The sequence below is a fragment of the Benincasa hispida genome, chromosome 8 (genome assembly GCF_009727055.1).
Source record: "Benincasa hispida cultivar B227 chromosome 8, ASM972705v1, whole genome shotgun sequence".
In the NCBI taxonomy this organism is placed as follows: Eukaryota; Viridiplantae; Streptophyta; class Magnoliopsida; order Cucurbitales; family Cucurbitaceae; genus Benincasa; species Benincasa hispida.
Window position 1 is genome coordinate 46335297 of NC_052356.1, and position 71892 is coordinate 46407188.

The 71892-nt window shown below is 34.0% G+C and overlaps 6 protein-coding genes across 11 annotated transcripts; 2 read left to right on the top strand and 4 right to left on the bottom strand.

The window, feature by feature from the left end:
- Positions 1-13264: 13264 nt before the first annotated feature.
- On the bottom strand, positions 13265-16825 carry LOC120083524 (LRR receptor-like serine/threonine-protein kinase GSO1). The gene has a single exon (XM_039039301.1). It carries the CDS (start codon positions 16401-16403, stop codon positions 13569-13571), a length of 2835 nt encoding a protein of 944 aa, XP_038895229.1. The 5' UTR covers positions 16404-16825; the 3' UTR covers positions 13265-13568.
- Positions 16826-27650: 10825 nt separating this feature from the next.
- On the bottom strand, positions 27651-32954 carry LOC120083720. 4 transcript variants are annotated; one of them, XM_039039570.1, is made up of 6 exons: positions 32730-32953; positions 32316-32476; positions 31925-31990; positions 31352-31485; positions 30187-30627; positions 27651-28396 (listed from the first exon to the last, which is right to left on the bottom strand). In XM_039039570.1, the coding sequence occupies exons 3-6, from the start codon at positions 31949-31951 to the stop codon at positions 27982-27984; spliced, it is 1017 nt and encodes a 338-aa protein (XP_038895498.1). In that variant the 5' UTR covers positions 31952-31990; positions 32316-32476; positions 32730-32953; the 3' UTR covers positions 27651-27981. The 4 variants fall into 4 exon arrangements, with proteins under 4 accessions (XP_038895498.1, XP_038895497.1, XP_038895496.1 ...); XM_039039569.1 differs by having other exon boundaries at positions 32316-32483; XM_039039568.1 differs by lacking the exon at positions 32316-32476.
- A 1051-nt stretch (positions 32955-34005) lies between these two features.
- Positions 34006-36973, top strand: LOC120083171 (probable apyrase 7). Of its 2 annotated transcripts, XM_039038786.1 has the most exons (3): positions 34006-35446; positions 35525-35813; positions 36282-36973. In XM_039038786.1, exons 1-3 carry the CDS (start codon positions 34664-34666, stop codon positions 36797-36799), a joined length of 1590 nt encoding a protein of 529 aa, XP_038894714.1. In that variant the 5' UTR covers positions 34006-34663; the 3' UTR covers positions 36800-36973. The 2 variants fall into 2 exon arrangements, with proteins under 2 accessions (XP_038894714.1, XP_038894713.1); XM_039038785.1 differs by having other exon boundaries at positions 34007-35813.
- LOC120083172 (heme-binding protein 2-like) lies at positions 36962-38334 on the bottom strand. The gene is made up of 2 exons (XM_039038787.1): positions 37845-38334; positions 36962-37641 (listed from the first exon to the last, which is right to left on the bottom strand). The coding sequence occupies exons 1-2, from the start codon at positions 38042-38044 to the stop codon at positions 37191-37193; spliced, it is 651 nt and encodes a 216-aa protein (XP_038894715.1). The 5' UTR covers positions 38045-38334; the 3' UTR covers positions 36962-37190.
- A 9475-nt stretch (positions 38335-47809) lies between these two features.
- LOC120083742 (plant UBX domain-containing protein 10-like) lies at positions 47810-51104 on the bottom strand. The gene is made up of 4 exons (XM_039039594.1): positions 49240-51104; positions 48950-49123; positions 48315-48491; positions 47810-48225 (listed from the first exon to the last, which is right to left on the bottom strand). The coding sequence occupies exons 1-4, from the start codon at positions 49774-49776 to the stop codon at positions 47998-48000; spliced, it is 1116 nt and encodes a 371-aa protein (XP_038895522.1). The 5' UTR covers positions 49777-51104; the 3' UTR covers positions 47810-47997.
- Positions 51105-64152: 13048 nt separating this feature from the next.
- Positions 64153-68049, top strand: LOC120083860. 2 transcript variants are annotated; one of them, XM_039039759.1, is made up of 7 exons: positions 64162-64875; positions 64986-65072; positions 65155-65367; positions 65631-65795; positions 65882-65935; positions 66063-66209; positions 67382-68049. In XM_039039759.1, the coding sequence occupies exons 1-7, from the start codon at positions 64654-64656 to the stop codon at positions 67757-67759; spliced, it is 1266 nt and encodes a 421-aa protein (XP_038895687.1). In that variant the 5' UTR covers positions 64162-64653; the 3' UTR covers positions 67760-68049. The 2 variants fall into 2 exon arrangements, with proteins under 2 accessions (XP_038895688.1, XP_038895687.1); XM_039039760.1 differs by lacking the exon at positions 65882-65935 and having other exon boundaries at positions 64153-64875.
- Positions 68050-71892: the final 3843 nt, after the last annotated feature.

Below are 71892 nucleotides of genomic sequence, written 5' to 3' on the forward strand. Positions count from 1 at the left end.
TATGCGTTGGGTGAATTGAGGGCAAGAAGGAGATTAGTAAAATGTTCAGGGAGTGGGGAAAGGGGTTCTGTAGGAGGGCTTGGAGGGCGAATGATTAAAGGTAAAGGGTCCAAGGGTTCTTGATCTTGCGGTGATGACACTTGGACTTTTTCATTGCCTTTGCCAACCTTGCGCTGTTTCTTGGGCTTTGGCTGCTGTGGCGCATTTAAGTCGATAATGGGCCTTTTCAGTGGAAGCTCGGGGCAATGAGGGGAATCTTTGAGAAGCATTCTCAAAATCTTGATATTGATGAGGCCATGGACTTCTGGCATGATGGTCAATGCTTGAGATAAGGCCGATCATGATGGTTGAGGAGAATGCAAGGTTTGAGATAAGGCCGATCATGCTTCAAATGATCCAAGGACAATTTGGAAGCCTAATGGAGAAGACCTACATACTCATTTGACAAGCTTCGTAGAAATGTGCAGCGCATTCTCCATACCTGGTGTGACTTCCAAAGGAATTAGATTGTATCTCTTCCCGTATACACTGCGGGATGAGGCAAAGAGGTGGGCTCAATCACTAGAGCCAATGAAATCAATGCATGGGATCAGTTGGTCGAAATGTTTATGAATAAATTCTTCTCTCCAGCCGTCAACGCAAGGAGATGGAGGGATGTGTTGAATTTCGAACAGAAGGGTTATGAAACTTTAAGCACCGTCTGGGTGCGATTCAGACAATTAGTGAAGAATTATCCGCATATTGGGATTCCCGATTGCGTTCTGATGGAGACCTTTTATAATGGCTTGGATTGATCAACGCAAGCAGTTGCTGATGCCTCTGCGACAGGAGGATTAATGGACAAGATATATACGGAAGCAAAGTTCATCATAGATAGCATATCGAGAAATATAGATGAGTGGTTAGATAACGGGTATGAGGAAAGAGGTTCAGAACAAAGAAGAGCCTGTCTCTTATACACATCTAGATGTGTATAAGAGACAGGACATATACGGAAGCAAAGATCATCTTAGATCGCATCTCGCAAAATACAGATGAGTGGTTAGATAACGGGTATGAGGAAAGAGGTTCAGAACAAAGAAGAGCAGAAGGTGCCATTGTACCAGCTGATACAATAAACACCCTGGTAGACCAGATGACCACAATGACCTCGCTCTTTCAGACTATGGCTATTCAGCAAGGACATCTCTCTCAGTGCAAGCCAATGCATTGACACAAGTGGCCGTAATAAATTACGTGCATTACGGAGAGGGACACTTAGTGGAAGTCTGCCCGTTGAATCAACAATCCGTATATTCTCTTCACAACAAATTATTCAGCAACACTTACAACCCTGGTTGGCGGAATCACCCAACTATCAGTTAGGGAGGGAATCACAACCAGGGGGGCCAAAGTGATCATCAGAGCAGTCATCCTGAGAATCGAGGCAGTCCTCTGATTTTCATTAATCAGAATCAGAGCTCAAGTAATCTTTAGAGTGCACAACCCTACGACCAACCATCATTTTCTGACACCTCTTGTAGTACCTCGTCTTTGGAAACATTATTGAAACATTATATTGAGAAGAACGAGGCAATTAAGCAATTGCAAGCTTCTTCCCTTAGAAATTTGGAGGAGCAGATTGAATAGCTTGCGATCGAACTTAAGAATAAAGCGCATGGTATGCTGTCTAGCAGCTCGGGAACATCGGGACCACGTGGTAAAGAGCAATGTCAAGCAGTGACATTGAGAAGTGGAAAGACAACAGTTCCCGTGCCACCAGTACCGGATTCAGTAACAAGACCAGTAGACTTAACCATCAACGATGACCATTCAACCACAAATAACAGAATTACCAGTTCAGAAGAAAGTACATCTACAAAGAATGAATCTCAATAAGACTCCAATGCAAAGCCACCGCAACCTCCAACTCCTAAAACATAGCAAGCAAAGAACCTTAGTGAGCAGCCAATGGAACAGGAACTACGGCGGGATCCTCCACCTTTCCCGTCCAGGCTAAGAAAGAACGATGACATAAAACTATTCCAAAGGTTTCTGGATGTTCTCCGACAATTACATATCAACATCCCCTTAATAGAAGCATTGGAACAGATGCTGAGCTATGTAAAATTCCTCAAGGATATACTTGCCAACAAGAGGAAGATCGGGGAGAATGAAACGATCGGATTAACATATGAATGCAGTGCACTTTTTCAAAACAACATCCCCACTAAAATGAAAGATCCCGGAAGTTTCACATTGCCATGCTCGATACGGGGAAAAGAAGTCGGAAATGCACTGTGGGATTTGGGAGTGAATATGAACCTAATGCCCTTGTCAATTTTCAAAAAGTTAAATATCAGCAACGCAAGACCCCCCACGATTACATTGCAGTTGGCCGATAGATCAATAACGCATCCCGAGGGCAAAATAGAGGATGTAATTGTGCAAGTAGATAAGTTCATCTTCCCTGCTGACTTTATCATATTAGACTATGAAGCGGATTTTGAGGTGCGTATCATCTTGGGTCATCCATTTCTTACAACAGGGTGAGCACTGATCGATGTACAGAAAGGAGAACTTACCATCAGGGTCGATGATCAGCAAGTTAAGTTCAACGTTCTCAATGCATTGAAATACCCGAGTGATATGGAAAATTGGCAATATGTTGGGGAACTGCAGGAAGAACATTGACACGAGCCCCTAGAAGAATCGGAGGAAGAAGACTTTGAGATCGGTGCAATATGGGAGGAAAATTGCGCCGCAATTCAAATTGAGTCAGATTTTGAAACAATCAAGTTATCTGAACGAACAACGCAACGTACTAAGCCATCTTTAGAAGAACCACCCATGTTAGAGTTGAAGTCGTTGCCAGTGCACCTCAAATATGTTTATTTAGGAAGCAATAACCCTTTACCGGTTATTATATCTGCCTCGATGAGCAAAGAGAAGAAGGAAGCACTTATCCAGATCATGAAAAATAACACAAAAGCTTTGGGATGGACCTTAGCGGATATTCGAGGGATCAGTCCTTCGTATTGCATGCATAAGATTCATCTTGAAGAGGGAAAAACAGGATCCATAGAAAGACAACGTCGTTTGAACCCTACCATGAGGGAGGTTGTGAAGAAAGAGATAGTGAAGTGGCTTGATGTAGACGTCATTTACCCTATATCAGATAGCAGTTGGGTAAGCTCAGTGTAATGTGTTCCAAAGAAAAGGGGAATGACAGTCGTCACCAATAGCAAGAATGAGTTAATTCCTACAAGGACAACCACAGGGTGGAGAATCTGTATGGACTACCGCAAATTAAATCTGGCCACAAAGAAGGACCACTTTCCACTCCTGTTTATTGATCAAATGTTAGATCAACTTGCGGGGAACGAGTTTTTTTTTTCCTGACGGCTACTCAGGGTATAACCAAATTGTGATTGCGTCGGAAGATCAAGATAAGACAATTTTCACGTGCCCATTCGGCACATTTGTATTCCAGCGCATGCTGTTTGGACTCTGTAATGCACTAGGTACCTTCCAAAGGTGTATGATGGCAATATTTTCAGATTTCTCGGAAGAGTCAGTCTAGGTATTTATGGATGACTTTTCAGTTTTTGGCAATACTTATGACTCTTGTTTATCAAATTTTGAAAAAATCTTGAAGAGATGTGTTGAAACGAATCTTGTTCTGAACTGGGAGAAATACCATTTCATGGTTGAAGAAGGAATTGTGCTAGGTCACAAGATATCAAAGGCAGGATTGGAAGTTGATCAAGCGAAAATCAATGCAATTTCCAAGTTACCACCACTAGTCAATGTGAAAACACTTAGGAGTTTTCTGGGACATGCGGGGTTTTATCGAAGATTTATCCGCAACTTTTCTCAGATCGCAAGGCCCCTAAGTGCACTCCTCGAGATTGATCGCGAATATGATTTTGATGATGCATGCATTGAAGCATTCCACACACTGAAAAATGCCCTCATCACCGCACCCATTCTGATTGTGCTAGATTGGACGCAACAGTTTCCGTTGATGTGTGACGCTAGTGGATATGCAGTGGGCGTAGTCTTGAGTCAGCGCAAAGATAAGGTTTTGCATCCTATTTATTATGCTAGCAAGACGTTGAATGATGCGTGGGAAAATTATACAACCACGAAAAAAGAAAAGCTCGCAGTGGTATTTGTGCTAGAGAAATTTCGACAGTACTTAATTGGAACAAATGTTGTGACGTATACCGATCATTCTGCGATCAAATACCTTGTGACGAAGAAGGATGAGAAACAAAGACTGATAAGGTGGGTACTACTCCTGCAAGAATTTGACCTAGAGATTAAGGATAGGAAGGGCACCGAGAACCAAGTTGCAGATCATCTATCAAGGCTAGAAAATTGCGAGGTTCAGAAGAAAGAAAAAGACATTGAAGAAAGATTCCCCGACGAGTTGCTTATGTCGGTATGCGTTAATGTTCCATGGTATGTGGATATTGTAAACTTCATAGTTTGCGGCCAAGTACCAGAAGACTACACATACCAGCAGAAGAAGAAGCTGAGACATGAAGTCAAATTTTATTTCTGGGATGATCCCTTCTTGTATCAACTTGGACCTGATCACATTTTGCGTCTATGTGTTCCTGAGCATGAGGCCAAGCACATTTTGGAGCTTTGTCATGAGTCCCCTTATGGAGGACATTTTGGGGGGCAGCGGACCGCCACAAAAGTCCTACAGAGTGGCTATTTTTGGCCAACACTATTCAAGGATGCCCATGCCTATGTTGTGCAGTGCGATAGATGCCAGAGAACAGGGAACATGTCTAGAAGAAATGAAATGCCTTTGACTTCAATCTTGGAGATTGAATTATTTGATGTATGGGGAATCGACTTTATGGGCCCATTTCCGCCTTCAGAAGGTCATCAATACGTTCTGGTCATGGTTGACTATGTATCGAAGTGGGTTGAGGCCATCGCATGTGCTAAGAACGATGCAGCCACGGTGGCGAAATTCCTCAAGAAAAATATCTTTACCCGATATGGAACGCCCCGGGCCTTAATTAACGATGAGGGCTCACATTTCATCAACTGCATCATCACCAACCTGTTGACCAGGTTTAATGTCAGCCATAGAGTTGCAACCACCTATCACCCACAAACCAATGGGCAGGCAGAAATTTCTAACAGAGAGATCAAAACTATCTTGGAGAAGGTAGTCAGTATCTCCAGGAAGGATTGGTCACCCAAGCTCGATGAAGCATTGTGGGCATATAGAACTGCCTTCAAAACTCTAATAGGCATGTCCCCATATGCTCTGGTCTTTGGAAAAGCTTGTCATCTGCCTTTCGAGTTGGAACACAATGCAATGTGGGCAAGCAAAAAACTGAACTTTGATCTGGCAAGCGCGAGGAAAGTCCAGAAGTTGCAGTTGAACGAGCTGGTCGAGTGGCGAATGAACGCCTACGAAAATACCAAGCTCTATAAGGAGAGAACCAAAAAGTGGCATGATGACCGCATAAGCAACTAGACATTCTTCGAGGGTGGTACTTCTATTTAACGCGCGTTTGCAATTCTTACCAGGGAAGTTGAAGTCCCGCTGGTTTGGGCCATTCCACATCAAGACTATCTTTCCCCATGGGGCAGTGGAGCTAACAACTGAAGATGGGAGTAGCACATTTAAAGTCAATGGTCAACGAATTAAGCCCTACTATAGGGGTAATGTGGAACGACGCAGGGAGACCATCGACTTAGGCAAGCAGGATTGACCGCTTGCAGGGATGCTATTGTGGTAACTCTGAAAAAATTCCTTCGAACAACATCCCTATATCTATGTTTAATTTCTTTCTTTACAGCTTTCATTTACTGATTTCTAAATTGTGTTAGTTATTATTTATTAGAATTAGCTTTACTGCTTTATGTGTTTACTTTCAATTTAATTCAATTATGTATTTCCATGTCGTGTTTATTCTCTTTCCATGTTATACATTAGTACCATTGTTCTTAAAATTTCTGTGAATTGACTGAATAAAACAATGAACACCCCAAAGTCTTATCGACTTGCGTATTTGATGAATTAAAAGGAAAAATAAAAATCGGTGTGTATTGCTATGATGGGTGCATCTTGCACTAACAAGATACACTTTGCGTCCATCTTACCTAAATGCATTGCGCTGAGGGGTGTGTTGCGCTCGTATGTGTTTTTTGCCCGTCCTTAGCAAAAACGCACTATGTCGAGGTAGTGTTGCGCCAGTAGAAATACCGTGCACCCGTCCTCCAGAAATGCGTTGAGTCGAGGAGTATGTTGCGCTGATACATGCGTTGTTGCCCGTCCTCTGCAAATATGCATTTGCGGTAACAGATGTATTGCGTTAATCTTTAACTTTGCACCCATACGAGTAAAATACAAAGGATAACTTCACTCATTATTTCTATGTGTAGAAGCTATTTCTTGATTCTTTATACATGCTAAAATTTTGTATTGCGATATTTGTAATTCTTTATATACTTAGTTAATTTTTAATACAACTGAGTAACAATTCTTTTCGTATGCGTTAGCCTCTTATTTATCATTCTTTGTCAATTATTGCAATGTTCTTTATCTTATATTTTGCATTATTCATTGTGCTGCCATGATGAGTAATATGCATACCCTTAGCAACATTTCCCACACTTTGTATTTTCTGACTAACACTTAGATAATTCGTAGCAATAGCACTGCTTTACCTTTTTTCCTTCAAGACTCTGCTCAAACCTTCTTTTCAAAATTTTGACTAAGTTTTTGTTTATTCTGTCCAAAACAATGCAATGAGGACCTTGCGCATCTCTAAATTTGGGGGTGCGGAAGGTTTGAGCAGATGCGATCAAGCGGATGCGGTTATCATTAGAAAATGCGTTCATTATCAAAAAAAAAAATTATATAAACTCCAATGTCAGCGTAGGGAAAAAAACCAAACCTGATAAGAGTTAAGTCGTGAAAGAAACTTGCTCGTTGTTGGATGTTCGAATGACACCCGTGGGAGCACGCCAAAACGAAGGTGGGTTTCCAAGAATGATGCAATATGAAAGAGAAAAATGAGAAAAAAAAATAAGAATATAAGAGACAACTCCTCTGACTAGTAAAAGTAAACTTAGCTGAAAATCAAGAGTTAAAGTTGAGATTGACACACAATTGTAGTTGGATGTTCGCATGACACCCATGGGAGCAAGCCAAAACGAAGGGTGTAACCATGATCAACAGTCTCTAAAAAATGACGCAAACTAGACCACCGCGTACTGATGCATCAAGTTGTTTTTGCATGAAAAGATAAACATTCTTTCCAAAACAAGAAGGGAATTTTTGAGTAAGAGATTTGTTGTATAAAAGAATAAAGTAGAGCATGTTTATGAATTATTAAAGGATAGAAGGAAATTGCGTTGTTAAGTAATGTTGTGTAGGTGGAGCATTCGGAGCAACCAATCGATGCAAAATTGAGGATAAGAATTGAACGATATTGCCTTAGTTGAAGATATGCTTGAGTACAAGCATATATCTAAATTTGGGGGTGTGATAACTTGTAGAAATACAAGTTATTTATACTTTTTTATTTAGATATTGCGGCTAAAAGAAAGAAAAGTTGCGTCGATAGTATAGAAATTGGCTAAGAAAGGTGAAAATTATAAAATGTTATCAATACACCCACTAACACCATTGCGATGGTAGAATAGAATGTTTCTGTTTCAGTTTTGCAGGAAATAAGTCACCGCATGCGTTCGTGGCTCAAAGACGAAATGAACAATGCATCTACGTCGCATTGCGCCCATCAATCAAGAACGAAGAGATGATCAACGCAATGATGGCGCATGCGACAATCGATTAAGAGCTCTAATGATCAACACAATTTCAACCGCAAGCGGTAATAAAAAATAACACCGCATGCGGCGATCGATCGAAGATATGAAGAGCAACATAATTGCAGAAGATTCTGACAAATGTACAGCTTTTAGTTGTGCATTTCTGACAGATTGATTGCGTAATAGAAGGAATTTTTCATTCCACCATTTCAGAAACTACCATAACTATACAGTGGGGACCACAAATTCAAAGAGCCAAGGCCTCGCCTCTAAATAACTTCTTCAAATTCACTAAAAAGATATACAGATACAGATACTGGTACATACATATATACATGAAGACATGCATATACTGATTCTGAGAGAGAGGCTGGTTTGAAGCGACTTACAGAGTAGATCCGGGAGAACCACGAGACAAGGCAAGTGGTGAGTCTCCGAGCAGAGAATCCTTCCAATTCTCGTAGTTGAAGCTCTGTGCAAAGGTCAATTCTACCGGTAAAGCAAGCCTGAGAGGGAAGCTTTCCTCTCCACCACTTCCACAAGCCGGCAAGCACAATCTTCGTTCGGGATCTGTGTTAAGACGTTGATACTCTTTCCGTATTTGTTTCTAATCTCTATTTCATCATCTGTATTCATCTTCTCTAATCTTTCATTCACAACATGTATCGAACGCTTAATTTTAGAATTAAATGTTATGATAGTCACCATTTTCATCTCTCTGTCTCTTTCCGTACATCCATAACCCATTTTCTCCATGATGTGTTCTTAATCCCATGGGTAAATAGCAAGAATTAAGTGAGTGAGTTAATTTGTGTTAAGGAAATAATTAAGTTTAGCTAAAGCATGCTTGACGACATCTTCACCTATGAGAGCAGAAGTGAAGATGTCATTCCGCCTATCGAGAGAAGGTTGGAAGAATGCATTAACTAAAGCGAGAAGTAATTCCAGAGATGCAAACAACCTTGTGTTCATCAAGTTCATCCTAGTTTCAATATAGAGATATGGGAACGCGGCCGATCACCGAGAGGTGTACGCCAAGGGAAAGCAGAACCTTAGTTGCATCTTTAACGCAATTGACAAACTTGCGATGTTTTTACTATTTACTCTTTCTCTTTCTGCTTCATTCATAAAGACTTGCCATTGCATACATCGATTCTTTGTACAACTTCATAGTCAGTTCTCGACCTCAGTATCATGTATCATGTATCTTGTATAGTGTATCATATTAGTTTAGGATTTATTTTATTAACGCATTTTTACTTTCACCACAATTTACATTTCTGTATAAATCAACATTCTTTATTCATTATTAAAAACCAATCGCATGTATCACATAAGTAACGCATTAACGAAAATAATCCCTGTGTTCGACCTCGGATCATTATGAGAAACTTGCATTGGAATTATACTTGGTTTCAGCGCAAGGAAACTTGTGACACGCACTACTCCATCGCATACTACGAGTATATCATTAACAGCATATATCTAGATGTAGTATCGCATAAAAATTCTCTTTATCGCAAGGAACTTGAGCGCATATTTAGCACATTATCTATCATCATAGTGCATGTATAATAAGGAAATAATTTTTATAGTCAACAGATACCAATTGAAGGAACTCTTAAACAAGAGTATCCATGAGCGGGTTTGGATATTTCCGATTTCATTGTGACCGAATTACCACACACACATTCTAACAAACAGATATGCATAGCAACACTAATTATAGGCATGCTATTACAATTAAAATACAAAAAGACTGAGTAAACGTACCAGTTGAAGACAATCTTCACTCGAACTTAGTCCAGTGGAAGTGACTTCTTTATGGTCCTTATCGCCCATCAATTAGTCACCTAACAGCACCATGATCGTCTACACAAACAGCAGCGCATGAACAAGCAGCAATCGGGGACGACACCACTACTCGAAGCCCTTGGTATTCTCGGAGTGAGAATCCAAAGAGTGGACTTTGATGGAATTGGTAGAGGGAGGAGGAAAGGACGATCATGTAATATGAACAAGCAAGTGGGAGATAGTAGATGACTATCGTATAGTCGGGTGCTTGTCGTTTAGAAAAAGGTACACGATTGTGTAGGTTTTACTAAGCGATCATTTAGTAAATATTAAGCAATTGTTTAGGTCTGCTCAGCGCGCCAAGCGATCATTTAGAAATCGCATGTGATCGGTTAGTGCGTGGGTGTGCGATCGTTTAAGACGATGGGCACTATCGTATAGGCTCTCAACGCTAAGCGATTGTGAAGTTTTCACACCATGAGCGAATTTTCGAACTAATTACAAAATGAAAACAATTTTCATTTTATTCTTCAGTTACAAGAACCGAATTCGATCTTCCCACTTTTGCACGATTTTGGAGAAATTCTCGGCCAATTATCACATAACCGCCTAATTAATTAATTAATTAATATAATCATATTACACTCTTAACCTATAGTTTGATATCATATACCTACTATATTAATTTCTCATCTACTTGATATAAATCATATTTATATCTAATTTCCTCCAAAATAATGTATCTCATACATTTAGTCAATCATATCATATATAATTAACCAGTTCAATTATATCATATATAATCGAACTCCCTCTTGTCAATTTGAACATTTTAAACTGACCCAAAAACTGATTCTCAACTTTATCCAAGCTACCATGGGGACCTTATGGACCTGTGGCTCGAAGCTCCAACGGTACATGAATAGCTGACTAAACTCTTTAGCCACGAGATCCACCATCCGTTAACTATCAGGCATTCCACTAAAGACCAACAGTTGAACTCTTCTTACCACAAATATATTTCTGTGTCCATCAGATATAACCAACATGAGTACGATGACCCTTCATAGATGCTCGTAAGTACAGTTGGGCCACTTTACCGTTTTTTCCCTGTAGTTACATCTCACCCTTTAAGTACCAATGATTCCTCTAATGAACAATACAACATAGTCTAACTATGTGTGAACACCTCTCGGGCCAAGAAAATGTGTGTGGCACCACATCGTTCAAGTCCGGGAATCAGCCCTTAAGGAAGCTATCTATCTACTTGCCCTTGCTTCGAGGAAGGAGTGAATTTCATCTTGTGTAGCTGAGTTCCCAACTCCCAAATCAGACGAATCCCCAAAGTGGTAGGTTTGAGTCGGTGACCTGGCCACTCACACCCATGCAAATCAAAGGACCGCCCTCAATGGTAGGAGTTCCCAACTCACTTAGGATTGAGGTCATGTTACCTATGGTCATCCTAGTGAAAAAGTCTCTGTCATAAACGGTGTTATATAATGAGACGTTAACACTTCGTGGTCAGGTCTTATACAGACTCTTTGTATAGGATGCCCCCGCTCGCATGTCCCCTCCACGAATGATCAGGATCAGACCATGTGACAAATCACAACACTTGTGACCATTCCACAAAGCGGGTTGCATCTGTAGCGTTACCAGGATAAGGTTTCCCTACTATATCCATATACTACAGACCATTTTGGTTATCACTTAAGATATGATCCACTTGTATGTCACCACATACATGCTTAAGTTACATACAGATAACCAGGCATTTTAAGTTTATTGGTTTGTGGTAAAGCAAATAAAACAAACAACTTAGCAAAATAAAGAAGTGAAGTAAAATATCATATATTAATCACAAGCATTCGTACAAACTACAAAACACGAGACTTTAGGGCATCAACCCCAACACCATGTAGAAGTCACTTGCGACGGTAACGTTGGATGCAATTTTCTTTGGTGTCATTTGTCGATTTGTTGATTTGGATAATGAAAGAGAATGAGAGGTAGAGATGTCCCACCAACGTGCCAATTTGTTTGCACGAGGTTTTCGGAGAAAATTGTTTCATGGAGTTGAACTTGGTTTTTATTAATTTAAGTATAGTGAACACAATCTATAATACATAATCTTTTGATGCTTTCAAATGATCTTTAAATTGGTTGATCTTCTTGGATGATTAGTCTTTGGGCTTGATGATCTTCTTGGATGATCAATGTTCGCACAAGGCTTCCAGAGAAACTTGTTTCGTGGAGTTGAATTTGTGTTTGTGTTGATGTTGATTTGATGTGATTGTGGTCCAATCTCTAGTACTTAATCCTTTTATTATCTCTCGGTTGAATACATATGCTTGATGTATGGAAGCGGAGCATGTGGATGTTCTTGAGTTTTGAGTCTTGGAAGAATGCTTGTATCTCCATATGAGTCAAAGAGTCCTTTGATTGTAGAGAGCTCTCTTTAGGCTCTCTAGAATCTAAAATTTCTGACCCCCACAAATGAAGAAAACTCAAGTGCAGGACTTGGGCTTGATTGATCCATGGACTTAGCCCTTGGGCCTAGTTAATAGGATTTTGGTCTAATTTAGCACTTGGGTCAAATTAAGGCATATTTTTGGGCTCAATTGAACTTTGGCTAAAAAAAATATCAAATTGAACCAAATTAATTTTATTTAATCCAACGGTCACAAAGAAAACACGTGGCATCATCGAACCTTGCCAATTTATGTCTTCAACCCTAATTTGGGACAATGTCAACTTCTAATTGGTCCCAAATTTGATGATTGGTAAATTCGTCATTAATTTGAGAAATGACGTGACAATTTGTGATTGACCAAAAATTTCTCATTGAACATATGTATTTGAGAGAAAGAATCTGAGGATAAAATTAGAGACCATAACACTTATACTATAAACCAATAAAATCAAATTTATTTCCACAAATTAAATATTTTCTATGGAAATTTTGAACAGATGCAATCCTCAACGCAAGAGCTTTAAATGCAGATGACTCGATACGTCGGAAACGATACCGTGAACACAATGGAGTCATTGTCAGTAAGGCATGTAACTTTTATCTTGTCAAGTCCACCTCTTTCAGCAGAACCCAATGGATAGAACATAATGACATCTGAAGTTTCTAAATTTTAAAGGCAAATGTTATTGTAAACTATAGAAAAGCGATTCAATGAACTCGCATTGAAGATGATCGGAATGAGAAAAGATCTCAAAAGAATTTGGTTTCAACTGCAACTCCTTATAGATCCTGAAACTGTTGTGAAATGGGATGATGACACAGCCAGTTCGGACTTTTGTTGCACTCATATTTTCACCATGTTCTTTTCCACCTCTGATCTCTGTGTAAATTAAAAACGATTGCTTGAAATGAAGATCATGCGAATGGAAGTATTCCATACTTTTCCAATCAAGTACCCAGAATTAGAAGATTGTTAATAATGATTTAAAAGAAAAATCTAAACTTGTAAGAGAACTAATCAGAAAAACTTAAAATGTTCTTTCAAATCTTTGTTTTTCCTCTACTTTCTCCTTCTTTGTACTCATCAAGAGGCATCATCATTTCAATCTTCTTTTTCCTGTACATTAAGCAGTCAATATTTTCCCACATGTTAAACCTTTTCCAGCTTACCAACAGTCTATTTGACAGATAACTGCAGAAGAAATGAGCCAAAATTCCCACAATAATCATTAGGCAATTATCTACAAATATTTCCAGTTTACTTTTACAGTTCCTAGGCTCCAAAATTCATCAGTGACAAATAATCTCAGAAAGCCTTGAGGTTTCAGGTAAGAGCTCTATACACAAATTTACCATTCAAAGGGAAAGAAAAAAAGAAGAGAGATTTTGGAATAACCCACCAAAGAAAAACCAAAGGGAAACACCTTCGTATCTTCAATCTTGCCTTATATGGAGTCTGAATCCATCTTGAGCTGGAAAACATATCTAGTATCTGAAGATGGCTTATCCTTTAGAATGCCACAGAATCAACTTTCCAGTACTGACCTACATTCTTGTCATTTCTATAAACCCATTTCACCTCTTCTCTACCATGCTCATTCCCACTTCCATCCGAACTTGAAATTACAGAAACCTTTCTCCAATTGCACCACATTCTCAGCATAATATACAGCATTACTAGACATATAACTGTGGAGGTAAAAACGATGGCCACAATAATGCCTATCACTGCAGCCTTGGATAATCTGCTTGTCTCTTGCCTTGCAGATATTGAACATGATGACAGAGGAGGGCCACAGAGTTCATCATTACCCTTGAAAGAGATCAACGGAAACTTTGAAAAGAATTGAGGGATTGAGCCTTGCAGTTGATTATCTGATAGATTCAGGATGTGTATGCTTGTCAGTTGTTCAAGTGAACTTGGAATTTCCCCTATGAGATTATTTGAAGAGAGATCCAATCTCTCCAGCTTCATTAGATTTCCAATGGATGATGGGATTTCACCAGATAAGAGATTTTTGTTTAAATCTAGTGCTACTTGTAAGTTACTCAGCTCTCCAAGTTCTTGAGGGATCTCACCTGTCAAGAAGTTTTCAGATAGTCTCAGCTCATAGAGTTTGCTGCATTTTTTAATTGTTGAGGGAATGGGGCCTGAAAGGTTGTTTCTTTGCAGGTTAAGGACATAGAGGAAGGTGAAATTTCCGATCTCTGGCGGGATTATTCCTGATAAATTGTTGCCATGGAGAGAGAGCTTAAGTAATTTGGAACAGCTTCCAATTTCTGCAGGTATTTTCCCATACAAGTTATTGGATGAGAAATCGAGCTCACCAAGTGCTTGTAACTTTCCTATCAGCGGAGTGATGGTTCCTGTCAGTCTGTTGTCATTAAGCAAAAAGTGTTCAAGCTTCGTACAGTTGAAGAGTTGAGGTGACATTTCCCCTGTGAGATTGTTGTATGATAAATCAAGAAAGTTTAGGTCTTTCAATTGTCTGAATTCGAAAGGAATATAACCAGTGAGTCTGTTGTGTGCGAGGCGAAGACGCCTCAAGTTTCTGGAATTGGTCAATCTGGAAGGAATAGGACCTGAAAAACTGTTGTTTGTCAAATCCAATGCGGTTAAAGAATCCAAGCCACTGAGAGGAAAGATGGTTCCATTAAACCTATTATTGGAGAAGTTTATTATCTTTAGGCTTTTGAGAATGGAGAAAGATACAGGAAGAGGGCCTTCAAGAGAGTTGTTATATAGAGTAATGGTCCTCAATACTGAGAGGAGGCCTAAAGTGGAAGGCAATGATCCTGAGAGATTGTTGTCAGCCAAAGCCAACAACTGAAGGCTTTTACAGTAGCCCAAACTTGCTGGGATGGGACCCCACAAGAAGTTTTGCCTTAGATGAAGCACAGCCAGGTTCTTCAAGTTCCCAATATTCTCAGGAATGGGCCCTATAAAATGATTACCAAAGAAATCGATCTCCATCAAGCTCGTGCAGTTTGTAAGCTCGTTCGGTATGCTTCCGGTCATCTGGTTATCATAGAGGTAAATGAAACTCAACTTCTGTAGCTTCCCTATCTCCTTTGGTATAGTTCCTGTGAGTTTGTTGTCAAACAGAAACAGGTCCTCCAAGTTGCTCATGTTTCCAATTTGAGGAGGAATAAATCCAGTGAAGCGGTTGTTGTTGAGTAAAAGATCTGTTAGGTACTTGAAATCATCTAAAGCGAACGGGAGATCTCCTTCAAGTCTGTTACCAGAAAGATCCAACTGTTGTAGTGAGGAACAATTGAGCAACTCCAGTGGGAACTTGCCAGAGAGCTTGTTTCTGGCAAGAAATATTTGTTGAAGATTCGAAGATTTGAAGGAGAAGTTGTTTGGAATGTTACCTGTTAAAGCATTATCTGATAAGACCAGAGTTATAAGATTCTGCAGCTGTGTATTCATTAGGCTTATGGTTCCAGAAAGGTTGTTTCTTGACAAATCTAAATCCTCAAGGAGAACCAACTGGTTTATCTCAGAAGGGATTTCTCCATTGAATCTATTTCCAAGCAAGTTCAAGTACACCAAATTGGAAAGACCACCTAAAGCAACAGGAATTGATCCAGATAGGCTGTTGTTGGCCAAATTCAAAACTCTCAGTGACCTTATTAAGCCTAATGAATCAGGAATGTTGCCATCAAGCATATTATTCGATACCAACAAGTATTCAAGCTCTTCGTTTCCATGAATGCTGTCGGGAATAGAACCACTGAGTCTGTTCTGCTGCAAATTAAGAGATATCAGATGCTTCAAGTTACCAATCTCAATTGGAATACTTCCATTGAATTCACAATAGCCAAGACCCAGAATAGTCAAATTAGTCAAGTTACCAATAAATGGTGTGATTTCACCTGATAACATGTTGTTACCTATTCTGAGAGCTTGCAAGTTCTTCAAAAGGCCTACCTCAGCAGGAAGCTTTCCAGACAAATTATTTGAATGCAAGATCAATATCTTTAGATTGTAAAGCTGGCCAAACTCAGAAGGTATGGAACCAGAGAGGGAGTTTGAAGACAAATCTAACACTTCAAGTGAAGTGATATGCCATAACTCACTCCACATGGAACCTGATAATCTTGACTGAGAAAGGTTTAAACTAACAATTTGAGACTGATCATCCAAACATGAAATGCCATGCCAGTTGCATACATGAGCACTTGGAGACCAGTTTTCAAGGATTCCAACAGGATCAACCAGTTCTGATTTAATTTTCAGAAGCCACTCAGAATCTGTTGGAGCATGTCCCCAAACAACGGCGAGGAGAACGCTGAGAATGGAGAAAAAGAGACGGAACCGCAGCACATAAATCCCAGCCATGTTTCAGCTGGAAGAATGATATAAAAGACATGAAGCAACCAGCATTCCAGCTCTGGTAAGTGGTTCTATTTGTAGTTATTGAAGGCAAGAAAAATGAAAGGGATGCTGAGAAGTTGAAAAGTATAATTATATAATCTGTGGCGTTTAGTTAGCCTTTATGAGATCATTAGGAGTTACAGCAATGTCTTAAGAAACAATGTTTTATTTAATATCAGTGTAAAAAACTAACATTAGGTTTCAAATAGGCTATGTATAGCATAACTAATTAACTCTAAAGAAATAATTAACATATTCAAATAAAGCTCATTATCAACTTGATTGGAATATAAACTGAGAAACTATCTGATTAACAAATTAATAGAATCTAACCAACTCAAGATTGACAATTAGACCATAAATTAATAAATTAGCAAAGTTGGGCTGCTTCATCAGCTAAAGAAAGTTGAAAATCAGAAGCTTCAAAAAGTAAATGCACTTTTAACTGCCACTTTCTCTTTGTAGCTAGTTGCCTTTTTCATCACCTTTCCTAGTTCTTCTAAAACTTGTCAGTTTTTACTCTTGTTCTTGTTTTCTTTGAAAGAAGTCCTAAAAAAACATAGTCCTTATTGGATGGGAAACTCTATGGAGATAAGATATAATGATGGGCATAGCTGAAAGTAATGCAAAAAGTAAGACGACAGTCCCACTTGTGCTTATACAGGCGTGGGATTTCCTTTAGGACCTTTTGGGAGTGTTTTTTCTCCGACTCTCTTTTCTTCTGTTATCTTTTTAAAAGGAAATGGTCACAATAATAGGATTTTAACTCACATATCACTTTTTAACAACTAACAAGTAGACAAATCCTTGTAAAGAATAGAGGACATCCAATTAGGATAATCAATCTCCCAACTGACGTCCAATCCTACCTCCAGAAAAGAAGAAATCTGGAGAACAAAATACTAATAGCCACTCGCACTAGAGAGTGAGCAACAAAATTAATTACGATAACTGACATATCACTCTAATATCTCATTATATTATTCATTTTACTAAAGAAAAAAAAAGGTGTACTTTTCTATTTTTAAAACCAACAACTGTTTCTTTGAGATGTCCAACATGTGTGTGCTTATAAACTGTATTAATGTATTTTTTTTTTTTTTTTTTTTAGTGCAATCCTGTTTCTGAAGTCCAAATTTCAATGTCAACCAAAACTACCTAATACCCAATTAAAATACAGGTAGAAAAAACAGAACTAAAACTACTACTATTGTTTTTAGAGTAAAGGCCAGCTTCAATAGTTCTACCTGTTCAAACCCACAACACAAAGCCAAAGAAACCATGTGAGGTTTGGTGGGAGTGACTAATATAAAACCAGCCTGTTTGATATCTGACTATATTCAAAAGAGAGAGGAAAAGAGAGAGTTGTCAAGTATATAAAAGTTATTCCTTTTCAATAAATGAGGCCAATTGGAAGTGGACAAGATATTTCCCTTCATATATTGGGGATTATCCTCTTTGATGGACAATTCAGAAAATGTGTTTGTTGAGCCATCACTATACAACTTTGATTACAACTATGTTAAATTAGGTATAATGTAACAACTTTTATTGTAAATATATTAAATTAGGTGTAATGTAGACGCCCATTATTAATGTTCATTGGTATGTGTCATTTATCTATTACCCCATGTATTGTCCGTGTGTCTCAAGATTACACACTATTAATATCCATGTAATCCACCTTCTACTTGCCAAATTGGTTATAAATAGTGGCATTTGGTGGGTTTTGAAAGACACATATATTAGTGATCAATCAAAAAGGATTAGAGAAAGTGAAGAAATTCATTTTATTTATTTTGTATATTCATATATTATATTTTATTTTATTTTAATATTTATTTATTTTACTATATATTATTATTATATTATATTTTCTCCATATCCATATTCTCGTTGTGCGTTGTTGTGCTCCTTAAATTCACAACACCTTATCAACACGAGTTCCTATCATTTTTTCCGCTAAAGATAGGTCCTAAAAGTATGTCGGTTTTTCTTCTTCGTTATAATTAATAAATTAAATATTGTTTTACATATTTGATATATATTAAATTTCTAATATAAATATAATATTTTTTTAATATTGTTACTATGAAAAATATTACAAAATTAATTTTGTAACATTTGATACTAATTGTAATAATTATTTGTCATTAGTATTTGATGTCAAAATACACCTGGATGTCATAAAAATGTGATCATCAAAAAAAAAAAATTCTTCCTAAAACTCGTCATAAATGGATGCACTGAGACTCCAAATTTTCAAATCAATATATTAGAGAAGACATTTTTCTACATTTTGTATATTTTCCTACAGTAGTAATATCGAGAGAAGTATTTTAAAAGTATTCTACCATTTGATAATGAGATATTTGACCTATTCAATATAACAGATTTAGATGTGGCACTTTTTTTTCAAATCTCATAAAGAGAATTTTGGCACAATTGATGGTATAACAAGCGTTTCTTTTGATTTTGAGAATATTTAGTATTAATATTTTCCCTTTCTTTCTATTTTTATGTTTTTTCTTGGTTAATGTTAACTTCTGTATATTCCAAGTGTTGTTTTTTCTATTGTAGTTATTTTCTTTTAATGAAGAAACATTGATCATTTCCATATATTGAGTGATTAAAAAAATAAGCAAAGAATATCTATGTCGGGCAGATAGTGCAACTACACCTACAATATTTATGAGTAAAAAATATTTTTCCAAACCGACAATGCTGGAAGCAAGAATCAATACAATAGTAGGTTATACAAACCTAATTGAAGATTTGGAAAAACAAATATTATTTTGCCTAGAGGAACAAAATTTACAAATGACAATGCATTGTTCTCTAGTCAATCAAAGAGAAATTTACTTAGTTTCAAAGGTATATGTTATAATGGTTATCATACTGAGGCTGATAGAAATAATAATATGGAGTATCTTTGTATCATATCTACTGTCTCATATGAAAAATGTATACTAGAAGAGTTGTTTGTTTTATCTTTTAGATTATATTATACTCATATACAAGTATTGAAACATATGCAACAATGAACCTAAAGTTCATGAATTCAGACTTATTTACAATTTAGCATGATAGATTAGGTCATCCAAGGTCTATAATAATGAGAAGAATTATTGAGAATTCAAATGGACACCCATTGAAGAGCCAGAAGGTTCTTCAATCTAATGGATTATCGTGTGATGCTTGCTTTCAAGGAAAATTAATAATTAGACCATTACCAGCCAAAGTGGGAATTGAATCCCCTGCACTTTTAGAACGAATTCATGGTGATATATGTTGACTTATTAACCCACCAAGTGGATCATTTAGATATTTTATGGTATTAATAAACGCATCCAGCAGATGGTCACACGTATGCCTATCATCAAATCGAAATCTTGAATTTGCAAGATTACTTGCTCAAATAATTAAGTTAAGAGCACACTTTTCTGATTATACAGTTAAGACCATTTTTCTTGATAATACTGGTGAATTTACATCCCAAGCTTTTGATAATTATTGTATGTCAATTAGAATAAGTGTTGAAACATCTTCTAGTTCATGTTCATACACAAAATGGTTTAGCAGAATCATTCATAAAACATTTGCAGTTAATTGCTATACCATTGTTTATGAGAGCTAAGCTTCCTACATCTATATGGGGACATGTTATTTTGCATGCAACATCACTTGTATGCATTAGGCCAATACTTTATCAGAAGTACTCACAATTACAATTTGCTTATGGCCATAAGTCACATATTTCCCATATGCGAATTTTTGGATGTGCAGTATATATTTCAATTGCTCCACCACAACGTACTAAGATGGGTCCTCAAAGAAGGTTAGGAATACATATTGGATATGATTCCCCATCAATTATCAAATATCTTGAACCCTTGACGAGTGATGTGTTTACTACGTGATTTGTTGATTGCCATTTTAATGAGACAAATTTTTCTATTAGGGGGAGAAATTAAGTTGGAAAAAGAAATTACATGGAATGCATTGTTATTATCTCATTTAAATCCCTGTATAGATCAATGTGAACTTGAAGTTCAGAAGATAATTCATTTGTAAAATATAGTAAATCAGTTACCATATGCATTTATAAATGCAAAGAAAGTAATTAAATCACATATACCAACTGCAAATGTTCTATAAAAAATTGACATCCCAACACAGCAAGTTATCAATAATGAATCTGGAACACGCCAGAAGCGCGGTTGACCAGTGGATTCCAAAGATAAAAATCTTCGAAAAAGAAAAACAATTAACAGTAAAAAAAAAACTTGGTTGAGAATGTAAATATCCATGAAAAAACTCTAAACATGACTGATAGTCGAATCAGTGAAAAAGGAGAAATACCTAAAGATAATAATAAGATTTCAATAAACTATGTCTTGACAGAAAAAGATGGAACTGAACTCATATAGTCATTGACAACATTTTTGTGTATAGTGTTGCTCTTGATATTATATCTGAAAATGAAGATTCTAAACCAAAATATGTTGAAGAATGTCGACATAGAAAAGATTGGCTTCAAGGAAAGAAGCAATCGAGGCAGAATTAAGTCCACTTTTAAAATGTTAGGTTTTTTTATCAGTAGTCCGAACACCAGAAAGGGTGAAACATGTGGGTTACAAATGAGTATTCATGAGGAAAAGAAATGAAAATAATGAGATCATAAGATATAAAGCAAGACTAGTTGTATTAGATTTTTCACAAAGACTTAGTATTGATTATGAGGAGATGTATTCTCCAGTGGTGGATATAATTACACTAAGATATTTAATTGGCCTGACTGTGTATGAAAGTCTATACATGCATCTTATGGATGTAGTCACGACATACTTATATCAACCTCTTGATAATGATATTTATACGAGAATTTCATAAGGATTTAAGGTACCTGTAACATATAAATCAAATTCTAGGGAATTGTATTCAATAAAGTTACAGAGATCGCTATATGGATTAAAAAAATCAAGACGAATGTGGAACAGTCACCTAAGTGGATATTTGTTGAAAGAAGGATATCAAAATAATCCAATATATTCCTGTGTTTTTATAAAGAAATCATAGTCAGGATTTTCTATTATAATGGTATATGTTAATGATTTAAATATAATTGGAACTTCTGAAGAGTTTTCTGTTGGGGTTTGTACTCTAAAGTCTCGTGCCCTATAGTTTGTAAAAAAAAATTGTACGAACGCTTGTGATGTATAATATATATGATATTTACTTCACTTCTTGACTTTGCACATTTAGATGTTTTTTATTTTACCACAAACCAATAAACTATTTTACCACAAACCAATAAACTTAATATCTCTGGTTATCTTTATGTAACTTAAGCATACATGTAGTGACATATAAGTGGATCATGTCTTAAGTGACAACCAAAATGGTCTGTAGTATATGGATATAGGAGGGAAACCTTATCCTAGTAACATTACAGACGCGGCCTGCTTTGTGGAATAGTTACAAATGTTGTGACTTGTCACTGATGGTCTGATCCTGATCATTCGTGTAGGGGACATGCGAGCGAGGGTGTCCTATACAAAGAGTTTGTATAAAACCTAACCTCGAAATGTTAACGTCTCATCATATAACTCCGTTCATGACAGAGACTTCACTTCACTAGGATGACCATAGGTAATATGACCTCAATCCTAAGTGAGTTGGGAACTCCTGCTATTGAGAGCGGTTCTTTGATTTGCATGGGTGCGAGTGGCCAGAGCGCCGACTCAAACCTACCACTTTGGGGATTCGTCTGATTTGGGAGTTAGGAACTCAGCTTCACAAGATGGAGTTCACTCCTTCCCCAAAGCAGGGGTAAGTAGATAGATTGCTCTCTTTAGGGTTGATCCTGGGGTTTGAACGATGTGACGCTATACACCTTTTCATGGCCCCAGAGGTGTTCACACATAGTTGGACTATGTTGTATTGTTCATTAGATGGATCAGTGGTACTTAAGGAGTAAGATGTACTACAGGGGCAAGACAGTAAATTGGCCAACTGTACTTACGAGTATCTATGAAAGGTCATCGTACTGATGATTGGTTATATCTAATGGACATAGAAATATATCTATAGTAAAAAGAGTTCAACTGTCGATCTTTAGTGGAATGCTTGGCAGTTAACGGATGGTGGATATCATGGCTAAAAAGTTTAGTTAGTCATTCACGTACTGTTGGAACTTTGAGCCATAGGTTCATAAGGTCTCCTTGGTTGCTTGGATACAAGTTGAGAATTAGTTTTTGGGTTAGTAAGTTCGATTATATATGATATAATTGAACTAGTTAATTATATATGATTAACTTTATGTATGAGATACATTGATTTGGAGAAAATTGGATATAAATATGATTTATATCTAGTGGAGGAAAAATACTATGATTAATATATGATATTAATCCATAGGTTATGAATATGATGTGATTATATTCATTGTCTATTAATTGGATAGTTAAGGGATATTAGGTCGGCGTCTCTTCCTTTTTCATAACGGATGAGTAAGTTGAAGAATCTCTTTGAGACGCTTAAATAGCTCTCAGTGTGTTAAGCATTGGTATGCGTGGACATAGTGTTGAAGTGTGTCATCGCTTAGTAAAACCTGTGCCTATACGATAGTACTTGAACGATTGCTTACCTATACGATAGTGCTGAGCGATCACTTAACGCTTACACTCGCATGCGCTATTTACTAAACAATCGTTTACTTTTTCCTAAGCGATCGTTTAATGCCCGATATTTACTAAACGACCGTATAGACGATCGTTTAACTTTTCTTACACGATCATTTAGACGATCGCTTACCTTTTCCTACACGATCGTATACTTCACCTAAACGACCAACCATTTTGTCTATACGATAGACGAGCTTTTCTCCCACTTGCTTGATCATTGTATCGATTTCCCTTCCTCTTCCCCTCTACCAAATCCGAACAAAGCCCACCCTTTGGATTCTCACTCCGAGAATACTGAGGGCTCTGAGTAGTGGTGTCGTCCCCGTTTCCTTCTGTTTGTGTGGAGACTATTCGAAGTAGACGATTGGGATTTGATGAGCGATAGCTTACCGTTTTAGCAAAAGCGAGATTTACTGTGAATAATAAGTCTTCAACTGGTATGATCTCTCGATCTCTTATTTATTGTTCCTTTGAGCATGCCAATAATTTAGCGTTATGAATGCATATTAGTATGTTTGAATGTATATGTGAAAATTCTATCACAATGAATTGGAATGACCCGCTTCCGATTGTAGGTACTCTAAAGTTCCTTCACTTTCAAAGACAATAGAACATCTTAAGAAAGAATTTGAGATGAACAATCTCAAAAAAACAAAATGTTTCCTTGGTTTGCAAATTGAGTATTTAGTAGATGAGATATTTATTCATCAGTCAACTTATATAGGAAAAATTTTAAAAAGATTTTATATCAACAAATCACATCCATTGAACATTCCAATGGAAGTTCGTTCACTAAATGTGAAAAAAGATATATTTTGACATTTAGATGATAATGAAGAACTTCTTGGTCCTGAAATACCATATCTTAGTATAATTGGTGCACTTATGTATCTTGCTAATAATACAAGACCAAATATTGCATTTTCAGTAAATTTATTAGCTAGATATAGTTTTTCTCCAACAAAAAGGCATTGAAATGGAGTTAAGCATATACTCCGTTATCTCTGAGGAACGATAGATATGAGCTTGTTTTATTCAAATAAATTAAATTTTGATTTAGTTGGTTATGCAGATTCTAGATATTTTTCTAATCCACACAAAGCTAGATCTCAAACAGGTTATCTATTCACATGTGGAAGAACTGTGGTATCATGACAATCAGTGAAACAGACCATAACGACCACTTCTTTAAATCATGTAGAAATCCTTGCAATCCACGAGGCTAGTCGAGAATGTGTGTGGCTGAGATCAATGGCTCAGCATGTTCGTAGAACATGTGGTTTGTCTTCTAATAAAAATCTTCCAATGATATTATACGAAGGCAACACAACTTGAATATCATAAATCAAAGGAGAATATATTAAAGGAGATAGAACAAAACATATTTCACCAAAACTTTTCTATACTTGTGATCTTGAAGAAAATGGCGATATCATTGTACAACAAATTTGTTCGAAAAATAACCTGACAGACTTATTTACAAAGACATACCTACTGTAACCTTTGAAAAACTGGTGCATAATATTGGAATGCGGCGATTTAGATATCTCAAGTGATATTTCCATGAGGGGGAGTAAATATACTTTTTAAAAGTATCAGATATATGAAATATGTACTCTTTTTCTTTCACTAGGATTTTTTTCCTTGTTGGTTTTTTCCTATTAAGGTTTTAACGAGACATATTTCATATATAATGTCCATCTTTATGAATACGTTAAAATAGATGTAATGTAGATGCCAATTACTAGTGTCCATTGGTCATGTGTTACTTATCCATTACCTTATGTGTTGCCCATGTATATCAAGATCACACTATTAGTATCTATGTAATCCACCTCCTACTTGTCAAATTGCCTACAAATAGTGGCGTTTTGTGGGTTTTGAAAGCCACACATATTGGTAATCAATCTAAAAAGATTAGAGAACGCATATTCTTCTTTTCTTTTTCTTACATTGCTTAGTTTCCAAAGTTTGAGAACGCATGTAGGAATGCTCATGAGTTGGGTTGGATTGGATTTAGTTGAAGCACTTTTAGACCAAACCTAATTGTTTAAGCTGTCTTAACCCAAATAAATATGAACCCAACCCAGACAACTACTAAATATTTAGGTTGGGTTGGTTTTGGTTACTTGAGTCATTTATTTAATTTATTTTTCTAAAAAGAAGTAAAATGTTAATATGTAAAAAAAAATATTTAATTATTTTCATGTATTGAATTAAGATTAACAACTCAATTTCAATTTATATTATGAAATCTTTTTTTCAAACTTCTAAAGAAATTATTTAGGAGTTGTTGGAGAACAAATGATCCAAAATAATCATGAAATTATATAAAGTTAAAATAAATAAATACACTTTTTAAAATTAATAATAATTTTAAGGTGATTCAGGTTATGTTAGGTGAACCTATGAATCAACCCAACTTATTACATTTTCATTTATTTGAACCAAGAAAAAAAAAATATCGATGTTGATATTAATATGGAGATATATCAATGGATATTTTTGGAAGTCACAAAACTTATAAAATTTATTTAGATTAATAATTAAGTTGTCTATACTCTTAAACTAAAGGTTTGTTTGGTTTAACTTTTCAAGTGTTTCATTTTGAAAATAAGTCATTTTACAAAATAATAATAATAATAATAATAATAAAGTATTTGGCAACCCATCAAAAATAGCTTTTGATACACTTTCAAAGTGTATTTTAAACTCTTTTTATCAAAAGAGTTTAAATAAAAATACTTTTTAAAAAAAACATTTTTTTCTTTAGTCAATCCAAAGTTGCCCTAAATTATATTGTTTATGGTATTTCTATTCTTATTGAACTAAATAGATGACATTTTATTATGATATATGAGCATTTATTAAAGAAGTTTGAGATATCCATAGATATTTAATATTGATGTGGGACCCTTCAATTTACAAATATATCGATATATGTCAATAGATATTTTTATCTTTGATTTGATCTCAACTCAATCCAAATGAGTTATTAACTAACCTAAATCATACAAATTGGATTAAGTTGATCGAGTTCTTCTAGTCATCAGATTTTTTGAAAAGGCGGCAAGAAACATTGGTCAAAATGAGTTATATATTTGCAAGTCACATCAGAAATCCTAGACAAGGAAACACAAGTTTTTGCTCATCACTTGACCATTTGTTGCCCATATGCTTATTACCTACCTTTTGCTTTTCATAAGAATCAAACTCATCCTCAAGTGCTGCGCATGAACACATTAGTCAGATACAACTTCCAACTTTCAAGATCTTCATCCTCTAAGATTTGTTCATTGCTTTACTATTGTGCCAAGTAATACTCATTTGTGTTGAGATTGAACATTGAACATTTCAATTTGTACAAGTAAATGATAATGCGTATACTTTTTCTCATGAGATAACTTGATGATTAGTCTCAACCTTATTGACATTTCCTGGTAATTAGTCTCAACCTTATTGGCATTTCCTCGTATTCAAAAGTCATATAATGACATTAACATTTACATTGAGGAAGGGACAAACAATGGCCACACAATTTCTTTCGATCAATATTGATATTCTTCCTCTAATAATCATTCGCTTTATGAAGTTTCTTAAATAGAGGGAGCGTCATCAAGCAATACTATTCTAAAGTCAAAATTTGAAAGAAAGGTGAGTCAAACTTCCTCTTAAAACTTTCTATCTCATCAAATTGAATCTTAGATATACATTGATTAATGGTAAAGATTAATATGCTATGAGTGGATTTTTTTAAAGATGTTTGTGGCTAAATTAGGAATTCTATAGCAAAGTGAATTTTCCCTTTTTTACCCTTTCTTTTTAGGCTATGTGAGCATTTGTTTTAAATTTTAGTTAGGTTTAGGCCTCTTGTGCTAGGTTTAGATTCTTTTTTTACTACTTGACTTTGTGACAAGTGGGGGGGGGGGGGGGGGGGGGGGGGGGGTGTGGTGTTTATTACTAAAATAGTGGCTAGAAATCATGTCTTATTAACCAAATCGTGGATAATTTTTTAGTTTGGTTCAAAAAGTTGTATTGCCTTTTCAATATATCAATATGTAAGGTTTAAACCAGTACTTGATTACATAGGTCAGAGTGGAAAGTGAATTTCTTTACCTAAAACATTTTTTAATCCAACAATATATTGAATAAAGATATTCAAATCTCTCAACCAAGCAGAACTTGGCTCTTAAAAATGTCATTACACAAATAAGGAGCTATAATTGCCAAGAGTACAGCCAAAAAAGATGCATTTTAGCTACATTTACTTAAAATTTTTGCAGTTGACCAGAGCCATAAGTTCCAAAAATTAAACTAATCAAAATCTACATAGTAGATTAGAAATTTAGAAGTTGTCAAGTCAAAAAGTATAAGCCAACCACTAAATTGGCCATTTGTGTTTTAGAATCAATCGCCTTAGACCTTATTCTATTGGGATGTCCTTTTGATTTGTTAGTCAACTCCTGCCTCATGGAGTTTCAGTTCATCAAAATGAATATGAAACAATAAAATATATCGAAAAGACTGATTCGTAATGGTAACATTCAAGTTGACAATGCTTACACATACATCACTATAACAGGAAAAATGCAAATTAATGTGGGGCCTCTTCCAATTAAAAGGACAAGAAGGGAAGGGAAAAAAAAAATTACATCCTCATCATAACAATCACAAAAATCAGACAACTCAAGTTGTTCTGATCCTTCATTAGCTCATTAAACACCAAGAATCCCACATTAAAAGTGGTCGGCCAGCCCTGCTTTAATAACGAATCATGCTTCATAGATTATGTGAGAAAGAAACCAGATCTAGCCTTTGCTCTTGGAAAAGATTTGCCTCAAAATACAAACCGTAGTCTAAATCAGATTAGCTCTCTTTAAAAACCTGATTGTTCTGCAGTAGTATGGCCAAATTGATTCCACAAAGTCAAGATACTTCTCAACAATCCACTCTCTCAACTCTATGAACTTTCTTTGTGATACTTCTTTGTAGTCTAGATTCTTAATGTTGATTATAGGTTGCATGAAACGAGCTATGAACTCTTCTTTAAGTTTCCCTTGTATGATATAGCGCTGCGCTGTCTGGTAGTATGCAGGGGAGTTTCTTATTAGTTTAGCCGTCTGCTTAAAGCTGAAGATATAGAGTGCACACAACCAGTGAAACATCTTGATGTAGAAAGCAGTCATTAAGGGGCCCAAAACCCAAAGAGGAGACAATTCTCTTGAAACTTCAGCCCCATAAAACACATTGACCACCAGGTACAGAGGAACACTGAAAAAAGAAAGCATCTAGATTAAAAACTATAAAACGACTGGTACCTGGCCTATGCATTATGCAATGTGTAAAATATGGATGATACAGAAGTATTATATATACCAAGGTCATCACAGTTATAAAAGAACTCATACGTGTCACTACTGCAGGTGGGAGAGATGATGGTATTGTTGAGCACATAAATTCTTTTCATAAACGTCCTTATGAATATTAAGAAAAAGCATACTAATGTAATTCATTTGAAAATGTAGATGCAATGTAGATTTAGGGCCCATTTGGATTGACTTAAGAAAAAATATTAAAAAAAAACTCATTTTTATTTAAACACTTTTGATAAAAACTGATTAACATACACTCAAAAAGCTATTTTAAGTGGTTGCCAAACCACTCCAACTTTTTCCAAAATAACTCATTTTTCAAATTAAACACTTGAAAATGAATTCCAAACACACCCTTAATACTAATGTTTCCATCACATTTACATTTTCATACTACTGATACTAGCATGCTTGTCCTTAATATTCATGGTTTTACGAAAGTTGCAGATAACTACATAAATCTAGCATCAAATACTTCAAAGTAACCGAGGACTAACAACTTAGGAAGCAGGGAAGGGGTGAGGAAGATTTACAAAGTTCAATGAAATTTAAGGAGTTTGACCAAAATGAGAACATGATCTTTTAATAGTCGAGAACAACAAAGATAATGGTGTTGTCTCCTCTTTCATATTCTTTTAGTACTTAACCTTAAATTTTAGGTGCTTGTTGTAAACTCCTGTTGGGAGATTTAACATTTTTTCTCATAACTTACTCCCCCATCAATTATAGGTTGTCTTTACTGTTTACTTTGTCCAAAACAATGGCAAAATAAATCAGAACTTTCCCTTCTCTCCTATCAACTGGGTGGGCCTAAAAATAGTGAGTAGTCTTAAAATGTAAGATAATAATTCAAATCCTCTGTCCAACATGGGACATCTGGGTCATTCTCTTGTAGTTCATTTTTCTCTCTATTGTGTGATTCCCATCAACGTAAGCCTCTTTGTTTTGTTATTCGTGAAAGGTTAGAGTCTCTGAGAAAGGCAAATTCTTTGTCCGATAGGTCTTACATGGGAGGCTTAACATTATTGATTTGTCATTCAAATGTCTTCTTATAAGCTGCTAAGGCCTTAGTCATGTGTCCTATGCAAGTGTCTTGAGGATTTGGATCGTGTTATGTGAGGGTGCCATTTCACAGATTCAATCAGAGACTTTTTTCTCTAAGACTTTAATGTGCTTGTGGCTTGTAATAGATCACGGGAAGTGTAGTTTTGTCTGCCGTTTTGGGACAAGGCTACACGGTGTCCTTGTGCATGCAACCTTTCAAGTTATCATGTAAAACAATTGTCGGATTATTTGGCGAGAGAAATAGAAGAATTCTTAGAGAAGTAGAAAGCCCCAAGAGGGAGGTGTTGTCCACAACTAGGTTCAGAGAGTTCTTTGTTTATTAGTTTTACCAAAGAGATCTGTAATTACCCTTAATCTTTTTTAACATCAATAGTTAGAGCATTTTTTCTGACTTTCGTTTCTTGTTCAGGCTCCTTTAGTGGTGGTCTGCTTATGTTTGCATTTGACCTTCAGAATTATTTCCCTTGTCTTAATAAAAGCTTCGTTAAAAAAACGGGGGGGACATCTACAATCTACAGTTAAATTAGATAATAGTGTTGCTACAGAATAATCCTTGGTTAACAATGAGATAAAATCAAAACAATGTTCCAGGAGTATGCGTAAAACAAGTAAATAGCTACTTACAATATTAGCAAAGGTATCTTCACTGCTGCATTAAGTCCCAGAAAGTGGAACCAAACCCCTCTAAGAATCTCGCTGCTTTCCTTTTTATTGGACTCTTGCTGAGTATCTGACATCTCTGCCGAAGGCAGATCCTCCAGAATCCCATCCACATCTTGACTAACAGGTTGTCTGCGCAACAATTCCAACCATTTCTTGAACAATTTTTGAATAGCAGGGGATGGAGCAATATCCTCGTTTGCTCCAGAGGCATAGCAAAGTGGAACATTGTTTGCCTTTGGAGTTTCCGTACAATAATCGCCATCTTTAAGCTTTACAGAAAAGCTGGGAATCTTGGATCCATTTGCTACCCCACCTGTCTCATCATCTATACGAGCACTGCTTTTGAAGGCTGAAACTTTCAAGAGATTAGGTCTTGAGCCACATAATCGAGGAGTCCCTACACTGAAAATAAGTTCCATGAGTTTGTGGGATGAGGATACACACACCAGTTTACATATGACATGAGGATACCCATGCACATCAGAGAAACTTCAAGGGCAAGCACAATGCCATTGTTTATAATGATACAAGGATCCTCATGTACACCAGAGAAACTTCAAGCAAAGACAAGCTATATGACTGGATTAATTGAATTTAACACTTAAGAAGTTAGCAACCATCTCAATATTACACAAGCAGAAAATTGGCAACAAGCAACCTGATACAGTTACTAACCAACATAAATGACAGAGAAAGTTGACACCATGGAATGTCTACTTCAGTCGCAAATTTTTTTATAACCTAGTATCAAGGGCCCACCCTCACTAATCTTGGGGCACTTGTACGTTGTACCTGCCCCAAGGCCCAGACCCAAGAGACATCAAGGGTTATCTTTTTAAGCTCACATGAATGTTCCAAAACACGACCCCTGAATATGAATAACTCAGACTGTGAGGCTTTGCCAAAGGGGTAGGGGCTGCCCTTGGGGGTCCGCTTTAGTCACAAAAGTGGTGACTGACAAAGTGAGTAGCATGACCTTTAGACTATCTCTAGTGGTCTTTTAATTACAACAAACATTGCTTGAAGTTCAAATTCAGTTAATATTAAAATTTTCTAATTTGAGAATAGTTTACAAGTTAGAAAATGGAAAAAAAAAAAAAAAATAGGAGTTTTTCAAAGCCCTTACCTTAAACAAATATTGCTCCTCAATGGTGTACGGTGTTCAGCTCTCCCAACTGTGCGAATGGATGTTACACAATGTTTCAAATTCAAAGAGCCGTTCCAGGATGACAATCTTGATGAAAATTCTGCGTAAGAACCCTACAACATGTCCAAGGTTGTACTCAATGAGGATTACACACGACTAAGGAAAAGTAAAATGTGGATATAAAGTCAGATGCATATGGAAGACAACATCAAGATGAGGGTAAATGGTAGGTTTTTTACCTAATTGATAAACTTTGAAAAAAAATTCATGCGTCTCTAAAAACCTCACTCAGACTTTTTTTCTAATCTCAACAAAAGGGTTGGTTTTTCACCGAACTACCAGTTTCTTTAGATATATTGACATATAGTTCCTTTTATTGATTTATTTTTTTAGTTCTTTTACTTAAAAATGAAAATACATACTAAAGAAGAAAATGAGAGCTACTCCTTTTCTAAAAATACGACCTGAAAAGACCTAGAAGTTCATGGGATGAAAAAGGAAAGCTTGTTAACTTGAAATACTAAGGAGTTTACTTTATGATTTCTCAAATACCTGAGGATGATGGGTAATTAAGGCCATCTTCTAGACCTTAACGACCAAATCATTTAATCAATGCACCTGATTCAAACAAGGAGAAAACATGCTTGTCGTTATTTTATTACAGAAGTATTGAAATATGGCAGTCGACAGAATAACTAAAACATAGCACGACAACATGGACAAACTATCTCTCTGCCTAGTTATAAACTCAAAATTCAAAACAGACATATCCCAGTAATGATATGAAGAAGACAATCAGCTCATATTGAAAAATGAATCACAATCTCCAAAACTACACATTTGGGGGAGGTGAAAGCAATTAACTTAAATAGTTCACAAAGGCAACTACGTATCCCGCATCTAACAAAAGTTCATCAATTATTATTACACAAAACCTTCTTACACTGTCAGATAACAAATCAGAACCACACAAAGGCGAACTGTCGAGTCGGGTGATCAGACACAACATTCAAAGGCAGAAGCTAGGGCTTCCAGCATCCGAATGACTTGTCCTCTATTGTTTCTCCAGAGTCCACACCCCTCGCAGGTCAACTAAATAACTACCTAATTCCTAGCATGCACCAGGGAAAAATTCGCACATTATGCTAAAAGAAAATATAAAACCAGACAGCATAAGACTTGAATATGCTAAAGTTTTAGCTTCCTCATATCAACAACAATTAACTGAACAACCAACAACCAATCCCCAACCCAAGAACAAAACCGAAACGAAAGTGGCAAAGAATTAGCTAATAAGTAATTCGAATAACGAAAGGGCAACATGTAAAACAACAGGTAATTCAAATCCGAAACTAACCTTTGAATTGGAATTCATGCCCCCTTCTAGTCCGGCAGCAGATAGAAAGAGAGGATCAAAACGAGAAGCAAAGTTGTGGAAATTGAAAACGCATAGGAAGAGAAGAAGAGGTAGAGGGTTGGGAGAGAATGAAGCTGGAATGAGGGAATTCCTGAACTGTAGACGATAAGGAAGCCACAGAAAAAGAAAGCAGAGGGTAAGGTAGCGTTAATGGCTATTCCGAATGGGAAATTAGCGACCCGTTTAAGAAATTGGGTTGACCGAACTGAGTCCAAATAACTCTAAACCCGGGTTATTCCACCGAGTGAAGGCAAGGGGATTGCCCGTTGGGCCACGATCTATGAAGTTGGGCTTTTCCTTTGCTTTTCCTTTTTTCTTTTTTAATAATAATTTAAAGCTTCGGATAGATAAACTATGCTCATGAATGACCACTAAGTCAATAACTGATCTATTCATCTGTTAAAATAAGCCTAATTTAATCGTCGGAGTTCCAAATCACCGTACTTCTTACTGTACTAAAAAAAATAACATAATTTTATATTTATGATTTCTATCTGATGCGTATATGTATTATTTTTAATAATTTGAATTTTCATATTGAAGTAAAAAAGTTATAAATTTATTTGTTTTTAGGGAAAATGAAAAATTATAATTTGTCACTCTACTCCATTATATTTTAGCATCTATATCTTTTATTGTCCATTTTTCATTAATATATTTTCAATTAATCTTAAATTTAATTATTTAAAATTACTAATAATTTTAAGGAGAAATTAGTTCAAATAATAAAATTGCTGAAAATATTTACAAAATATAGCAAAATTTTAGAACTATAAATGATAGACGTTGATAGACACTGATAGACTTCTATCAATATCTAACAATGTCATTGATAGACATTGATAGAAGTCAATCAGTGTCTATTGGCGTCTATTATTGATAGTAAAATGTCACTATGTATTTGTAATAGACCGCTATAGATATCTATCATTGTGATAGATGTCTATCAATCTGTTATAAATAGACAGTGATAATTTGAAAATATTTACAACAGTTTTATTATTTAAAATAATTATCAAACAAGGTGAATATTCAAACATGGAATAATTATTGTTTTTTAAAATAAAAAATCAACAAGTTATTAAAAAAAAACCCGATTATAATAAGCTAATTATTATTTTAAAAGAATTATAAGCTAATTATTGAGAACATCTAAAAGTATAAAGATAAAAATAGAAAGAAACCTTCTTTATCAGAAAATGAAAGAAACCTTTACAAAAACGTTATTAAATCCCAAAAAAAAGAAATACATATCGACATGTGTTCGTCCGATGACCAAAGCCACTCACTCCATGATCACTCGCTGTGGCGCGAGAGTGGGAGAAACGCGGTGGCGGACTAGAGGATTAATGAGATTCCAAAATATTGTCTAGTAAGTTCCATCTCTCTACAGTTTCATATGTTTCCAAATCAAACGATTTCTTTAGAAGTGTGGGATTTTCTGTAAATTTAGTTACGTGCAATTAGTAATTTGATGAAGAAGTATGTGCAGTTACCGTGGTTTGCTTTGATCTCATTAGGATTTCACAAAAAGCGATCCCAAGCCTCAACTAGAGCAGATGCCAAATCGATTTTCCTATAATTAAGTTTGATAGACATTCTTGATTTTTTATCCATCAGATTTCATTTGAACTCATAAGGTTCTGTTAATTGATGAACCCTATTCAGGGCTTTGGCGTAAATAGAATTTAGCGGCTGTTTCTTCCATGACATCCTTGGATCTAATAATTCAGTCATCTGGGCATTATGTTTTAGCTACAATTAAGTTCGTTGATATTTCTCTTCCAAAAAGGAATTTTGATAGAAAAGGTTTCAAGGAAAATGGGTACCTAGGATCTGTGGATCTTAGCGTGCTTACATCTTGATGTTTAACCATGGATCTCAAGTCGCATTCAAAACTTAAGCTGTCACCAACGAGATTCACTAAGCATAAATGGATATTAAACATAACTGTTCTTGTTGTTGTAACATTTGTGATTTCACGCGGTGCAATTTTGGCATATAAATCTCGAGTTTCTAATGCACCAAAAGAGCTTTATTATACTGTGGTCGTGGACTGTGGAAGCACGGGAACACGAATTGATGTATATGAATGGAAATGGGGGGAGAAGAGTGGTAGTGACTTGCCTGTTTTATTGCGTTCTTTTCCTAACAATTCAACTAAAAGTCCGCTTCGAAAGAAATCTTGTAGTTATCACTGTATGCAAACCCAGCCGGGGTTAGATAAATTTGTCGGCAATATTTCAGGAGTAAGGGTTTCTTTGAATCCATTGATTGAGTGGGCAGAACAGGAGATACCGGTTGAAAAACATTCACTTACTCCTATTTTTGTTTTATCTACTGCTGGACTGAGGAGATTGGCAAATGAGGATGCCAAGCAGGTTTTGGAAGATATCGAGGCTGTTTTAAAGGGGCATTCTTTCATGTATCGAAAAAGTTGGATACGGGTGCTGAGTGGTATAGAAGAAGCTTATTATGGTTGGGTTGCTTTAAATTACAAAATGGGGAGCTTTAGAAATAGTTCAAGGTCAGGCACTTTGGGAATTCTTGATTTGGGTGGTTCCTCGTTGCAGGTTGTGATGGAATCAGACCATAAAAGGGAAGAACGGGAAGAAATGCAGTTCATGAGGTCAAAAGTTGGGTCCATTGAGCATCAGGTTTTGGCTTTCTCATGGGAAGCTTTTGGTTTGATTGAGGCATTTGATAGGACTCTTATTCTGCTCAATCAAACACAGGTACTTGGCAAAAGTAATGGGACTACAGTGGAGCTCAGGCATCCTTGTCTTAGTTCAAGTTTTATGCAAAAATATACATGCTACAATTGTTTAAGTCATGACAACTCGGGCCAGGTAAAATTGAGTCATCAAATCAGCAAAACTGGCTTTTCTTTTTACTTGGTCGGGAAACCAAACTGGGAGCAGTGCAAACGAATTGCAAGGGCTGCTGCAATCAATTCCAGCAGTTCAGCTTGGTCAGAGCCTATAGATGCTACAAAATGTCTTGCTAGCCCGTCATCTTCAAATGGTACGTACCACCATGTTTTCTATCCGGTGGCAATCCTCTTTATCATGTTCCTGATTTTACACATTGGCAGGATATATACGTCTTTTTTCCTTCTTGTTCTCAGGACTCAAGAAGAAATGTAGAGTTTCCTTCTTGTTATCTATTTATAAATTAGTAGCATTAATTGCCTGATGACGTCAAATTCTATTTAGCAGACCAAATGGTGAATGGAATGCATAACTTGTGTTACTCATCTGTAACGTGGTTTACTGTGTATATTCATCCATCTAGGACGACCTGTTAGTCTTGTAAGATATTAACACTTCTAAGAGCCATTTGTTAGGACTTCCTAGGTAAAGGGCCTTGTCATTCGAAACGATCTTTTGTGAATTTACATCTTAAAAACTACACCCCGAAAAAAAATGAAGAAAAAAATGAAGAAATTCGGGAGTTCAAATTCTTATCTCTCTATCATCTGTGTAATGGCAGGTGGTAATAATACAGTTGTGGTCATTCCCACCACGCGCTTTCATGCTCTATCAGGATTCTTTGCAGTCTATCAAGCATTGAATCTGTCTACAAGAGCCAATTGGACAAACATATGGGAAAGAGGTCTGGAGTTATGCTCTGCTTCTGAAGCTGATATGATGAGAAGTATTTCAGCAAACCAAAGTAGTTTATGGCAATATTGTTTCCAACTACCTTATATGGCATCACTCATTGAGGACGCTCTTTGCCTTGGCGATAAAGAAGTGATATTTGGCCCCCCAGATGTCTCCTGGACTCTAGGAGCCGCGTTGATAGAGGGAGAGCACTCATGGTCAAGTTCAAGTACAACAACTACAACTGAGGACAATTCAACTTTGGGAAAAATTGAGCCTGTATATGTATTTTCGTTACTTCTGTGTCTTCTATTGGTTGTTTATTATAATCAAATCAAGCTACCTACGTTAAGCAGAAAGGCATCTTTGCCATCTTACACCCTTCCAAAACACAGGCCGAACTGATTCAGAGGTGGTCTAGTTAGTGTCATATACATTTGGTTCATTCTTTAAGATAGCTGTAGTATCATATACAGTATCGAAAAACATCAAGAATCTTCTTTTAGCTATAGATGTTATAGTGATTCATGTTGAGAAAGTTACAATTTTGCTGAAGTATAAAGACCCTTTTATTGCAAAGTTTCCATTTTATCTAAATATACTTGTTCACTAGGATAATGTGCTAGACATGAAGTTGTCTCTGAAGTCATGCCACATAACATTCAGGATCATATGGAAGTGAAACATTTACATAGGCAAATACACGAAGCAGGCATGTTAACAGAAACTGAAATACACATCCAACAAACTTCATATGGACATATTGAAACATGATTACTTCTTCCCCACTTCAAGCTTACAATGCAGCAATGGCACTAGATTTACATCCATCCAACTCGGATGCATGGACATCGACCCAGACTTCATTAACCCGTCCGATCAACCGGAAGGGAGAGTCATATTGGGCAATGGCATATGCATAACCCCTTTCAGAGGTGGAATTCGCCATAGGGAACCTACTCAAGCTGGTGGCAAGTTTCTCTGCCTCCTTTATGACCTTCTCATCCCTTGCAAATCCAGAGAACTTTCTAACAGCAACACAATGAGCTTCCCAACGAGAGGGCTTCAGTTTCAGTTCAGGAAGAGGAAGAGGGGGTGAAGCTTGAAACTTAAGTGGCAGATAGAATTGAACAAGATAAGAGGAGGAGTGAAGAGGGCCAGCCCCAGGGATAATGCTTGTCAAGACAGGAGCAGTCATGGCAATCCTTGACCAATTCAAATTGGCACCTTGTATGTACTGGAACAGTCTGTGCAAAATGATGATTATAAAAGGTTTGATCGATCAACCAAAGGGATGATTGAAGATGGTTACAAACTGAGTCAATTTTAGGTTACTTATAGATATGCTTTCATCTTTTCCAAGTTTTATGAGAATCGACGAGGGAGAGTAAATTTGGGGTTGATGGGATTAAAATATGTGGTGGAAGTGGAAAACTGGAAATGGGATTACCTGTGGAAACCATTTTTCGTAGCTTTCTCGAAGGATGGGTCCTGGACGGGAGCGGACATCCAAGTGGATTTTCTGTAAAATCTGATTTCGAAGTCTGATTCTGAATGAACAACAGCGTATTGGGGTGATTCAATGGCGATGCAAAGACCGAGAAAACACAAGAGGTTGATAAGAAAGATCGATAATTTCGGATTCTCCATTCTGCTCGATTCTTGTTCTGGGACCTCTTTCTCCCTCCCCTCTTGTTACCAAATTCACGTTTGAATTTCATAAGAAGCAACCAGTCAAGGGATCATTTGGGCCTTATGACCATGGCAAGGCCCATTTCAAATAAGCCCAAGTTCTCTCTCTCTCTCACTCTCCCTTTCTCAATCATCATAGGATAGATGGTGAAAACTCTTCAAACCAAGTCCTAATCCAACCCAGACTAAAATCTGTCCGCACGTTACAACTTTCAAGTTCCTCGATTCTGACTTCATCTGTTTCCATCTTCTTTAACTTTCAATTATCTGTTGAATGTTTATTGGACTCAGCCAACGAAACTTAATTGCTCCATTTAAGTTCTAACCCATTTTTTTTTTTGTTTTTTTTAATAAAGAAACATTTCATTGATAAAATGAAATAGGGAAATCCAACCCCTAAAGGTGATTACAAAAAGTCTCTCCAATTGTTGAGAAAAAAGATAACAAATAAGAAGTAAAAGGAGATTCAGATTTACACCAATTATACACAGAAGTAAGAACATAATTCATTAAATTATCAAAAGTAGAGGTAGAGTCTCAAAAAAGGCAATCACTACGCTCATTCCAAAGAGTCCAAAAGATAGCAAGCAATAGAGCAACCAAATAATCTGCTTGATATCACCAAAAGGATGTTCCACAAACAAAGAAGCCAAGAGATCAAATATAGAGTTAGGGAAAGCAAGGGACTATTCAAAGGCCTCCAGAACAATATGCCAAAATCGTAGTGCAAAGGAACAATGAGCAAACAAGTGACTAGTGAGTAAGGGATTTTGAGTTGCAATTGAAGGAATCGAATTCCCGCAGAAGCGTGTAGACGCCTTGCATTTAGATATTCATTTTTATGGAAATAAAAATAGTAAAATAAAAACATGCATTTGTAAGATAAACATTCAAACAAAACATAAGCATGATAGGAAAGAGGAAGAAACTGAGAAATAAAAACTCACCTTTGTAAATTCTTCTAGCTTTCCTCTTCTACCGTTATCGATGATCTCGAACTTCTCCAAGAAGAAGGACACCACCAACAAAGCTACCTTGTTATTCTCTGGAAGAGAATTTCTAGAGAGATGTTAGAGAGAAGGTGGAGGCTTGAGGCTAGAAATTTTTGTGTAATAAAGTCTCTTACCCTAAATGGGCTATAAGATTATATTTATACGGAGAAGAGTTAACCTCTTCTGCAAGTATTTCCCTTTATACACTCAGTGCTAATTAATTAAATAATTCTTATTTAATTAATGTGTCAATTAATTAAATAAGGATTTTTTTAATTAATGTGCCAATTAATTAGATAACCATATATTAATCTCATTTAATATATACTTAATTAAATCTCATAAATTTTATACTAATCTCTAATCTTCATTATATTTCTTAATCAATTAATTAATCATTAATTAATCAATTAAATAATTATATTAAGTTCTATTTAATATGGAGTTAATTAACATATGTATACATCTCTTTATGAATCCAATTCATACAAATCTAATATTTGAATCTTATTCAAATATATCTTTCTTACATAATTTGGATTATAAATCATATCTATAATTAGTCATTATATGTTAATCTCATTAATAAAATTTCCTCATTTGATTTGAACAATTTAAATCATTCTTCATTATTTTATGGACCTACAAATTAGAAACTCTAATGATATTAGATTAATTGGTTAAATTTTTTTAATCCAATTAATCAATATTCATTAACTATCGATCGCTCCATTAAAGACCGATAGTTACACTTTGCACTGTAGATATATTTTTGTCCATAGATATAAGCAATCAATAAAGCGATGGCCCTTCACAAATACTCATAACTACAATTGGGTCAAGATACCGTTTTACCCCTGTAGTTACATCTAACTCTTTAAGTACCATTGATTCCTTTAATAAACAAACAGTTTATAGTCAAACTATAAACTAATACCTCTCGAACCAATGAGAAGTTGAGGTCTCATTGTTATTCAAGACCCAAAATTAGCTATTAAGGGAGCAATTTATCTACTTTTCCAAAGAATGGGAAAAAGTGAATTCCATTTTGTATAGTTGTGTTCCCAGCTCCCTAATCAAACAAATCCCCAAAATGGTATGCTTATTGAGTCGGCTATCATGGTTGCTCTCACCCATACAGATCAAAGGATTGCCGTCACAAACAATAGTTCAAGACTCACTCAGGATTAAAGTCAAGTCTCATATGGTCATCCTAGTGAAATGTAAGTCTCTTCTAGTAATGGTGTTATATAGAAAGTCTATTCATTTCGTGGTCTGATCTATGTATAAAATCCTTTATACAGGATACTCCCACTCACATGTCTTTACATAAATAATATGGTTCATATTGTTTGTAACACTTACATCTCATGTAATAATTATAAAGTGGCTCGTATCCGCAGTGTTACCAGAATAAGACACTCAACCTTCATCCATTTACTGCAGACCTTTTAGGTTATTACTTGAATGTGAACATGTCAACCACATACTGCTCAAGTGACATCATATAACCTTAGATTTTAATTTACTGGATTGAGTTAATGTTGTCTAAATGTCAAATAAAATACCTCTGAGTTTATTAGATAAATAATTTATGTTAACAAAACTACAAACCATGAGATGCACTAGATTTAGGACATCAATCCCAACAACAACAACATAAAATGCACCAAGAAGGAGAGATAGCCATACGATGTTGCAAACGACCAACCGTATTAATAGCACAAAGACTGAGCTCCTAAAGGAAATCTTTAATTTTCTTTAGATAAGTATTCTTCCAAATAATAGAATACAGATCCTTCTTAAGGGGGTCAATGGAGCCAATCAAATCCATCATCAGAGATTTAATAGTAAAGTGTTTTGAAGGGTCCAAAGGCCAACTCCAAACATCAACTGCTTCTCAAATTCTAACAGCAGATAACTGACAAGACAAAGAGGCCCATTCAACAATTTCCATTTCATTAAGGTTACATCGAAGATGCAAATCCCACGTATTCAAATCAGTAATCCAAACATCCGCCACTGTATCTTCTAGATGAAGCGTAAAACAGTAAAGAAGAAGGAAATCATTAGATATAGTACCATAACTAAGCCATGAATCGGTCCAAAAAAAGTGGACAAGCCATTACCAATATGCCTTTGGACACGATCAACAATCATCTCAATGTTCTGAAAAATGAAACGCTAAGGGGAATGGTGAGAGCCATGATGCTTAAGAGAAGGCCAGACTGCGTTAGTTGAATGATGTTTTACAACAATAACTTTACGCCATAGAGCTTCATGTTCAGTGAGAAAACGCCAAATCCATTTAGCCAAAAAGTGCATCATTATGAAAATGGAAATTGCCAATATCAACGGCACCCATTAGTTTATAACGCTAAGTAGTCTCCCAATTCATATTATACATGCCACCATCACCACTAGAACCTTCCCAAAAGAAGTCACGAACCATTTTATCAAGAGTACCAATGATAGAACTGGGAGCATGAAACAAAGATAAGTAATAGGTAGGCAAGCTTGACAGAGTAGCCTGTATGAATGTATGTCTACCACCTTTTGAAATAAAGGTGTACGTCCAATTGTGAAGTTTATGTTTAAATTGCTTTAACAACAGGTCTCCAGAAAGCCAATAATTTAGGATTTCCAGCCAATGGGAGACCCAAATAGGTAGATGGCCAACATCCCTGTTTACAACTAAAAGTGGACAACATCCAATCCAATTCAGCAGCATCAATATGCATGCCAAACAACTCGTTTTTGGAAATATTAATCTTTAATCTAAAAGTTCGTTAAAAAATACCAACAAAATCGAAAAGATTTTGAAAGCTACGTGATCTGTAATAGAAAAAAGTAAGGTATCATCAACAAATTGAAGATTGTTAAAAAAGAATGATGACGTATCGGCTGGATGAGTAGCAATAAGACCCTTGGATGAACTAAGGGCCAAGAGACGACTTAGCAATCTGCAACCAAATTAGAGAGAAAGGACGAAAGAGGATCACCTTGTCTAATACCACGAGAGGGAATAATCTTCCCATGAGGGCGACCATTAATAATAATGGAATAATTAACACTAGAGATACACCTTCTAATCCATTTGCGCTAAAGAGTGCCAAAACCTTTAGCTTGAATCACAACATCCAAAAACTCCCAATCCATAATATAAAAAACTTTTTCAAGATCCAACTTGAGAATCAACCAAGCTTTACTAGAAGAGAACCAATCATTAATGAGCTCATTAGCCATCAAAGAAGCATTTAGGATTTGTCTATTACCCACAAAGGCAAGCTGATTGGTAGCAATGGTGCAAGGGAGGACAAGCTAACAATTTTATAAACACACAAGATGAGGCTAATAGGACAATAGACAGTAATTGACTTCAAATCCATCTTTTGTGGAATTAAACAAATGTAGGTCTCATTCAAAGATGCATTAATAATACCTTAGGAGTAGAAATCATTAATCAAGATCTGGATATCAAACTTAACAGTAGGCCAAAAAAGAATTGAAAACTTTTGTTGTAAAACCATCAGGACCCGGTGACTTAGAAGATCCCAAAGAAGAGACCCTACTAAAAACTTCTTCCTCTGTAAAAGGTCACTAAAGATCAGTAACCTGTATAATGGAGATAGGAGATGAATTCACATTAGTAGGTAAGATACGTTGTGAATTGTCATTACTGAAGAGATGCGAACATAAATCCAAAAATTCAAATTTAATATCAGAAGTAGATAACAAGCTATGACCACCCCTGGAAAGAATTTCAGTAATTTTACTCTTTGGTTTACGAGCTGCTACAATACGATGGAAAAATCTAGTGTTCTTATCCCCCTCCTTAAGCCATTTTAATTTACAACGTTATTTCCAGTAAACATGTTCTTGGGCCATAAGAAGTTTAATTTGTTCATGAATCAAGCAGTGAGAAGATAATTGATCTTATGATAGTGGGCCATAATCCTCTAGATCATCCAGGCTTTATAATTGGGACAAAAGGGAAGGAATAGTTGAAGCCACTGTGCATTGTGCCCTGTTCCAATTACGCAAAAATAATTTGGAAGGTTTTAACTTTATCATCACACCATGACCAGGCCATCCAACACAGAGGTTGTTGGTCCACCAGTTTTCAACCGTGACTCTAAAGTTAGGAGTTTGTAACCAAGCATTTTTAAAACGAAAAGGGCATGGACCCCAGTCGATGTTACCCAATGTCAAAATGAGAGGAAAATGGTCAGAAGTAGTTCTATTCAGCTACTTTAAAGACACTGTACCAAACTTAGTAATACATGAATCGGTAAGTAGAAATCTATTCAATAGAGATAGGTACTGCATAGGTTCAGAGCTAGACCATGTAACTCTACCATTGCTGAGAGGAATGTCATGCAACTATAAAGCATTGATCCAATGATTGAAAGCCTTCATGCTTGTAGAGATAGAACGATCATGTTGTTTTTTTCAAGTCCAACGAGTCACATTAAAGTCGCAAGCAATAATCCAACTATCACCCCCTTAACAAACAATATCTTCAAACTTCTGTCAATAATCAGTTATGAGGACACCATCATAGGGACCATAAATCGATATAAGCAAAAAAAAAAAAAAAAAAAACAACATCCAAAGAAAGATGCATTGAAATAGTAAAACAACCCTGTATAACCACATGGACAGTACAATCAGATTCACTCCATAAGATGAGAATTCCACCAGAGGAATTAATAGCATCAAGCATCGTCAAACCAATGAAAGAAAAACTTTAAAGGGATTTAATAAGAAAATAATCAACATATGGCAGCTTTATCTCTTGGAGAAAAACTAAACCAGGATTGTGTTGCATAATAGTTTTCTTAATCAAAGCACGTTTCCTCCAATAACATAAGCCATAAACATCCTTAAAAGAATTTTCATATATCAACCGAATCACCCTCCATAATGGCCAACGTTACCGTCTTGTCATAATTAGTTGAGGAATGCAAGTTCTGTAATTCCCACTGAAGTTTTGGTTTTGTAATGGTGGAGGATGATGGTTTTTTATGCTTGGTGGAAAGGGGGAAGGTGGGATAACCATGATGCAAAGACTATGAGTTGAAAGAATGGAAGCCATATCTCGAAGGTTTAGGGGAAAGTGTGATGTGCTAAGGGATGCTCTTGGTTTAGGATAAGGGGTTAACAAGAGCAGCAGGAAATTTCATAGGGGAGAAAGATGAGAGTTGGGCTTATTCGATAAGGGAGAGAGAGTTATCTTGATCAGAGGGAATCGGAGGAAGGAGGGGTATGGCTTGTGAGTGAATGAATATCTGCGGGATTGTCACAAAAAATGTCTGAATCCATAGGATGAGGGGTAAAGTCATCTTTTTTAAGGGCATGGTTAGATAAGTATCCCCCCGTAGCAGAGCCCATAAAAAGCATAGGTGTGGAGGAATGGGCTTAGGCTTGTTCGGATGTGGAGTGTTTTTCTCCAAGGTGAAGGGTGGTGGGGTCCTCACGAAAAATTACAGTGGATAAGGAAGATTGAGAGAAAGATGGAGAAGGGAATTAAGTAGAGTCAGAGTTTGATAACTGGAAGGAGAAAGATGTGTTGGGTAAAGGGGTGGAGGTCGATAAATCAGTGTTGTTGTTATCGATCCCTCCGATATCTTGGGAATAATTGGGTCCTTAAAAGGAGAAGATTCAATTAAATCAGCAACCGAAGATTTACCTTTTATGCATAACGGTGGTTGGATTATATGTGTAATTTCAGCATCTCCATAATGTGGCCTTCTAAATTTGACAAAGGATCATCACGGCGATTAGGGTTGGTGGCATCGCCACCAACAAGTTTCGGTGGGAGGGGATATTACGACAGGAATGTAATCTAGAGAATTTCGTTTTGCATTTATACGAGTAGCCAAGAGCTTAATGCCCCTATTAGATAGGTTAGTGATAGTAAGAAAGCTGCCATAATGATCTCCTATGAATTTGAAGATTTGTTAGGTCTATAGAGGAGGCGGAAGGTCAATAATGTTGATCCATCCACTGTAGGATGCAGAAGATCAACATTGGTATGCGGAAAAATCAGTAGCTGGCCAAAATTTCAAACGAAAAGATCTATAGGAGATCTAATCGGCGCGTGTACATAGTTTGGAAGCTATGCCAATGTCGTAAACATGTAATAAGGCCCTATCAACATGAAAAGGATTAATGGAGCAGGTTATTGGAAATGATGCTTCAATCTCGGCTTTGATCTCTGACCAAGAGTCGTGCAATTGATGATGCTCAACAATCTTCATTGAACTCCAATTGTGTTGTGGGTAGGTAGTCGAGAAGGGGGCTACAGGGGTCTGTCGATTCAATTGTGAAGGCTTGGCCAGAGGTGGCTCGGATCTGTGGCCTTGCAACACTGCCTTGGAGGGTTTCTAGTTGATAATAGGTTTAGGCTCAGCTGGAAGTTCTGCGATCAAGGAATAGAAAGAGAACCAACCTTGTTTATTTTCCTCAGAGGGGATGTATAGCTTTATTTGGCGATTTGAATGATGTAGGTTAGTGAGTTCCACATAAAAACCATTTTTATTGTTGTTTCTCTAGCCAAATGGTAGATTTTCCATCAATCAATTTCCTAAAAAATTTCTGATTGTAGAGATCTTTGAACAAGTGCTAAAAGCTGATGATAACCACTTAAGGGCCGACCAAGAAAGGCAAATGAAAAAGGTTGCATTCCGTCCTTGTTCAGTAATTCAGATATTGGCTTCTCTGTTTTGCTCCTCCACTTTTATTGAGAAAATTTTCCGGTCTATGAGGATTGATCGGGAAAAGGGCTAGGTCGAAGAGGATGGGCGACGGCTATGGATTCCGATAAACGAGATAACAGTTACAAATATGGGGAAGAGGAGAAGAGGGGAGAACGTCATTGTGTATGAGGTTCAATTTTATATTGAAATAGCAGTTTCAAACAATTAAAGGGAAAAAGAATGGTAGCAGCGCGTGTGGGAGGAGAGAGACTTAACTACCCTCTATTCACTTTTGAAAGTCTCTTAAAATTATTTTTATACATCCACTTTCTATCTCTTAATCTTCCAATGTGGGACAAAAAGAATCTCTCCCATGTGAATGCTTGCTATGGGCCATGGGCCTAAGTGGTTGTGAGCCATTCCCAACAATCGGCACAAAGACATAGCGAACACAAGACAAGTGACAAGGAACATGTACACCACCTATGCACAAAGCTAAAAGAACCCAAACTAGACAAGAGCCTAAGGCCAAACTCAACACCCGCCTGCAGAACAGTAAAGGATAAAAGATAACACAAAGAATCAAAAATCAAGCGAACAATTCAAAGAGGGAGAGATCTAGAGATACATCACACTAGATACTCGACTAGATAGAGCAACCAAAAAAGACATATAATTGCATAGATCGAAAAATGACCTAAAAAGCCATGATGTGAAAGTTACTTTAAAGACCCAAACTATTACCTATGTGCACTAATGTGACATTCCAAGCCACCCTCGTAGTCCAAAGACAAAGTATGTAAGTATGTGGATAGAGCGACCGTACAAGAGCACCTCACCCATAGATCGAAAAGGGCATGAGAAAAAAAACATGAGTTTGGTTATTGTTGGATAATATATTATTAAATCTACCTTCACTCATCAACTTTTGGGTCAATGATCCGATAACTTTACTTTAAAATGTTAAGACAAGAATTCGGTATACACTTGTGATCCATTGCTAGTGGAAAGGAAGGGATAACTTCTCACCCACCATGAATTTTTGGTCCTCCACTGCTTCGAGTGGTGGTACTAGATTTTTTTTTTAGTAGGCTCAAAATTTCACATTTAACTTTTTATATACTTGTTTTTGTCTCTGACTATTTTATTTTGCTAGTGACAGTCACCAAGCTATGGTTATCAATTTTCTTTTTTCGAAGTCTATGATTGCCAGTTTTGGTGCATATTATATTTCCATAAAGGATTAATCGGAATTCCAATCACCCCACTTTTCTCTGTTTTAAACTTAGACCATGGAATCATTCCTAAGAAAATGATGGGGAATCAAAATTTTGTGATTATGTTTCCCTTGGCTAAAGAAAAAGGAGATTGACCAGTTGCGTTTTCATATGCTTTCTTCTCTAACACCAATAAGAAGTTACACCTTCAATTGCAGGCACTAATTCTTAATAAGGAAAGCAGTAGTTCGTCCTTGGCAAATCTTTTACTGAAAAAGCCAAAAGTTTCGTCAAATCATTCATGAACAATCTTGTAGTATAATAAACCATCTTTTCTCTAGTCTAATATGATTAAGCTTCTTTTTGCTTGTTGGTTTTCCACTTTTCCTTTCCCATTATCGTAGTTAATTAACTTTAGTCATGGTATGTTTATTATTATTTAATGCTAAAAAAGTGCACCGTTCTTTTCAGTAGCTTGATAATAGAAAGTCCAAAGTTCGTGCTTGGTTTGGAGCAATCCGAAATTTTCCTAAAAAACATGTGAGTGAGAACAAATTATGTTGAGAGAATCCACATTGGTCTATAGAGATAGCCTTCACTATCGGAAACAGTTCCAAATATGTAGCATGGTTAGGTCACAGGGAATGCAAAGAAATGCAAGGCTATTAGGTGTGGAAACCAAAATTTGTAATTATCTGCTAATGCTTAGTTTAGTTTTTCAGTTCTTTAGTAGGGGGATCTAAACTCGTATGAATTCTTGATGCCGGTTATTATTAATATGATTATACAAATATGAAAAACTTCTCTAACGTGTTGGTTATAGATTATAGTCAATTTTCCTGACATATCATAGCCAGACATTGAATAAGCTTTGCTTGTTGCTTATGCTGCACAAGATATCAGATTTGTGTATCCCAAACAAAGTAGTTGCTAAACAGGAACATAATAAGATCAGGTCTTATCATTGCCAAACTATGGTGAGATCATGAAAGTAAATGACATCATTGATACTCCAGAAACAGACTTGCTCTTGGGTGAAGGCCAGCATCTTTCAGAGTCATATTCATCTCATCCATACCATATACTCTTCTTGGGAAGCTTGCTATCAATCTATAGTTTTCAGTACCCGGAAGACCGAGCGAATTGATGTAACTGTAAATTGATTTCACCTTGTCCATGCTTGAAAAGCTTCTCTCTCTCTTTTCACCATTTGGAAACCTTATTTGTATCTGGAAGATGAATAAGTGTTAACTATACTTGATTAGTTCAATGTTAGAATGATTTTAGATTAAAGTTCTGCTTTTGTATAGTTATGTACCTGGGAACTAGGCTGAGAATCTTTTCCTTTACTTGCAGGATCCTTGTTTGGAGTTTCACGAGTAAATGTAGGTTCTTTCATTCCATTTTGCTGTTTACTTGGAGAATTCTGCTTGAGCCTCTCATCATTTGCTTTCTTCGGTAGCACCAGAGGAAGATTTTTAAGTCTTTCCCTCTCCTAGAAGGCAACCAGGTTGATTTATTGTCAAATTTTGAGTTGGCAAAATTATAATGTTGAGTGTTCTTACCCGTATCCTTTTAAAAGTTACAATATTACCTTTTAACCTTTCATACATTTTTTAAAACTACCTTTAGAATAGAAACCCTTTAAAATTTCGGATGGAGTTTCGAATCTAGAATTGTGTGGTTGTGGCATAAAATGGTGTGACGAGTCAACTTTTTGTTTTCGGTCACCATCCTATTGTTCCGGTTTAAATTCCATTCGAAATTCTAAAGGATTTTTTGATAGTTTAGTTTTGAAATCTTCGTGAAAGATCAATGATAATATTGCAACTTTTGAAAGTATAGGAATATTTTTGGCCAAGTATGAAAGTATTCTTTTTTTTATCAGTTAACCTTTTGAGTTTAGGTGGAGTGAGTATAATATTTGATTTGGGATATCACAGAAGATCACACCTTATCTTCTTTAAGAGCGGCATGATATGCTCTGTCTTGCTCTTCTCTAATCCTGCGATCTGCTCTTATCTTTTCTTCTCGCTTCAGTTTGGAGCTACCAAAAGCTGATCCCTGCTCCTCAATTGTCCTCTGTAGAATCTCCACTAACTCAGCTGGAGAAAGTGGCCCTTCAAGCTAGTTAAATATGAAGCAGAAGATCAAACTTGAGCACAATCTCAACCTTTGCTTTCTAAGACATAATTGGCAAAATTTAATCAAAATAGAAAATCTAAAACTCAAACTTAACTAACCTGTTGTAGGACTGTTATACTTTCGGCCGGAGCCGGAGCAATTACAGCACAGAAAGGGAAACTGGTAGCTCCTAATGTTGTAGCCATCTGTAGACCATCACCTCTGTTTGCAACTGCTCCCCAACAAATGAAATTAGCATCAAGAAACTGCACTACTAGCTCTGAACACAGTGTCTCCTCACAGAAAGAGGGTGTGAATGGGTGATCTGGTGAATGCAGATACAAGAATAAGAACTTGTGTTCATCTTCTGCTATCTTCATGGCTTCTGCAAATCGACAGGCGTAAAAGAAAGGGTGCACTGAGCCATACTGGTACTGGAAACTGGTCAGGAAAGACCATTCTTCCGGGACATTTGATATGTCCTGCTGCAGGATCTGATATTGGTAACTGGATGGCAGAGTCTGGTTTCTTCTTCCTCCATTCATAACTCTTGAAAATCCTCCTAATATGTTTCTCGGAAGATTAACCATCCGCCGGACGATACCATTGATTGAGGCCTCAGCTAATCTCGAAGTTTCCCTCATTGTTGATGACATTTTTTTTTCCAAGAGAAAATGCAGTTAGCAGAGAAGAATATAACAAAAATGACTCCTGATTTTTACTCTACTTAACTAGGATTATGGTACTATTAGCAATGGGCTGATTGACAGTGGCAGAGACCTTGAGAAGCTTAAGAAAGAAACAAAATTTCACAAAAAATATCAGTCTTATTCAGATACCCTTTGCAAGAGAATCAACTGTCACTTAGAAGAATGTGCTGGCTACTTTCTTTCTTTTCCTTTTAGCCTTCAATGGATTGGATGCTTTGCTTGAATCAAAATCAACCACAAATGCTGAAGAGATGGGATTTTCAAGAATAAAATTCTGAAGTTCTTTCTCTACTTCTTTTCATTCTTGAAAGTTCAAGAATCAACTGTCACTTTGCATAGAATTTGAGCAGAACAATATGCTAACACTTTGCTTTTTTGATCATTTTCACTTACAAATTTATACTGGAAAAGAGCAGGTATAAATTACTCAATCATACAGTATTCTCTCTTTTTTCATCCGAAGATTTGCTCCATACTTCACTTGCTCCCACAATAGACATCCCAAGATTACAAAAAGAAACATGAACAAGATTCACTACACATGAACCATGCTGCACCTAAGTTCACTGCTTTCTTTTATTGCATGTTACATGCTGCAATGCTGCAATTAGTGATTTGTGACATAACCAGGAGTTTCAATTTGGTGGAACTGCAGAGACAATTGTTGATCATAGCTTCCTAGATTGAACTGTAGATCCTTCTCCTTCTCATGAAGGATCTAGAGTGGAAATTTCTTGAAAGATATTCGGACTATATAGAACGAAAATGTGAAGTTTGATACGACTAGTAATAGGATATTAGTTAGGAGTCTGGTTATAAAATGAAATATAGGTACAATACCATTCAAGTTTTGAGCTAAATCTGTAAATTCCTAAAGATTTTTAGAACTTATTGAACTTCATTTCCTAAGGCCAAAGTGAATGTTACACAATAGAAATACCCTCTGAGATACTACCCCTTTTAAGTTTTAACCTCACTCAAACCAAGTTGAAATCAAAAAACAAAATCTATCCCATCTGGCTTCTTTATGCTACAGATTATTTTGAATCACAGACAAGCAGACAAGAAATCTTCTAGTTCTGTCAAAAAGGAAGAAATTACTTTTATGAAAAGTGGGACATTTTACATTCATGTTGAGTGTGTGAGAAAATTACAAATGAAGGGATGTGATCTACTTATGCTCAAATTTCTGATTGACAAGAATTTTATTCTTTACCTTCAACTATGGAGAATCCAATTCATATTCCTACCATCTTTTTATCATTCTTTAACTTGGAATTTATGCTCTTTGAACAAAACATGCTTATCCAGCAAGGAAACACATCTACTTTTGCAGTTTCAGAGCTGATTATTCTTGATTTTATATCTTGCAAACTTTAGAAATATTCAAAGAAAGTTGCCTAATGTTCAAATGGGTGTTTAATTGCTTTGTATAGCTATTGAGGGACAAGAAAAGGAGGGTCTTTTCTTTACTTTTAAGCCCCTGGTCAGGAGCTCATTTTCCTCTTATTCATGATTGTTGGTTGTTGAATTTTTTTTCTTTTCAATTTGTCAATCTGGGTGGCCAAAGTAAAACATAGTGCTCATAGTGCTTTGAGCACTAGAGTGGAGTTTAAGATCGTGTTTGAGATGATTTTTGGGTCAAATTACAAATAAGTATTTTTTAGATTTTTGTTTATATATTTAATCTTTAGATGTCTTTTAAGGTTTACGAATCCATTAGATAAAAGATTGAAAGTTCATAACTCAATTAGATGTAAAAATTCAAATTTATATCTAATAGGTCTATTAGTTATTTAAAACATTGAATTTGTCGGGAACTTATTAGAACAAAACTAAAAGTATATGGACCTATTAGACGTAAAATTAAAAGTTTTTATGGACTTGTTAGACACTTTTGGAAATTTTGTAATCAAACCGACATAAATCTCAAATTTGAGATACTAAATTTACAAGTTAACCTTATTTCTATATACGCGTTAAAAACATTTGGTTTGGTGGTTTATTTTCTTTTTCATACAAGCCAGAAAAAAAGTGTTTTTACTTAATAACAAAGTATTTTCAAACAGAATAAAACTTAATTTTACAGCCACTTAGAAAAAAAGGGTTTATGCTCAAGCTAGAAGGAGAGCCAGAAGAAATAATATTTCAAAATTACTTGAATTCTCCAATGCACACTTGTTTAAACTTTTCATACAAGAAATTTTCTAATGATACTTTTGAAAAGTCACAAAAATTTCTGCCTTTTTTTCCTTCTTTCATAAAGGTTGTAAAAAGAGCTCTGCAGTTTTTGTATTGCAAAGATAGCATCATGTGGACTCCACATTCAAATTATCAGCTTCGAAGTTTATATAGTATGTTTGATAGTAATTTTAAAATGATTAAATTATTCTGAAACACGTCTTTGATCACTCAAAATTAATCTAATATTTAACTTTACACTTTTAAATAGTATTTTCAAATTATTAGAATTGGTTTTGAATAATTATCAGAATGATTTTGAAATTGAAAAATTATTCACAAACACGTTGTTGGTGTCATTTCCACCAAAATTACTACTCCAATATATTAATGTCTATAAGTGGTCACAACTCTTTTCAAACATAATATACACATTGAATGGCTTTGGAAACACAAGCATTCATTTTGCCTAAGTGGAGGATGCTGCCTTGTAAATTGACTCTCTTGAATTATATGAACAGTATTGCACAAGTTTTCACTTTAGAAAGTAGTTTGTTGAAACTTCCTATTTTTGCCTTTTCTTTTCTTTTCATTCAATATCCAAAATGGAATATACAAATATTAGATAATATAGGATAAACACCCCCAAGAAAGAAATATACCTACCTTATTTCTAGCTAGAAGGACAAAACATTTCTCACCATTCATTTTTTTTTAAAAAAAAAAAAATAGCTAACTACTTCTTAGTTATGCTTTTAATATTTAAAGATGGTGAAAAATATCGGTTAAATTACAAGTAAATTATGTTAAAAGTGTCGATGAATATGTCTTTAGATTTTTAATTTTTGTTCAATAAATTCTTAAAATTTTTATTTGATGTGTAATCGATCTTTTGACACATTTTACCTTCTTTAAATATCCAATTTTATATAAAATTGATTGGCTAATTTTTTATTTTTTTAAAATATGAAGGTAAAGAAACTACCGTACAAAATTAAACGTTTACAGACTATGAAACACAAATACTTCATGTGAGGCAAAGAATCAGTATCAGACACGTATCAGATACCGATACTTAAAGATACTTCCCAGATTTGACATATCCAGATATTTTCCAGATACATATCTGACACACGATTTGATGTATCTATTTCTATGTGTACTTTTTTTAAAGAAAAAATACAAGTAACTCATCTAATCTTTCTCAATCTAAAATTAGACAACTTATTTAAAAAGTTTCTACTCGAGTCCAAAACTAAAAGAAAAAAATAAATAACGGATCAAACCCTAGATTAGAATCATCTAATCTTCATTTTCATAATTGAGTCCCCATAAAGTTCACTAAAATATAAACCATTTGGATATCTTCAATAATAAGTTCTTTGTTTATCTTCATACTTCTCTCTCTAATCTTCTTCTTTTTCTTTGCAATATGAGTCACTTTTCTATTGCATTTATTAACTATTGTACTTCAACATCTTAGATATTATTTTTTTTGTATTGTATTTTAGTGTTTGTATTCTATTTTGTGCTATTGTTATTAACTTGTATGCTAAATTTATCTATATCCTAGATTTTTTTAAAGAGAAAAAAGTGTATCTTCAACGTATCAGTATCCTTGTTTTTTTAGAAATATATATAAAAAAAAAATGACGCATCTTTAGACATATTCATATCTTAGTTTTTTAGAAATTGACGAATCGTCGTATCCGATCGTATCCATATCGTATAATCGTACCTGTGTTTGTGCTTCATAGTTTATAGATCAATTACACATATTTAAAGTTAATAGATTTATTATAGGACTGTTTTTAAATATAGAAAAATAAATCAAAATATTTATAAGATATAGCAAAATTTTATAACTATCAATGATAGATGCTGATAGACATTGATAGACTTCTATCAGTGTCAATCAATATCACTGATAGAAGTCTATCAGTGTCTACCAGCGTCTATCATTGTTAGTTCTAAACTTTTACTATATTTTATAAATATTTTCAACAATTTTACCATTTGAAATAATTTTTCTTTATTATACACAAATTTTGGGTTGTTTTCATATATAACAAAACGATTCAATAATAAAAAGTTTCCTAAATCCATTGAAAAAAAATCCCATTTTTTCTATTATTTAAAACAATTTCTCTAAATTTTAGTGGTAATTTAACTCTTAAAAAAAAAAAAAAAAAAGGTAAATTTGAACTCATGGGTGTCACATGAGAGTCACTTAGGCCACTGCTTCCTAGACTCACAAGTGTAATTCAACATTATCTCTTTCAGGTTAATTCTAATATAATATAAAATAGCAAGTAGCTAATTATTAGGTATATTTTAAAAGCAAAGTTAAGTTGCCTTTTACCAAAACCAAAGTCAGTTTATATATATATATATATATATATACCGAGAACTAAGTATTGATTATAGTAAATAACTGGCATTAATTTTGATGACATATGTAATTTTTCTTATGAAAAGGTAATTAATCTTAAAAATAAAGTAATTTTGACATTGATGATTTAGAATATATTGAGTGATGAGAGAAAGTTTAGGAAGAAGGCATGGTTTTTCACATTAGAAAAGAATTGACAAGGCTGCTTCATATGTTGGTTGTGATGAGAATGAAGCCACTGTGGAATATGGACCAATATTCCTCCACTTTGTCCTTTATAGTTCCTTTTGCTGTTTGCTGAGGTGTTGTATTGTGAAGTGGGGCTGCCTGAAAAGAAGAGAGAATTTTTATTTTTTTATTTTTTTATTTTTTTTAAAAAAATGGAAAATCCTAGCTAGGAAAATTATAAAAAAAGAAAAAAGAAAAAAAAAAGGAGTTATTGAAAGTGGGAAGCATGAAGCAGCACTTCCAAGAGCCCCAAAAAGAAAACTTGAGTAATGTCCATTCTCTTTTGTTCCTTCCTATATATGCTAGTGCCAAGCCACACCCCTCATGCCCCATCATTGCTTTTCATTTTAAACAAACATTGTACTACCTTTGTTTTATAGATTATTGGATGATTGAATGTGATACATTTTTGCTATTTTTCTAATTTCCAAATTTTGTTATTTGCCAAAATGCTTGCTTACTCACTGCCTTTTATTTTTCTAAAAATCTAGATAAATGAGTTTGGCCAATATGGTCATGTTAACTTCTGAATTCCTCATCATTCATATGTTAACTGAACTATCTTCATTCGTATATATTTTTTTAAAGTGAGAATAATAAACTCCTTATATATATAACTATTGGTTTAATTCTTAAAAGTTTTTGTTAAATAGGCCTTTAATAAATTCCTATATTGAATTTTCATTTTTGTATCGAATAGGTCATTGATATATTGGATATTTTAAAAAAAGTTTTCATGTATCTATCATACACATAGTTGAAATTTTAATCATCTATTATTAGGCACAAAATTCAATTTTATATATAATAAATTCATGAAATTTATATATAAAAAAAAAAAAACAAAGTTAAATATGTTAGGAATCTATTAAACACAAAACTGGAGAGTTATGGGATTATCCACGAAATTAAAAGTTAAAGGACCTATTAGATAACTTTTATAAAGTTTAGGAACAACTTACTTAACATTTTTAAAATTGAAAGACCTATCATACACAAAATTAAATGTTCAACTTATCAAATACCTTTTAAGGTTATGAAAAATCTACTGACATAAACATAAAAATTCACTCGAATTTAAATTATTTATATTTGTATGATGCTATTCTAATCACTATAGATTTGGATTTCCATGTTTGGAGATCATGTAATCCTCAAATGTCAAATAACTCAATGAGGTGTGTGAAAATAGAGAACTCATTTAGATAAAATAGCATGGTGCGCTTTGATTAAGAAATGTTGACATGGATGGGCGAATAATTATATTATCCCTTGAAATCGAAACTCTAAATTCTAAACCAGGTCCTGTTTATTAACTATTTTGATCTTGAATTTTGGTTTTGAAAATTAAACCTCTTTACTCCTAATTTTTAATTTGGCTTGGTTTTTTAAACTATTAATAAAAAGTAGACCATAAAGAAAAAATTTAAAGGTGAAAGTAGTGTTTATTGGCTTAATTTTTAAAAATAAAAACAAAAAACCAAATGGTTATCAAATGAGCCCTAAAATTATTATGTTCATTATCTAATTGGGTTTTATTCACAAGACTTGTTGGACTTTAAAATTTGGAAAAATTATAAAAATTAGGACTAACGAGAAGAATAGCAAATTTTAACTTTTCATTTATAAACACAGCAAATCATTATTTCATTCACAAAAATGGAAAAACAAATTAAAAATAAAAAAATAAACGAATTTATAAAAATCTAAACTACCCTAGTCATACAAATGAGATTACAATTGATTTATTAAGAAATATTCGTAATTACATTGTAATTAAAACTAACATCTAGAGACTATCAGTTGGCTAGGCTCTAATCACTGCACCAACCTCTTCTCCAACCAAGTTGTCGCCATTTTTGTCTCCGAAATCGAATCCTCCGCCAACAATGGTGTAGTCGTGAATAGAATCACTGTGTCTGAATCTATCATTGCAACCATAATTTCCTCCACTCTACTCAAAATTCTGAAAATCTAGATGGGGATATTTAGGGTAAAGAAAAATTAATTACACTATAATTCAGATGAAGGTTTTGTAGTCATCAAAGATCTTTTAAAAGTTTTTTGCGATACTTCCAATGAGATATTTATGTGACCTATAAATACAGTGTAATTAGTTTTCAAACTACGTCCAACAAATACATTAAACTTCAAAACAAATATATTGCAATTGAAAATCACTAAACCAAACCATCTACATCGATGTTGAACTTACCCAAAATTCTGTAACAATAATATTTCTTGGTTCTAGACCAAAATATTAGTTTAGAAAGTGAGGGCTTGACTAATAAAAGTTTTATCTAAATAATTGCATTCATGAAGAAAGAAACCGATTTAGATTAGAGTGTGAAAATCTCAATTAAAAATCGTCAATTGAAATCACTAACCAATTATGATGTGGTATTGATGTCAATCGTGGGGAACTGATGAATAGAAGAGAACAAACAATATTCGACGATGGTACATCCTTCTTTGATCGATAGTCAAGGTGAGTATAAGACCCCCAATGCAAATAGGTTAATACCAACACTGTCTATATGCTTGGCCTATCTTTTCACAATGGCTTGATAGGAATCACTTTGGAAAGAAGAAACTCTGCGAATTGAACTATTGGTCGAGGTCAATTAAGCTGAGTCTTTCATCCTGCAAAGTAGACTTGTTGTCAATTGTCTTCCACGATTCTGATTTCACATCTTTGTCTTTCGTGATTCTAATTCGTATTAGGATATCTGCAGTCATCCCGATACATTGTTAAGTGAGAAATAATACATTCAGAAGCTGGAAAAACCTTAAAATGGATTAGACCGACAAGAAGTTTAAAAGATGTGTTTGAAATAACAAAAACTTCTATAAATCGGAAGTCATGATATTAATTATTTTCATCTCACTTACCATGGTACAAAACTCTTAATAGTTTAACCGCCATAAGAAGAACGTCGAGAGGATGAAGAAAGCTAGGGTTACGTGTTGTATTCTAATATTTTATATTTGAAACAAAAGGATAATAAATATAATGTTCAAAGGTATTTTAATTGTGAAGGTTGATTAAGTTTAATAGAAAGTATAATAAAAAAAATAAATTCTAGTTGGGATAATTAGTATAATATGATATTTTAAATTTCAAATAAGATTTTAAAATTAGTTGTCGTAGAAGATTTGAAAATTCAAAATAAGTATTGAATTTGATACATAAATTCATAACAACTACTAAAATCGACAAATGCTAAAATCACGAGATTTAAGAATGATTATATACTTGATTAAAGTCTACTGGAATATTATTAATACAGATGTCGATTAATTACAATACAATTAAAAGAGACGATAAGGGCATTTTAGGATTTCCAAAAGTTTGACTCATGTGATCTCCATGCGTTTTGCTATAATTCAAAACTACTTCCCTTTTACTATTTGTACTATTTTTCCAAATGATAGTGTAATTACTGTTATTTACTTGATTATTCCTATAAATAAAAATTATCTTTAAAGTAGCAATTCTACCCTCAAACTCTGACAAAAATTGAACCCTCGAACTTATACAAGTTTTAAAATTTGAAACTGTAACAATTGTATAAGTTTGAGGGTTCAATTTTTATCATTTGGGTGTCCAAATTTTACAATTATTATAAATTTGAAGATCTAATTTTAACACTTAGTTTGAAGATCCATTTTTTACAATGAAAAATTTAAGAGTTTAATTACAACTAACAAATTTTTGCAAATCCTGTCCTTAATTAACATTGTCCACTGACTTTGAAATGTCAAGAAGAAGGGGTAAAAAAGGATTTTTATAGTTGTTCATGAAAAATATTGGACAATTTGGATGGCAGAAAATGAAGGGCTAAAATAGAGGTAGTGTTTGTGTAATCATAATGCACAAAACTATGGCCACTCACAAATATATATATATATATGGTGAAGATTTTGGAATCTTTTTCCAAAATATCCACTTGTCACACCTTTGGAATTCCTAAAGTAAATTTTGCTTTGAATAAAATCTCATTCTCCTTCCAATTTAACTGATCAAGATATGGTGGAATTTTTAGCTGTTATATTCCATTATTCATTTCTCATGGTCTGGGATTCTTACAAGCTAAGTAAAAATCTTTGTGAAGCTTTTATAAGCTTCAACATAACTCTTTCACCTTTTTTGTCCAATGTGTATTTGACCCATCAATTTTCACACACCCCTTGATGATCTAATGCTAATATTTTTATTAAAAAAAACATGTAATTATTGCTTGAATGATCAAGATGTGACAATAACCTACTCAAAGATCTTTCAATTTGAGATCTATTGGTTTAGGAGAGTAATATAGAATCATTTGCTCACATTGTGTTTTTTTTTATCATTTTCGGTTAATTTATTAAAAATACCCGTAAACTTTGTTATTTGTTTAAAATATACATCTATTCTTTCAAAATTAAGATCTAGAATGATGCAGTAATGAAACTGATGGAATGCCTTAAACTTATTATCTGGTGCTTCGAACGACCAAAATAGAGTATCGCTAAGTTGAATTCATATTTACCATATTTAATTATTTATGGTTATTTACATTTGTGACATTAGAGTTTAAAGAAGATCACTATATAAACTCTCTAACCCTAAATGCATCATTCATTTTATATTATGTAACATTTTTTCTAATAAAATTGTCATTCATTTGCTCTGTGGATGTAGCCAATACACTGTTAATGAACCACGTATATCTCTGTATGTCGGTATTTTATATCTTACGTTTTACGCATTCTTTGTTTGTAAATTTCGTAAAAGAAATGATGTGGCAATTTAGATTTTCGTTTACAGTTACCGTCGCGCTATTTCATATTTCAATTTTCTTCCAAATTCTAAAAGATATCCACTCAAAAGTTGGTTTTGAAACGTTTATGGAAAGTTAAGGATAATATTATATCTTCGGAAAGAATATAGGTATTCTTAAATTTAAGGTTTTTTTATTAAAAAATAATTTAACCAAAAAGAATAGAGAGATGAAGAGATGATCATGATATCCAATGGCCAACCATGATGAGAAAAATGCAGGTGGACCAAACAAAATCATTTCTCTTTGGTACATGCTGCATAAACAAACATTTTTACTCAATGTTCTGTGAAAATTAGGCCAAACCAAAAAATGGAAGACATGGTTTAGCATTTATTTAGGATGATGATGATCATTCTATTTTAAAAGCAATTAATCAATATCTTTTAACTGATTTCTTAATGGAAATGAGCACATGGGTAATATGGATTTGGGACAAAAAAGAATCCATTTTATGGTAAAAAAAAAAAAAAAAAGAAGTGATTATATCAGAAAGTAAAAAATCTCTCTCTGTCTTTATTCCCAATAGTGTTTTGTGATTGAGCTATAAATGGAAGTGAAGAAATGGGTAACATGATTTAGCATAATAAAAAACAAAAGATATATTTTTTGATGGTCAAAAAGAATTGCACATAGCAGAAAGCAACCTCCCACCCCCACCCCCTTCTTGGTGTGGAAATAATCATTGAAAATGACCCACCACAAAATTGAGTTGTTTTCTACATCAATCACCTCTTCACATTTTTGCAACCTAAAGTTTTTTTTCCCTTAAAAAGATTTTCACCCTCCAATCACTAATCATCAGTTATAGTAAATTTAAGGAGTTGTTTGGCTCACGACTTGAGTTGAGCTCAGTTTGTATAATATACCAACTTAATGTTTGACCCACTAATTTTAAATATTGGTAGAGTTGAGTCGGTATATTTTACCAACTCATCCCAACTCACTGTAACTCTCTCTTCTTCCAATGCTTTCAAGGACTCCACTCATCAACCACTGTCAGTGACTACCACTGTCACACTGTGGGAACCAATTCTGAGCTCCGATAACCACCTTTGATGGCAACTCTAGCGACCAACTTCGACGATCAATTCCGAACTTTGGCAACCACTTTCGATGATGACTTTGGTGACCCAACTCTAATGACCACCTTCGTACGACCTACTCCAACGACCGATTTTAGACTCCAACAACCATCTCCAATAACAAACTCCGATGACCAACTCTGACAATCACCTTCGTAGGCTCCAATAATCACCTCAACTACAAATTTCAACGAAAATCACATTCGATGACTAGTTTTGGGCTTCGACAACCATTTTTGACGACAAAAACTCTGGCAACCAATTCCAATACCACCCTTATGCAACCAACTTCGAGCTCCGACAACCACCTTCGACTACAAACTTCAACGAAAATCATCTTTGACGATCACCTTCATGCGACCAATTTCGAGCTCCAAAAACTACCTCTGACGACAAACTCCGGCTACCAACTCCAATACCACCTTCATGCAACTAACTTCATACTCCGACAACCACCTCCAATACCACCTGCGACCAACTTCATACTCCAACAACCACCTCCAACTACAAACTCCAGCGAAAATCATCTTCGATAATCAACTTCGACAACCACTTTCGACTAATATAAGACCGATGACTGTTAAAGTATATTATAGGGTTGTTGATTATATAAATAATAGTATTTTATCTACAATAAGTGCAATATTTATTCGTAGAAATTTGTAAATATATTTTTATTTAATTGACTTCACATATCAAATTAGTGTTAATAATATTTGTAAGTATGTCTATGTAGTTGAATAGTATGTAACACATAAAATGAAGATTTTTTTACACATGAATCCATAAAATGAAGATTTTTTTGGGGATGTTTTTAAATATAGAAAACTGAACCAAAATATTTACAAAATATAGCAAAATTTTAGAACTATCAATGATAGATGCTGATAGACATTCTATCAATATCTATCAACGTTTAAGTCTATCAGTGTCTATCAACGTCTATTATTAATAGTTATAAAATTTTACTGTATTTTGTAAATATTTTCAATAGTTTTACCATTTGAAATATATATTTTTTTTTTCTGAAACATTTTCTGGCAAGAAATAGTGAAAATTTGAGATTTATTCTTTGATAAACCCCCAAATTTGGAGGAATTGAAAGTGAAACTATTGAAAAAAATGTGGTGGCATTTCATTGGCGGCTAAGATGATAGACGAGATTCAATTAAAAAAATTCATGACAGAGTAAAAATACAGAGTAACAATAAAAATATAGAGTAACAACACAGGGAGAAGAAAATGAAGAAGATGATGATGAAACTCATGAAGAGAAATTAAGAATCAATAGTTTTGATTTCTCTTTAATTTCCCGTTTTATTTAACTATATTCCTGCAAGAAATTAAGTGGGTTAGTTGTTGGAAAAATGGCATAGATGTCCCATAATAAAGGACAAAAAAGAATGATGGGTACTCTTTTGAAAACCAATGAATTTTGGTCTTCTGCTTATATCATCACTGTGTGAAATTACCACTTTAACCTTAAATACATTCTTCTTCTGTTTTTCTTCACTTTGCAGCATTTTTTTTTCTTTTTTTCATTTTTTCGTTTCTTCTTCTTCCATCTTCTTTCTTTTTTTTTTTCTACGATTCTTTTTTCTACATTTTTTTGTAAATTTTTCTTCTGTTTTTTACTTTTGTTCTTTTCTTTTGCATTTCTTTTTTTTCTTTTTCTTTTTTGTGTTTCTTTGCATTAAACATAAAGTATAGAGCATTAGACATTGAGTATCAAGTGAACTTCTGAATCGAGTATAAAGCATACAATATAAAGCGTAGAATATCAAGAATCGAGGATCAAGTATGAAGTATCAAGGATCAAAGATCGAATAGCATGTAGCTAGTATATAGCATAGAGCATAGATCGTAGAGTATCAATCATCGAGCATTGAGGATCGATGATCAAGTATCAAGAAAACTTATGAATCATAGCGCGCGAATGGCTTTTCAGGATCAAATGGGTAAATTCACAGGATGCTGACGTACGCAGAAGCTCACTTTTCATTCAATTTTTAAAAAGTACAATTTTTTCATTTGGCCTCCCGAAAAGAGGTCATCCGTACAAAAAACTTTAATTGTTATTCATTACCTAAAGAAAGAAATAAATAAATAAATAAATAAATAAAAAGAAAAACTTCAAAAATTGAAAGAAAAGAATTGTAATCTTTATTTTATTCAATACAAAGATAGGTAGAATTACTGAACAATTTTTTTTAAAAAAAAAAAGCATCATAGAAGCAGATTATTTAGAGTTCAAAGAACTGCACCAGATACCTCAGATATATGAACTATGCACCCCAAACACAAACATATGAACTCACACCAAATAACTCTGCACCCCAAACACAGACATATGAACTCCACAAATATATGAACTCTATATTTCATATGTCAACTCAGGGCTCCAAACAACCTTTATATGTATCAATACTTGAGTACTATTTCTCATTCTAGGCTTAGAAATTGGCAAAGGAGATAACAAGTATAAATCAATATTAATTGGGAAGAAAATGATATTCACAAGAGTTCGAAAACGAGACTTTCTTCTCTAGTATCATGTCAAATAACTAATCAATCCAATAATTTAGAACCAGTGGCTATAAATACTCCCTTTTATCTCCAATTTTCTTAATTTGTTATCACTTTTTATTAATATTTTAAAAAATCAAATCAAATTTTAAAAACTAAAAAATATAGTTTTTGAAATTTGAAATTTGGCCAGATTCAAATCTTATACTTAAAAAAATGTAAATTATTGTAAAAAACTGAAAAACAAAATTACCAAACAAGAATTACCATAAATTTAAGTGTATCAATAGTTGAAAGTTGATCAAAATTTTAAGAGTTAACGCCCATGAAAGAGAGAAGGACACAACATTAATGTACTGAAACTGCAGAAAAAGGCATTGAATGGAAATGGAGTGGTTTGGCCAGTTGGTGCAGGTGAGTGTCTTAAAGCACAATCATTTTCACATATAGCTGTTGGTTCAAATTCAAGTAATAACATCAAATCACCCCAGTAATTTTCAATTGATATTTTAGGAAAAATCATGTCAGAGACACATATTTGGAGGTTGATTAATTAAAGTCATTTCATCTATAATAAGAAACCTTCATTAAACTTGAGTAGAAAAAAGAAAAACAAAACCAAACAAAGTTTCCTATTTTTTTACCCCCAAATTTCACCATTTATTATNTATTATATATATTATATATATATATATATATATAAAATCTATATACCTTTTAAAACTACATTATTCATTTTGCACTTTAACAAACGAAATTAAGATCTAAAATGGTGTGGAGGTGACTTAAAATAAAAAAATCGATATCACACCATTCTAGGTTACTGTCACATTGTTTCACGGTTTTAATTTTCTTCAAAATTCTATTCTAATGATAGTTTTAAAACGTTTATGATTGTAACTTTTGAATAAAAGGGTGTGTATGTTTTATAATTTAACAATTTTTTTTTACTGAAAAATGGAGAAAAAACAGAATTTCCAATATAAGATTTGAATGTGATTTTTTGCTTTTTCAGTTTCTCTTGGAATTCAAAAGATTGTTCCAATTTCCCATTGTGGTTGCCATTCCACCCAAATCCTAACTGTCTGCAGCACCACTGTACTGTCTAAAGTTTGAATCCCTCTTTCTATCTTCCTTCTCTTTCATCTTTAGTAAGAAATTGAATTTGCAGCACAGTCTTTTTTTTTTTTTTTGTGTGTGTTTGTTTGAAGTTTTGACTGCTTGATATTAAAAAGTACATGTCAAGTTAAAATGGGTCTATTTTAAAGCTCAATCCTGAAATATTTTAGAAAGACAAACCCTTAGAAAGAAAGAGAGAGAGAGAGAGAGAGATTTTTTTTTTATATTATATGTTGGGAATGGTGAAGCAGGGAAGAAGAAGAAGAAAACAAAAGAAAAGTTTGGGTTTTTGTAACCGAGTATTTGAGATTATTAGAGAGAAATGAAGTTATAAATTTATAATCCTATGTGATTTCTTTTCTTTTTATTCTTCTCTCTTCATCCATTTACAACCAGACAACCTCAATACTTACAAATCTCACATCATTACAGTAAAACAAACGACTTCCCCGAAAAACATTCCAACCAAATGGCTTCTTCTTCTTCTTCTTCTTCTTGTTCTTGTTCTTGTTTTGTTGTTTTCCTTCTGGTTTTTCTTACTTCTTTCTCCTCTGTTTTCTCATCTTCCATTTCCCATCAAATCCCACCAAAAAACCAAACTTTTTTCCATCCAGCCAAAGAGCTGAAGAAACTCAAGCACATCAGAAATTATTTACGCAAAATCAACAAGCCTCCAATCAAGACAATTCGGGTAAAGGAAAAAAAATAAAATAAAAAAAGGGAACTTTTTTTCTTTTTTGATTGTTCTGTAAAATTTAACAAATTGGGTTGTGTTTTTCTTGTTTGTATTGTTGAAAGCAGAGTTCAGATGGTGATGTTATAGACTGTGTTCTTTCTCATCTTCAACCTGCTTTTGACCATCCTGAGCTCAAAGGCCACACTCCATTGGTAAATTAACCAAAATTTCCTCCTTTTTCTTTCTTTTGTGGGTGAAATTTATGAATTTAATTGAAAAAAATGGGATGAACAGGAACCACCTGAGAGGCCAAGAGGGAATAACTCCAAAGAAGAAGTAGCAGAAAATTTCCAATTATGGTCAGCTTCAGGCGATTTCTGCCCTGAAGGAACAATTCCAATAAGAAGAACAACAGAGAGAGACATTTTCAGAGCAAGTTCTTTTCGAAGATTTGGAAGAAAACCCATTAGACGTGTGAGAAGAGACTCTTCCGGCAATGGCCATGAGGTTAGGATTCAAAACCCAATAATCTGTCTTAGATCATATAATATTAAATTTAAATTTTTGGGTGGAGGTTTAGGACATTTTGTGTTGAAATCTCAAGCAATATTATTTCCTCCCCAATTAATATTAATTTAATTGATTTTCATTTCTGTTACTGCAATTTTGATATGTTTGATATGTTTTCTATGGTGATTATTTGATATGGAAAAATGTTTTTCCATATAGTTTGCTCCCTTAATTAAGAGAGTATTGAATAATGATTGCAGCATGCTGTGGTATTTGTGAATGGAGAACAATATTATGGAGCAAAGGCGAGTTTAAACATATGGGCACCACGTGTAACAGATCAATATGAATTTAGCTTATCACAAATATGGGTAATTTCAGGCTCATTTGGGAATGATTTGAACACCATTGAAGCTGGATGGCAGGTAAGTTATTTTGATCTGAAACTATTATTTTGGGTTTGTAATTTTTGTGGTTTAATCTTGTTTTTTTTTTTTCTTTTTTGGTTCAGGTTAGTCCTGAACTGTATGGAGACAACAATCCTAGGTTCTTTACGTATTGGACAGTGAGTTTCATGTTTTTTTTTTTTTTTTTTTTTTTGGGGGGGGGGGGGGGGGGTTGCAGTCTGCAGAATTTGAAGAACAGAGAGACAGATTAATGAATTTTAATTTTAATTTTTTTTTTTGGGGCAGACTGATGCTTATCAAGCGACTGGGTGTTACAATTTACTATGTTCTGGATTCGTTCAGACCAATAATAGAATCGCCATTGGAGCAGCAATTTCCCCCATCTCTTCTTATAGTGGGAAGCAATTCGATATTGGTTTAATGGTTTGGAAGGTAAGTTTATTTACTGTTTCCTCTTCTGAAAAAAGAATATTAAAAAATTATTTTTTTGGTAGAAAAAAAAAGAAAGTATGGACTTGCACTTTTTATTTTTCTTATTTTTAATTTTAATTTGTACAAAAGAGGTGGAAGTCAAATATTCGATTTTTTTTTTCTTTTTCCTTTTTTGAAAAATCAAACATTGATCTTAACATATGCATACAACTACAAGTATCTTAAAATAAACTACGTTCTTTATTGTCTTTCATTATTTATTTTTAAAGAATTTGGAGGAATCAATATAAATATAATTTAACTAGTTAACATGAGATATATATTACTGATCGAAGAAATCAATATTTTGAATCTTCATCCAATAATATATTATAAATTATTAAAAAAAAAAAAATAATACTTAGGTTGCGTCCATCTCTATTTATCCTATTAAATGGAAAAGAAATTTAATATCTTTTTTTAAAAAATAATTCTAACGTGGCAATTTATGATTAAGTACTTACCCGTACATAAGTATAAGCAATTTTTTAATTTAAAAAATTGATAAAATTCTCATTTTTTTCCTTTTGGTATTAATTTTTTTTTTCAAAAAAATGTGTTCTGTCGTTGGGTTTTTCGTTATCCCAAATTTTAAATAAAAGAAAATCAATATTTTACATAATAATTGGTTACGTTAGTAAAATATTTAAAAGCTCAAATTATAAGCTTACTCTTATCTCTAAAAAATATTTAATAGAGTTTCTTAAACTTTTAAACAATAATAGAAAAAGAGTATTACTTGATACTTATACATTCAATTTCATATTGAATAATTTTCTATTATATATAAAATTTTATAAAATTTACCTAAACATAAAAATGAAAAGTCATAGTCTCATAAAATTGAAGACTGATATTAAACATAAAATTAAAACTTAAGGAATTTATGAGGTACTTTAAAAGCTTAGGGATGTACTCAACACTTTGTAACCATCAAAACACAACCTTTAAAAGTTCAGAGACTACTAAACAATTTTAAGAAACAAAAACAATAGTTAACCAAATAATCCTTAAGTTTCTTATTAAAAAAGTAAAAACAAGATAGACCGAAAAAAAGAAAACATTACGAAATGAGCTCTAAGCAAAGTTTGATCAGTTCATTAATTATGAACATACGTATACGAAACATACAGGACCCGAAGCATGGACATTGGTGGTTGGAATATGGGTCGGGTTTGCTAGTTGGATATTGGCCAGCGTTTTTGTTCAGCCATTTGAGAAGCCATGCTAGCATGGTACAATTTGGAGGAGAAATAGTGAACAGCAGATCCTCAGGGTTTCATACAGGCACTCAAATGGGGAGCGGTCATTTTGCTGAAGAAGGGTTTGGGAAAGCTTCTTATTTCAGGAATTTGCAAGTGGTTGATTGGGATAACAATTTGCTTCCTCTTACAAATCTTCATCTCTTGGCTGACCATTCTGATTGTTATGATATTAGACAAGCCAACAATAATGTTTGGGGCACTTATTTTTACTATGGAGGACCTGGTAGAAATGTCAAATGCCCTTAGAATTATTTCTTTCTTTTATTATCATTATTATTATTATTATTATTATTATTAATGTTTTGAAAATGTTTTAGGGATATAATGTAATTTAATGATTTTTTTTTTTTGAACTTTATTTTTTTGTCCTAGGCCAGCTTGAGGTATGGTTTGGTTTTGCTTTTTGGCCTTTGGCCTTTGGCTTTTTCTTTTTCTTTCTTTCTTTTTTTTTTTTAGATTTTATAATATTAGTTTATATAGAGGATGAAATTTTTGTAATTATGGAAGAATACAAAGAATTAGAAAGGTTGTGCTCACTTATACTCCCTTGCTTCCCTCTTCTAATCCTTTGTGGATGTTTGACATATCTTTGAAAAAAAGTGCTTTTAAATAAAACACTTTCATGTATGTTGTTTTTAAAGAATTATGTATAAGCATTTAAATCAGAATATTAGTGTGTCTAAAATAATAACTTATGAAAAAAAAAAAATTAGAACAAATATCAATCCTTACAAAAATTCGAGGTTTAAATTTAATCCTTACAAAAATTCGAGGTTTAAATTTATATAATTATTAGTTTAGTTTAAATTGATACACTCCTTAGAGTATAAATTAATGTTCTCCAAAAATTAGAATTAAAATAAAACTAAAATTCTGAAGTACCTTTGAAAGAATCAGTATATTTTAAAAGTGTAGTTATTGAATGATTTTAGGTCATCCATTTTTTTTTTCTTTTTATAAAAGAATCGATCTTAATTAATGAATAAAAACTAATCATTTATTTTGTTTAAAAATCATGTTTTCACAAGTGATTCTAAACAGACTATTAATGTTTTATCTAACAATGTATTTAGTGCTTATATCTAGTTTAAGATTTCTCAAATACCTTTTAATATAAAAAAATCACTATCTAAGATTTTTACCAAAGATTACATTAAAAAAAAAAAAAAAACTTTTACTTGTCTATATAAGTTCAAATGGCTTAAAAGAGAACAAAGTGTAAAAGAATATAATAGTTACAATATATATCTTATCCTTTTTAAGAAAGATTAAAATGTCTTAATCATCACTAAATTAGGCTACATTTGAAGTCTAGAGAAACTACTTAAGGAAATAAAGAAAAAGCAATCAAATCACCCATATTGGTCCCAACCAAACCTAACTCACTTATATACAAATTAATCTGTATATATGATGTAGATCGTAAAGAACTCATTCATAATCTAACAAATATAATGGGTTTGTGTTGATGATTAAAAAATTAAGTGCAAATACCAACTTTTTATCCCTAAATTTTAAAGGTTATATTAATTTAAATCCTAAATTAATAATTAAATCTATTTGGACTCTAAACTTTTATAAGTGTATCAGCTTGAACAATCAATTATATTTTATTTAGACAAATATCGTGTGAAACTTATGGTTTTATCATTAGACCTCTAAACTTACATAAGCAAATTAATTTATACTCTAAATTAAGATTTCTTTAAGAATTATCCATGCAAATTATAATTGTCCATTTTGTTAAATTGAAATTTAAAGAAATCTATGTTTAAAAATAGATGCATTGACAATTTTCAAATATAATCCTAATAAATGTTCTAAATTAATTTACTTATTAAAATTTAGAAGTTTAATTGAAAAAAATTAAATGTCTCACGATATTTTTCAAACTAAATCTGAAGAAGGACGTAAATTAATAAACTCATAGAAATTCAAGATTAAATTGGTGTAAATTAAAACTTTCATATAAATTTAAATTTCACACACAAAACTATGTGAGTTGTTTTCAAATATAGATAAAGGAATCAAAATATTTATAAATATAACAAAATTTTACTGTCTACCTACGATAGATCGCGATAGACTCCTGTCTATGTCTATCTATATTATGATAAACATAGATGATAGTCTATTGTAGTCTATTTCTATTACAAATAGACGATAAGATTTTATTATTATTTATAAATATTTTCAACTAAAAGAAGCTTGCACATGTGAGGTCAAAGAATGGTAGAAAAGGCCAAGACGAAGCAATTTTGTAAGCAAATTATATCATAAGTGGAGAATATTCCAGTGCTGTTTTTCAATGCAAGAGATTAAAAAGTTTTATGGGGAAATGAATTAACTGTTAAAGACACATAATATAACTATAATATTTAATATAAAACTTAGAAATATTAAGGGAAAAAAAAAAAGATTTTGAGTTTTGGGTATCATCAGAATATTTTGAAGTGGAGAAAGGCATATCAAAAGCTGGGGAAAAGCAGAGCAAACTAAAAGGCATATAATTAAACTGATATATATGGCTCTCGCGTGCTGCTGCTCCATTACTTCTTCATTGCTATATATGCTTTTCTCTCTCTTTTCTTTACTTTTTCTTCTCTTCTATAATTTTATAATACAAATATTTGCATGTAACTTTTCTACCTAGTCGTCGAGATAACGAATCTTTTCATATCTTTATAATGGTATATTTTAAAATTACGTATTGTAGAAGTATGATATCGAATTGCCCTATAGATTGAATCGAGACTCTTTTGTATACTTTCATAGTAGTATTGTGAGACTAAGTCTGTGTGAATAGGGAGTGCTAAATTTCATTGTGGTGCTCTGACTTGAGCGTAGTGGGAATTTTTCCATTTTCGATGGGAATGTGGAAAGTTTGTTTTTCCCATTTAGTTTTTAGAGGACATTCCTCCTCTTTGTCCCGACCTTAGTCCAAAATAATCCCTAAAGGATCGTTTGGATTGAGGGAATTGAGAAGGGAATAAGGGTGAGAATGGCTAAGGGATACACATCCCCTTGTTTGGTACAAGTTTTGAAGCTTTAAGCATGAGAATAAACTATTCTCATGCATTCCAAAGTGGGTTTTCTTGATGTCCACTCTCTCTCTTCTTTTAATACATGAATTTTATTCTTTTATTTTATATTATTATAATTCATTAATATATGAATAATAAATTTATAATTTAGAAAATTATATTAAATTTTAAATTATAATATTTGAATTTAACTATTCCAAATTAATTAATTATATAATAAACCGTAAAAAATGGGTGCATTAATACTATTAATTCATTAATAAATTATATATATAGTTAATTAATTATCATTATGACTTAATATGTGATGAGGTTATTTTTTACTAATTATAATTAGTTTATCATCGATTAATTATGATTCATTATTTTTTAATCGCAAAATGTTGTATTTATTTTTTTAAACTATTTTTTTATTAATTAATACATCATATTTATATAAATTCATCAAATTGATACATCAAATCATATAATCAAGTAATTTTAATTATAAATTACTAATTTTATAAATATTTGTAATTAATAATTTAATTAATATTATTATTTGATAGATAAATAATTAATTTTGCTCAAAACTTTGAAACGACTTTATTGTTTATCAATCAAAATTTTATAGAAATGTTCATGATTAATTTTGTAAATAAAATACAAAGCTAATTTGTTACCATAAAAATTTGATAACATTCTCATGTACAACCAAACACAATCATCCTTAATTCCCAACAATTTTATTCACAAGCTTTTTATTACCAAACATACTTAATTCCTAGGCATCTTTAAAATCTTAAACCAAACGCCCCTAAAACATAATTGTAATTAGGTTAAAAGAAATGCTCTTTTGGCCTCTAAACTTTCATGGAAATAAATATTTAGTATATGAACTTTACAATACAACAAAATATACATTCCATGACACATGAACAGTAGCACGTTTAGAGGGAAAAGAGAAAAAGCAGTCATAAAAGCTCATTTCATGCGTTTTTGGGTGAAAAAATGGAGATTTAAAGATTTTTTGAAATTATTGACAATTTTTTAATCACAAATTTGTGACTATAAATTAAATAGTCATTAAATAGAGACAGTTCTTCAAAATTATTAAATTGTAAAAAATTAAAAAAATATATCATTTTTGGCATGAAACAAATTTTGTAGAGTTTTTGAACTTCTATGACTCTTACGTAGTGTTATCAATGTGTAACTTGTATGAATGGTCATTAAAAAGCAATTAATAAGAAAACTGATTATGGTTGACTTTCTCAACGATGAAGATGATTGTGAATATGAAGGAAAAACATACCAGTAATGCCCCACCTTACTAAATTTTGACTGTAATTTGGA

Excerpts from the sequence above, each read along its gene's own strand:
- LOC120083524 (XM_039039301.1), bottom strand. The coding sequence starts at position 16,403 with ATGGCTGGGATTTATGTGCTGCGGTTCCGTCTCTTTTTCTCCATTCTC.
- LOC120083720 (XM_039039568.1), bottom strand. The coding sequence starts at position 31,951 with ATGGCCTTAATTACCCATCATCCTCAG. Across the intron at positions 31,486-31,924 it reads TAATTACCCATCATCCTCAG|GGTTCTTACGCAGAATTTTC; the intron begins GTATTTGAGAAA and ends GACATGTTGTAG. Across the intron at positions 28,397-30,186 it reads AAGATACCTTTGCTAATATT|TGTTCCTCTGTACCTGGTGG; the intron begins GTAAGTAGCTAT and ends TTCTTTTTTCAG.
- LOC120083171 (XM_039038785.1), top strand. The coding sequence starts at position 34,664 with ATGGATCTCAAGTCGCATTCAAAACTTAAGCTGTCACCAACGAGATTC. Across the intron at positions 35,814-36,281 it reads TAGCCCGTCATCTTCAAATG|GTGGTAATAATACAGTTGTG; the intron begins GTACGTACCACC and ends GTGTAATGGCAG.
- LOC120083172 (XM_039038787.1), bottom strand. The coding sequence starts at position 38,044 with ATGGAGAATCCGAAATTATCGATCTTTCTTATCAACCTCTTGTGTTTT. Across the intron at positions 37,642-37,844 it reads ACGAAAAATGGTTTCCACAG|ACTGTTCCAGTACATACAAG; the intron begins GTAATCCCATTT and ends CATTTTGCACAG.
- LOC120083742 (XM_039039594.1), bottom strand. The coding sequence starts at position 49,776 with ATGTCATCAACAATGAGGGAAACTTCGAGATTAGCTGAGGCCTCAATC. Across the intron at positions 48,492-48,949 it reads CCGCTCTTAAAGAAGATAAG|GAGAGGGAAAGACTTAAAAA; the intron begins GTGTGATCTTCT and ends GTTGCCTTCTAG. Across the intron at positions 48,226-48,314 it reads ATTCTCAGCCTAGTTCCCAG|ATACAAATAAGGTTTCCAAA; the intron begins GTACATAACTAT and ends TTCATCTTCCAG.
- LOC120083860 (XM_039039759.1), top strand. The coding sequence starts at position 64,654 with ATGGCTTCTTCTTCTTCTTCTTCTTCTTGTTCTTGTTCTTGTTTTGTT. Across the intron at positions 65,368-65,630 it reads CTTCCGGCAATGGCCATGAG|CATGCTGTGGTATTTGTGAA; the intron begins GTTAGGATTCAA and ends TAATGATTGCAG. Across the intron at positions 65,796-65,881 it reads CCATTGAAGCTGGATGGCAG|GTTAGTCCTGAACTGTATGG; the intron begins GTAAGTTATTTT and ends TTTTTGGTTCAG.